Genomic DNA, 72,089 nt, shown 5'->3' on the forward strand with positions numbered 1-72,089 from the left:
CCCGATCCTCAAAGCCTTGGGAATACCAGTACTTCTGGAGATGAATTCTGGCAACTGCTCCTTTAGGTGCTACAGACACAGCCACCAAAAACTTTGGTATTGTCAAAGAGTTCAATATCAGGAAGTAGTATGATTTTTATAGATGGAATGACATTAAAGAAGAGACATCATCATCTGTTCTTCAAGTAACTCAAAAGGATGACAGGACCTTTTCATTGGATTTGTAGCTGGAACCTTCCATATGTGTTGTCTTCTCCATTAAAATGAGCCTCTTGAGAGCAGTGACTTACTTTTCTATTTGTATCCCCAGTGCAAATCAAGCACTTAGTAAATGCTCCACCCATCCATACATCCATTGCCTTTGATACTAGTTATGTACTCTGATTATTTCAGTCTTGCTAAATATTACTCTTTATTCTCAGATCACTAAGTTAGAAGCTAGAGAACGTTTAAAAAAAACAAAACCAGAAGAATATTACAGAAGAATAAGAGGGAAAAGTCCATATTCATCTTACCACTTACAAATCACATTAAAAAGTTTTAAAAATACTCTTCTCAATGTGGTTCCTTTCATAACATTCTACTCTGAATATAGTATTGTTTATACAATAGCAGCCTACTATATAAACTAAGTTTAAAAAAAAAGCTTAAATTTTACATCATTAACTATTTTGAGACAGCATAAAAAAAGACATTGTTTTCACATAATTTGTTTATTGTAAGATAATTTACAAATATTTTGTCTTCCATGTACACAATGGAGTTCTTCTGACAGACAAAAATAGGCTAATTAGCTTGCTTCATATTTCATGTCTTTACCTGAAAAATAAATAATAATTGAACAATGTTAATTTGGAAGATCAAATAAATATCCCCTAGTGTTTTTAAAGGACACTATTGTTGAAGGGCAGCTAGGTGGCCAAGCAGATAGACTACTGGGTCTGGAGTTAGGAAGACTCATCTTCCTGAGGTCAAATCTGGCCTCAGACTTGCCCTTCGGCAAGTCACTTGATCCTGTTTGCCTTAGTTCCTCATCTATAAAAATGAGCCACAGAAGGAAATGGCAAACCACTCCAGTATCTTTGCCAAGAAAACCCCAAATGGGGTCATTAAGAATTGGAGTAAGACTTCAGTTAAGGGCTCATCTAATCGTCTAACCTAGTTCCTTCCAATGATTAGAACATTTTGGGAGTTTATTTTTAGAAAAGACAAAAAAAAAAAAAAAGGCCCTCAAACACATGGTATCTTCTATACTTTAGAGTTAAATAAAGCCATATCACATTAGATCTACATATAAAAATCACTCTCATTGCTTTTAAAATATCTGCAACTTGGTGAATTAATTAAATTTGTATTTTTTTTTCAGGGGTTTAGAGGAATGGGAAGGTGGGTGAAGTATCAACCACTTTACCTCTTGAATTTGGATAAAACTTGGATCCGTTAGTTCCTGGTTATTATGTTAGAGAAAAAGAAAATACAAAATAAGCAGATCAAGAAGCAATCCATGCAAGTCAACCATTCACATTGTTTTAGACACAAAAAGCACAATTCTTTACCTGTAAAGTTAAATATATCAAAGAAATATTCAAACATTCCTATATAGCTTTATCAATCATTTACACATACATGTTACAAATTTCACTTTGGTTAGAAACTATAAGCTTTCTCCATGCAAATTATGCATAGCACACAACCAATAAAAACCTTGTACCCATGGTCAGCACTCAGAATCAATAAAGGCTGCATTTTATTCATGTTTTATTGATAAAGCTACAAATGCACAGAGCCAATAAAAATTAAAAGCTCTATTCAGAATAATCAAGGTATTTCCTAGTTCCTGTGCAAACTATTCTGTCAAGTACACAAACTACCTTTAACTGCACAAATTATATTTTTTACAGAAGAATAAAGTGTATACTTCACAAAAGAGAAAATTTTCAATTTGCTAACTTCATAGATCATTTTCTAATTATCTGGATATGTTGCTATCCACATTTTAAAGGTACATCAGCACAAAAATTTTATTGGTAGGTCTTCTCACATCTGAGGAATCAAGACCTTGAGCAGCAGCGAAGTGCTTGTATGGGATGGAGAAGAGACTTAAAAGCTACAATGGCTAACCAGAAGCTATAGATAAGAAACAGAGAAAAGGCAAGGTAGCAAGAGAGGGGGCACAGGAAACTGATGGAGTGATTATCTTTTAGAACAGTCTTTGAAGATTTCAGGTTCATCTGAAGTATCCTAGGTATTATGGAAGCACAGAAATGACTAAGCCCTGTGCTTTCCTCTGTACCTTTGGTAATGGTGTTTCCTTGGTCTAAGATACCCTTCTCTACCCCACCACCACTCCACGAGTTGCAATCCTACACATCTTTTAAAGTTCAGCTCAAATACCACTTCTTTCATGAAGCATTTCTCTCTGAGCAGGTGTGTTATGAAAGTGATGATACCTGTCTCTTAGAGCACATTTCAAATTCTACCTTGTATTTATTTCTACACATATATCATCTCCTCTATGGGATTGTAGGAATCCTCTCCTATAGTTTGTAAGGAAGGGGTTGGTCCTTCTTACAAAGGCTAATCTCTCCTTTAGGTATCTTGATCTCATGCCCTCCCCTCCTATTTTATTCAGGGGCATGCTCCCTTTATCATTTGAGCTTTTTCACCTCTCCTATTTCTCTATTCACTGGTCCTATCCCATCGCCTTCAAGCATGACCACCTATCTTCCATCCTTTAGAAAAAAAAAATCCTTCTCTTGATCCTGACACCCTTAAAACTATCACCTCATATCTGCTTCATTTCACAGCCACATTCCTAGAAAGGGCCATCTATACTCTTCCTGTATTTCTTCTTTTCACTCATTTCTTCCTTTTCTTCTTTTCAAAGGCTGTGTGTTTTGCTTTCTTACTCAGGTTGGAAGTGCAAGAGCTACTCATGAACCCAGTCCTCCTGCTGACTGGTATGTAAGTTTTCACCTGCTCCATTCCTAACTGGGTTGGTTAGCCCCTCTGTAAGCAGCCTACAGTCTTACTCATTCTGATACTAGGCACAAGTGCCTAGTATTAGAAATGTTACACAGGCAGCGTTTAGCACTTTTTTCACTGCTATTTTGTCATAAAGGAAGAGCTGTTTGCCGTAGCCTCATCTTCCCAAAGTCCAACAATTTCCTATGAATTTGATAATGGTAAAGTTATTTATAAAAGAATTTGAGCCTTAATAGTCAGTCATGTTAGCCAGAATACACTGGAGAAAAATTCATCTTTGCCAGGTCTCTTATGATGCCACAGCAGGACAGAGAACAATCAAGCAATTTTTGTTACCTTCAAATTTCAGTACCCAAATACTAAAACTAGCAGAAATGAAGGATGCAGAAACTAAACCAATATAAAACGCAATACTTACAGAGCTGCAGCACCAGAGATGATTTCAATCAACTCCTTTGTGATGACAGCTTGGCGAGTACGGTTAAATGTCAAAGTCAACTTATCAATCATCTCAGCTACCAAAAAAAAAAAAAACCAACAACACAAAATTATACATATATGTACACACACACACACACACACACACACACACACACACACACACACACACAATTTGACAAAGAATCAAACAGCAAAGCATTCATTAACCTAGCTCTGAAAATTAGGTGCTTAAGACAGGGCCCTAAAAATAGGACTAGTTACTAGTACTAAAGCACCAGTTATCTTCTTAAATGATTAAGTATAGAGTCTCTGTCCTTATTCAGGGCGACTACTTCCAACATCCCAAAGTATATCATTACCACTTAAACAAAAATAGGCATACGTTTGTAATAACAAACTTCCAATTACATGTTACCTTTCCAAAGTACTTTCATATTTATAATTTCATTTCTTTCTTATAATCAGTCAGAAAGGTACATAAGCCAGGTGGTATTAATATCATTGTATAAATTTTTAAAAATCTAGGCAAAATTACTAAGAATATTACAAAGCAATAGCAACAGAGAAGACTAGACTATTATCCTTGTCACTGATTCAGATGTTGTCACATGTCATCACATAATTCTAATGTTGCTACCACTCAGAAAATTACAAGTATGGAATTTTAATAACATCTTTAATAACGTCTTCTAGGCCACTGCATTTACTCAGTATAGTGTTCTTACAGGCATTCTTGCTAGCATTGTCCATAGCCGTCATTCTTGCACTCTGCTCACTGGTGGTGGACTCCTTCAGAGTGTAGTAGATGATGTTTGCCAGACTATACTCCTGATAGTTTTGCAACACATCAGCATCAATGTCATCATAAATACTCATACTCTCTGTTAAGACAAGTTACAGTTTTAAAACAACAATACTGAGTACTGATATAACGAAAACTCATTTTTATGATCAAAGCTGGTAACATGGCAGGTCAGAATGGTTGTTTCAACATTTTCACCACTATTAGTCACACCGAATACATGTCTCTAGAACGATATATTATTAACGTCCCAGTGGATTACAACATGCAAACAGTATAGTTTATATCCTGCTGGAGCTTTCTATTTAACCTAAAGACTGATATCTTAAAGAACCCAATTAAAAGAGTAATGCTTTCTCATAGTCACAAAGTCCTTTGGCTTTGTGATGTTATCAGTTATAAACATTTATAGATCACTCCCACTTTGTGAGAGGTTTCTTGTAACAGTAAAATCGTTAAGTAAAACTAATAATAAAATGTGCTCATCTGAAGGTATATGTGATATTTCACATCTGCAGCAACCCCTCAACACGTCTGTGTTTTTTAAGAATAAGCTTTTCGGATGTCTTCTGTTTCTTACATCATTAATTATCCCCGGTATCCTTCCTTCTCCCTCTCCCAAAGAGTCATTCTATATAACAAGTAGTATTTTTTTGAAGAGTAAAAAAACAAAAAAAAAAAACAGCATCCAACTCTATTAAAAAAAAAAAAGCAAATCTATTTTCTTCCTGTCAGTCCATTACTCACTGGGAGAAAAATAGGAAAAAAAAATTCTTCTAACAACTATGCATAGTTAAATCAAATTTCTTCAATGCTGTATATAAAAATGTTTCATTCTACATCCTAATCAATCACCTTTCTGTTATCAGTTGAAAAAATTGTCTACTGAAATACTTTCAAGGAAGAGAATTTGAATTTTCGGAGAAATATAGAATGAGAAAACTTTAGGCCCTCATAACAGAATGGAAGAACTAAAAATTGCTTTGAAAGTTATTGTGTTGGGGCAGCTAGGTGGCGCAGTGGATAGAGCACCGGCCCTGGAGTCAGGAGGACCTGAGTTCAAATTCGGCTTTAGACACATAACATTCACTAGCTGTGTGGCCCTGGGCAAGTCACTTAACCTTATTGCCTAGCCAAAAAAAAAAAAAAAAAAAAAAGTTATTATGTTAGCTTCAAAACTGACTTGCTGGAAACAGAATCATGACAGAAGAAAAATAAAAGCTTTTTGAAAAATAAAATCAATTCCACCAGGAATCATTGTACAACATTTCACTTGTAAACACCTGGAATAAGACTAAGTATTGATAATAAGTTAGTAATTAAATAGAGTACTCCTAGAAACAAAGGTCCATCTTAAATACAAATATTCTGTTGGAAGTTCTCGTGTGATGGTCTGTCAGGCAGCACCAGTCTCCAAAGAAGTGAAATGAGTATCACTCAAAGGGAAAGAGAAGCCATTCAAAAGTAATGGCCGAAGCATTTCAAGGTGAGTATACACAGGCTGCAAACCGTGTATATAAACATGATTTATAAAGATCTCATTGAATATCTGAACAAAAAAGATGCCGATCACTTGGTAAGAGCAAAGCATAATCTGTGGACAATCTGTGTGATTTATTGGCATTCTCATGATGTCAGGAGAAAGTAAGTCAGGTCCCCCAAATTTTGGGTGGACTCTTTGTGAACATATGGGAGGACACAGACAAGAACCCCACAGACATAGATTGTAATTTGTTTTACTGGACGGAATATCCATCCATCTTGATGAAATCATATATCCATCTGAATAGTTAAATAAGTAAAATAAAACTTAATGTTATAAACATGGGTGGTCATAGCAATTAGGAATCAATCAAGATGGACTGAGATTTTACCGAGACAAATGCACGTCTCCCAACATTAAGAAATCCCTACAAAGGGCCTTGTTGTTAGCACTGAAAGCAAGCCTTCAGTGCGCATTCTGTTTCAGAATCTTTTAAGATCTTTTTCTCCCCTTGCCACCCCCGGCAAATAGATTAAACCCTCCTTTCTTACAGAGAAAAACGATTTAGCAAGTCCTTTACCTCTGCCATGAGAAAGAAGACTTCTTTCAATATCTGATTCCTAATATTTAACACAAATCTACCTAAGATTTGTAGGGCAAGGACCATATCTTATTTATCTGTCTTCCCTAATGCTAGGTATATAGTGAAATGACTAAACAAATGCCTGCTGAATGACAAAATATTTTGTCTCTGAAAACATGCTATTGAATGGGTTTTAAAAATTTAGTACTTACCAGCATTTGCAATAGTATTTAGGGAAAAGATGGGTTTTTCTTCTGTTTTATAAGAGATAACAGACCTAAAGAAGATGAAAATGAACATTAATTTTCAAAATAATTTGTTTAAAACATACCTCCATGTATTTGTGATTAGTGATATGCTTATGTTAAAGAAATAATTCCGTTCATATTAATACATTTTAAAAGCCTTTCATTTAAAAAATAGTTGTCTTACCTGAATCTATTAAAGATAATAGATCCTTCATCAAACTCATACCCAGAATTTAGTAATTCAAGGGCAATGACTGAAGCATCTCCAAAAGTAGGGGGCTTCCTCCCCACTTCTTTAAATGTCACCAAGAAGTGATCAGAGTGAGTCCTAAAACAAAATCATGTCTCATTAAAGTGACTGTAATTAGTTTAATGAAATAATACATATCAAAAGAGACAATGTGGAAAATATCCCATGAGGTGCTCTGTGGGTTTTCCTCAAGTTCAGCAGCTATTCTGAACGTTTTCCCTCCTATTCTTCTTGGCAACTGTAAATAGCTAATGTGGTAGCAGTAAGGTGATGGTTAATCTTTTTTGTGTAATGAATGGCTTTGGCATTCTGGTAAGGCCAGTGGAACCATTCTCAGAGTAACATTTTAAAAAATGCATAAAACAATATACTTAGGATTACAAAGGAAAACAATTATATAAAATATGATTTACTGAAATATTAATTTACAAAACCTCACAGATCCCAGGTTAAGAACCTTTGGGCTAGTATTCTACTTTCTTTTCATTTCATTTCTCCCTTTCCTTAATTTTGTTTCACAGGATCACAGGCTTTAGAGTTGGCAGGGACCTTAGAGATCACCTTTGTAACTCACTAATGGAACCTATCTTTCAGAGAGACATCATTTTAACTATCACCAGAGTCTTAAATACTCATGTTAAGACAGCTTCAGAACAGAATGTCTATGAACTAATGCTAATAGCTTCTGACAGGCTCTGTATTATTTAATGAATAGTGATAGGGAAGAAGGAAAGAAGCAGAAAGTGAGGTTAAAAAAAAGTATTTAAGAGTCACATTATGGAAAACAACGAACTTTCCCCACCTAAAATAACTGCCAGTTTTAAAGCACTTTCTTTATAAAAGTTCTTTGAATTGGATAGGACAAGGATCATACCTCATAATGGATGAAGAACTGAGCCTCACAGAGAATGGGTGACCTGCCAGTCATCAAACACCTAGCAGGCAACAGTCATATCTTCAACTTAGATCTTCTTACTCAAAGTCCAGTGCCCTCCTTTCTTACTGTTATTTCAAAGAAATTGTTTTTTTTTTTTAATTTTTGACCAAAGTCCACAATAAAGGCTTACCTATTAAGTATGCCTCTGATTTTGTCACCAACTCCAACAATCATAACTTCCTTCCCAGCTGCTGTGAGGGTAGCAACCTCATTTTTCATCTGTTTAGCAACTGAAGAATGGATAGCACCACAAAGGCCTCGATCTGAGGATACACCAATAATGAGGTGTTTCTTCAGGTCTTCTGCAGCCTTAATATCAGCTTTTTCATAAAGAGCTTAAAAAAAAGGAAAAGAAATAGATTTAATCATGAATAGTAGTAGTTTAACAAAGGAAGAACTGGCTGGTTTTCAAAATATCCATCAAAATTCAAGATCTTGATAACAATTTTTTTAAAAATGCCTGTATTTCAATTTCTCTTACAATGAGGCATATTCTGTAACAAAATCTTCACATTATAATTCCAAGCCCTCATTCAAAGGTACTCTCAGAGAGTACTCAACAGAACTATAGTCTAGTAAACACATTTAAACAGTCTCATTTGTCAATCTGATTAACAACAGAGGGGTCTATTGTCTTCTAACATCCCACCATCTGTCAAAATAGATGACTACTACCCATTTCCAGTAATTCACAGAGGAACAAATGATACTAGAATCTAAGAGAACGTATACTAAGGATTACAAAGCCTAAGGCAAGAAATTGAAGACAAGGGAAGCATAGTTGCTGTCTTCATCATTGTTGCTCACTGATGGCAAGAAGTGTAGAAGGAAAAAGAAGAGCAGGGAACTGTACAAATAACTGATTAAGAAGATGGAGTACAGAACGCTAGGCTCTTGGTCAGGGAGAGAACACAGCTAACAAAATTTGCTAAGAATGTATCTGCCTACACACAGGACACACAAGAGCAGACTGCAGCCCTGCAGTTCATTCTCACTAGACCTGCAATGGCAGCCCTATTTAGCACAACCAGACCTGAGTCCCAGCTTTCGGTACTCTGAAGTATGCTGCGGACCCCACTAATTGAAACTAAATGGTGACAAGGAGGACATGCTGCTTTGGACATGAAACTGGTAGGTCTAATGCCATGTAGAAAGCATGCTAAGTGTCAGTCCACTCTTAAAAAAAGTATTTGCCTACTGTCTTACAAATCTAAAAGAAAGTATTTAAATTGGAAAAAGATGAAAGAAAGGATAAAACTGTCTATGTATCTTCACTAAACTGCACACCATAGTAAAGAGTTTGCAAGAGGAAAAATATCCAAGTAATAAGACAGTACAAAGTTTAGGAAATAAATAAGATAAAATAAAGGTTCTAACACAAGGATGCAAATTTGATTCCACTGGGAGACTTGGTGGTCCAAAATTTATGACGGGAAATCTACGACTCTGGATAGGTAATTTCCCCCCCCAAAATAAAGATAGCTCAAAGAAGAAGGGAGAATTGGTATTATCTATTAAGATATGCTCATGTGAAAAAAAAAAATCCAGAGTCCAGAGGAGAGAAATATGGAGAGAATTTGGGTGAAGGGGGAAAACAGAAGTGATTTTATAAGAGTATACATACTACACACTATGTGTGCAACATGTAAGCTTATGTTCTGCCTCTGACACATTTCACTTTGTCACTGGTTAAGTCATTTAATCTCTCAGGGTTTTAGACAATTCTCAAGGACTCTTAAATTTCAGAGAAATTTCCAATTTGAATTAGTAGAAGGTATTTCTCTGCTCCAGGCTTCCCCATACAAATGTAATCATAGGTCCAGTCCTCATCCTCTATTCTATAGACTACCTGCACAGAAAGAATAGGTAAGAAGTACAATCACAAGCTTGCACAGAGGCATGTTATAGTATGATGGAAAACCTCAATTATTCAGATATCTGCTAGAGCTTTCTCTGACAAAAGAAGAGAAGCTAACTTTGTAACCTGCTTTAATTAAAATATTTTTAAGGTGAAAGAACAAACAAGGTGAAATTCAATTCTGGATCTGATTCTTGCCAACCGGGAAACTGGTTGCAGGAACAGAAATGACAGAAACCTTGAACAGAATTACTACTTCCTATTAGCATTTGTGGTAGAAGACAGAAAAGTGGGGGACAGTCTAACACGAACTCTTGAGATTAGAAAAGCAAATTTCTGAAGAATCCAAGGAAGGATAAAGGTCCATGGATTAAAATTCTATAAGAAAGAGCCTAAGATAAGCAACGATGGAGGAGGTACACAATAAAGTTTTAAAATTCAATAGCATAAAAATTCTCTAAAAAATGTATACAGTTCAAACAGTGGTGGTATAATCACAGGCAATTTACAGGATATCTGGTGATGTAAAATAGCAATAATGAATAAATGCAAAACCAGGACAACTGCATCAATGATACCCCTGTAACCGGTCCCCATCAAAGGTCAGGATCATCTACAGTAAAGTACTTAAGAGGTCACAGAACTCTTACATGCAATTTATCCCCAGTTCCTTCATCTGATTTCATATGGCATGTACTTAAGGCCCTTTATCATACTGGTTGCCTTCCCAAGGGTGCTCTCCCATTTATCAAAGAGAGGTGCTTTGCTAATGACATGAGGAAAGAGAAATTTTTTTTCACTTGACAGGAAGGAGAGGGGAGGGGAAGAGAAGGGGAGAAAAAGTTGTCACACATCATCACCAGCAGGGGAAAAAAAGCATCATTTAGTTGTTGTAGTGTAAGTTGGGTTTTCCTTTCATCATAAACTGGGCTAGTGAGATTTTAAAAAATATTTCTTTTTTTCCCTTCTAAAATGTGATCCTCCTCCTGCATTGCACCTTACCTAGAGGCTCCCAGTTTTAATTCATACTGAAATTCAGTAATTAAAAATCATCATCATCATTATGGAAAATAACTGTGAGATAGCATAATATTCCTGAAACAAATTCAAAATTTCTATCTTACTACAGCTAAACCCACAAAGACTAAATATTAGATGTTTAACACAATGACAAACATTCTGGAGAAGTGTCAAAATCAAAACCCCCAAGCTGCCCTGCCAAACTCTCCAGCTGGTTTGAACCAGATCAAAATGTAATTGGAAAATGTTTAACAAAATAAATAAACATACAACATACAATACAGACATTGTTAATTAGTGGTTTCCTAATCAGTTTCTATTTGAGTTTGACATCACTGTTTTCGGGTTAAGAGAAAAAGTTATCAGGCATGGTTTGTGCCTTCAGGGAACTTAAAAGCACCAGCCTCGAATTTGGAACATCCAGGTTCTAGGTCAAGCTCTGCTACCATCTAGTACCTCAATCATGGTTAAGTTACTTAATCTTTGTACTTTACTGTTTCCTCATCTATCAAATGGGAGGGAATGGACTAATTAGCTAGGATGGAGAAGAAAACTTGAGCCAGACATGAATTCACTGAAAATGGAGGGAAAATAAATAGCAGTTGGTAGAAAGATAACAACCACCAGGATTTGTATCGAGTTTGATGTCAGTAGAGGACAAGCCTGGAAATGGCAATAGGAAGCAAGAAGTATTTTAACTCTTCCACTGAGATCAGTAAGTTGGGAGATATGAGGGGAAGTGTAACCAACAACAGAGAAAAGAATGGCCTCCATATATTGTCATTCAGGGAAGCCCCATCTCAGTGAGTAACAGAAGATGGAAGGAATTGACATCAATTTGTATCACCAAAGCCATTCCTCAATAAGTGGCCAAAAAATAAGAACATTTCCTCCCAAAATGCAAACTATACATGACCACATGAAAATATGCACCAAAACATAAATAGTAAGAAAAATACGAAAAATTACTATCCACACCCTTTGACTCAGTGATACTATACAGTGCATAAACCTCAGGGAAATCAGAGAAATAAAGGGTATACTATTCACAGCAATACTTTTTGTAGTAACAAAGAAATGGGAGAAGTGAAATAACTGAGGTATATAAATATAACTATTATCATGCAATAAGAAATGCAGGATATGAAGAATTAAGAGAAACATGGGAAGATTTATATGAAGTGACTTGGAGTGAAATAAACTAAAGCAAGAGAACAATATACAGAGTGACTACAACAATGCAAAAGACAAGGTCATTAAAGTTGAATTGGCAGTAGCTGAAAAATCAACGAGGTTCCTGGAACATAGATTATTCCTCCTTATAGGAGAAAGGAAAGGAATTACTAGGCCAGATTATTGCATACATTTTTAGATGTGGTCACTATATTTGATATTTCTGCATAAATTTTTTTTGGTTACAAGGAAGAGAGTTCAATCTGGAGTATGCTGGCAAAGTGACTGTAATAAAGACAAAGGCATCAAAAAATGCATTTTCTTTTAAAAAATGACATTTCACAAAGGAAAGGCCAAATGTATGAAGCATTTATTGTGTAAACTATGTGACATGCAAGTGAATGGGTAGTACACTACCCATCAGTCCATCAAAAGGTGTATTTGGGGTAAATACTCAGAGCAAAAGATCAATCTTTTCAAAAACCAAAATTCTCCAAGTGCTGTTGTCTGGTTATGAAATATGAAACACTACAATCTTTGGAATCAAAATCACCTGTGACCTACAGGTCATGTTGGGCATAATAAGAAAGTTGCAGTATTTACCAAGGTATTTACCAAAGTATTTACTTTGCAAGAACATACTTGCAAGAAGTGGCTTGAGAGACATCTTCCAGTAAACATTTGATTGGAAAAGCAACTATTTTTGCATGAAAAAGAAGATAACAGAAAGAGAGCTACATAAATAACCTTAAAATATACAGAACTAAAGTCCTCGGTTATATTGAGCAGATCTTTGTTGGAGGATTTTTGGAAGACAGAAAAGAATGGCACAGAATATAAAGGCATGGATGGACTGTGATCTATACAGTCTGAAGGATCATTATCAATTAGATCATGGATATAAATACAGAAGAAAAATGAACCTTAAAATGAACAGAGGACAAGTGACACAGGCTGAAAGTATAGTGTTAGGCTTTTGATAGGAAGCTGCTGCTAATTACTAATCAAAGTAGTTGGGCAAGCTAGCCTCACTTCCTGAGAAAATTCTGTATTATTTCTTTATAAGTAAATAATAAAACAGCTTAGGAATGTCAATGAACATACTAGTCAAAGTCAGCCAGTGGTTTCTTCCAAGAGGTAGTCCCAGGAACTACCAAGGAGACTGAGAATCTGGTTTCACTGAGAATGAAAGACAGGAAATTTCAAAGTGACCCAATAGAGCTCACGTTTGACTGTTATGGCCAAGTAACTGCTCCACACGAAGTTTAGGCTATTTTCTCTCCTCAAGGGGAACTCTCTCCTCTACTCAGATTATCAAGGAGGATGAAATGTTCTTTTAAAAAATATGAATGTTTTACAGTAAGAAAAAAAAAAAAGACATGAGGTGGCAGATCCTAACATTTTTACAATGTTAAAGGGCATAAGAATATGACCCAGAGAAGGAAGAAAAGAAAAGGACCAACAAACACTTGCAGCCAAATAAAAGAATGAGGCTTTTTCATAAAGGAACAAAATAGATCCTCTAAGGAAGAGGCTGGTGCCTACAATCTAAATAATGATTTTGGGAAGCAAGAGGTGGCAGTAAGACAGAGATCATCCAATAACAGTCCGAGGAATACTGGGTGAATAGTAGTAGTAGAAGCTGAGAGGTATTGAAGACAGATTTGCAATGTTTCATAAACTCATCTACTTCCTCTTTCTGTCTTGTGGTCAGCAGTATATTCCTATAATAGTATCACATGCTTCCCTTTTCTGTTTTTTTTTTTTTTTGGTGTATTTTTTAACATGACTATAGCTTACTATGCGGTATTATCCCACAGCCTCCGTTTACCTAGTTTTCCTTTAAAGAAAAGCCTGCTAAAGGAAGATTCAGTTAAAAAAAAAAGATTTACAAAATTTCATAGATCTTCAGTTTAGGAGTCATTTAGTTCAACCTCCTACTTTGACAGATGAAGAAAGTGAAGTCCAGAGGTTAAGTGACTTTCCAAAGAAGACTATCTAGGTCGTAGGCAATATGTAGAAGAAACAGAATTTAAATGTGTGACTCCAAGGTCAGTGCTTTTCTGTAGTATTCGTAAAGAATGTTTTTTGATAGATTAATGCAGTTATTTCTCTTTAAAGTAGTCTTTTCTGCCTTAAGGGTCAATTGTGCTCATCTCTTACCCAAAGATCCAATTCCATATACTCTAGCTGGTTTCAGTTCTCTCTCAGCTCGGGCATATTTTGCAGCTGCCACCATTTTCATGGACTTGGTAATTTTCTGGATGTTTTTGATTGACTTCAATCTCCTGGTAACTGAAAATATCCAGAAGTTAGTAATTAAAATTCTCCAATACATAATTAGTTGTGTAGAAGTACACTGGAACCCCACACATTTCTTACCCTCAGTTAAGTCACAAGAAACAACAGGATTTTGGGCCTAGAAAGGATCACACACCCAATTTAGTCCAACCCCTTATTTAAAAACTGGGGAGGGGCAGCTAGGTGGCGCAGTGGATAGATAGAGGCACTGGCCCTGAAGTCAGGAGGACCTGAGTTCAAATCCGGCCTCAGACCAAACACTTGACACTTACTAGCTGTGTGACCCTGGGCAAGCCACTTAACCCCAACTGCCTAAAAACAAAAACAAAACAAAACAATAAATAAATAAATAAAAATAAAAACTGGGGAAAAGGAGACACATAAAGTTTAAGTGCCTTGCCAAAAGTGGCACAGCTGGAACTAGAAACCAAATCTCTAAATATCATTCCATTGTATGGAGCCACCTCATTAAATTAGTTCGGAAATATCATGGGTTAGTCTACTAAGTTTAAAATGAATGACTTATAGAACTAGAGTTGGAAGCGACTTCAGAGGCAATCTAGCCTAGCCCCTTCATCTTACAGATGAGTAAATGGAAGCCACAGGAGGCAAAGTGACTTGCTCAAGGAGACAAAGGAATGATTAAAATAATTTTTTGGAAACCACTATTCCTCCTTAAAACACAAACAAAGACACACAAAATACTTACTATCTTTTAGGGTTGCCATATTTCTGACTTGGATCCTGAAAATAAAGAGAAAACTTTAAATAATATTTCACCTCCATTTGAACAGATTCCAAATTATACCCCTCCCCCCCCTGCCATTTCTATGAACACCAGAATTCATGATTCTTGAAGCTTATTTTGGTTTCACTGATTTATGTATATCAACCCCTCCACGATTTCTCATCCTTTGTGAATCCTCTGCATATCTTTTCCCTTAAGCCTCTCTCAACACACTACTGAAAATATACTTCAAATCCTGATATATGTGATATCATTTAAGTTTCACCATTAAATAGCCCTATTTTACCTGTCTCACTACTCCACAAGATGAAACTACTGGTTGGCAAGACTGGCTTTCACAGTCATCACATTAATCCCATCTCAGAGTCTTTGTCATGCTATTACCCTCTTTTAGAGGATGGCCTCTCAATTTTCACATGTACACTTCGTTTAAATCTTTGGTCAAATACCACTATCTTTATAAAATCTCAGTTTTATAACAACTATTTCTGCTCTTCAACAAATTTTATTTCATTAACAGCTATAGTACCTAATATAATGGTTATTTTCCCAGTTGTGACAAAATCACACACACATACTCAAAAACTGACAGAGAATATTTAATCTCAACTAGATTATAAGCTTCTCAAGGGAAAAAAACTCTTGTCATTTTTAATCCAAAGAATATTTAGTACAGAGCTGGTCACATGGCAGTACTTGTTGGTGTATGTATGCATATATGTATCCCTAAATAAAATTACTTGAATATGTAAACGACCTCCTTTCTCCAATAGTCCAAAAATGCTGTTTTAGTCATAGAACAAACCACTAACCAAGCCAATCATCTTAACTGCTAACTTAAATCACAATTTACACCATCGATGAAGATTCGATTTAATTTCACTTTTACAACCACAATTCTTAAAGGAGTGATTTACTTTCAAACTATTTTAATTTTGTAGCTACATACAAAAAAAAAAAAAAAAACTGAATGGCAATTCACTAAGGCTAAAGGAGGTAGATACTTCATAAAAAAAAGTGACATCCAGGATATGTAAAGAATTGATAAAAAATATATTAAGAGCTATTCCCAATAGATAAGAGCATCAAAGGACATAAATAGGCAGTTCTTAAATGTAGAAAAGACTACCAACTGTGGCAACCGGAATTTAATAAAAGGATAAACCGAGGCAGATCTTTGAGTAAGACATTTATTAGCAGAGGTATGTTACCTTGTCAATAAATGGGTCAATGGCTTGCCTCCACTTATGCCAAAGACCCCAAGTAGGAAGACAATTCCCCTTATATAGGTTTTGGGGAGTACAGAACAAAGAACAGAAAAGGGTGATGACGCCATGGGATTAAGGACAAGACTGATGACAAAGTTGAGACACAGGGAGTAACAAAATTGGTTGGAAGTTCAGTAATGGGGACTAGCAACAACTCCTCTTCTCTTATGAGAATAAGAGTACTCATTGTTTGAGTCCAGGTGAGAGATAGTATTCCAGATTTTTAGACATCAAACCAGACATCTTTGAAGGATAGGTTTGGGGGAGTGAAGCTATCAGGCTTCACTCCCTGACTTTCACATACATTCCCCAAGATTGAGACACGAAGAGGTGAATTTTTAAACTTAACCCTTTACAGGCCAGCTGAACTTCGAATTAAGTTCAGAGACAAAGAACCATGACTTAAGCAGTTAGAGGACAAAATCAATTAATTGTAAATACCAACAAGAAAAAGATACAGGAGTAATTTTAATCTTCTTACAACTCCATGAAAAAATGTTCTACATCACGTAATTATAAGAGAAATGCAGATTAATACATCTCTGAAGTTCTTTTTCACACATGGAATTGGCAAAAGATGACGAAAGAGGAAAATAACATTGTTGGAAGGGTTGTGGAGAATAGGTACACACTAATACATTGTTGATAAAGCTGTGAACTGGTTCAATTGTTCTGGAAAGCAATTTGGAACTGGATTAAAAAATCACTAAAGGGTACAAAGAAATCCAATTAGGCATCTTCCCTAATAAGGTCAAGGACAGAGGGAAAGGTGACATAAATAAAAGGATATTTAGAGAAGTACTTTTTGTTGTAGCAAAGAATTGGAAACTCAGGTGCCTATCAATGGGGGAATGGCTGAACAAACTGGTATATAAATGTAATGTGATATTATTGTGCTATAAGAAATGACAAATACCAACAAGCATTGATTAAATGTCTAATATAACAGATTTTGATACGTGGGAAGATACCCACGAACTGATGCAGAATGAAGTAAGAAAAATCAGGAAATAATCCAAAGTGTTAATTTGTTTTGTACAACCATATCTATTTGTTATAAAGAAGGCTGGGTTTGTGGGTAGTGAAAGATACATAAAAAAATTAAAAAGCACCAAAAAAAACTTTTTAAAAAAATATGACAGAAAAGGGTGCAATACAAAGAAATTTTGTTGCTACCTTGTTACATTTAAATATATCCATCTATATGTATTTTAAAAAGCTGTACATAATAGCTCAGTTTCTTAATATAATATTCTTTTCTGAACCATACATAAAAATATTTGTGAATGTTGATTCTATTCACAACAAAAACAAAATTCTTTAAAAAAATTTTTTTAAACAAAATTCTTAAAAAAGAAGAAAAGACAAGTCTTCTTTAATTGAATAAGTTAATTACAGACTTTGGGAGAATATTTACCCATAGAATTTTAGAAGGACGCTCAATCTCTAAACAGACATCTAAATGGCAAAATAAACATACATTCTTGTTATTTTTATCAGCAAAGGCAGCTGTTTAACAATGTACTATTTTTAACTTGAGGATATGCAAAGTTTTGTGTTATGGGAAGGCAAAAAAAATTACCTAGAATGTACACTCTTAAGTTACAATTAAATATGAAACTTGTTAAAAAAAAATTTCAGAAATTTAATCATCAAGCATTAGGCTTAATCAAATGAGAGCCTCCACTAATTCTAAGTACCATCATGTCTACAGATTGCTAACCACGAGTCTAACATATTAAATGAAAGATCAGAGCCAAGTATAGTGGAGTGGCAACTTATATGAAGGGCTTAGTGACACTTAATACTAGAGACTACCTACCCCTGATTTTGGTGTATTTAACAACTACACCAAAATTTCAGAGTCCTCAATACTTACAATATCATTTGTGTGGGTATATACTATCTTAATCAATGCAGATCACATACCAAGAGCCTTTATAAGAGACCTTCCTCACTGGGTGTAGCTAAAAAAAAAAAATCATCTGATGGCCAATTCTTCAATTTTTGGAAGACTATTTCTTGAAGACAATTCAGTACTCAAAACTCTTGATGTAGGCAGGCATTGCCAGAATTTTGCTTTGCTATCATTCTTTTTTTTTAATTTTTAAAAACATTTTTATTTCAAGTTTTGAGTTCTAAATTCTATCCCTTCCTCCCTGTCCCCCTCCCTGAAATGGTAAGCAATCAGATATAGGTTATACATGTGCAATTGTGTAAAACATTTCCATATTAGTCACTTTGTACAAGATTTGAATAATTAAAGAAAAAAAAGTAAAGTGAAAAATAGCATGCTTCAGTCTGTATTCAATCAGTATCAGTTCTTTCTCTGGAGGCAGACAATATGCTTCATTATTAGTCCTTTGGAATTGTCTTGGATCATTGATTGCTGAGAATAGCTAAGTCATTTACAATTCTTCAACACAAAATATTGCTGTGACTGTGTACAACGTTCTCCTGGTTCTGTTTACTTTATGCATCAGTTCGTGTAAGTCTTTGCAGGTTTTTCTGAAATCACCCTGTTGGTCATTTATTAAAACAATAATATTCCCTTACAATCATATACCACAGCTTGTTTAGCCATTCCCCAATTGATGGGCATCCCTTTGACTTCCAATTCTTAGCCACCAAAAGAAGAATGGCTATAAATATTTTTGTACAAATAGATCCTTTTCCCTTTTTTTAGATGTCTTTGGGATACAGACCTAGCAGTGGTATTGCTGACCAAAGGGTATGGGCAGTTTTATAGCCATTTGGGCACAGGTCCAAAATGCTCTCCAGAATGGTTGGATCAGTTCACAACTCCACCAATAGTACATTAGTGTCCCAGTTTTCATTTCCCACATCCCCTGCAACATCCAATATTTTCCTTTTTCATTCCATTAGCCACTCTGATAGGTGTGAGATGGGTACCTCAGAGTTGCTTTAATAAAGATATCTCTGATCAATAGTAATTTAGAGCATTTTTTCATGACTATAGATAGCTTTGATTTCTTTGTCTGAAAACTGCTTTGATTAATTATCAATTGGGGGAAGGACTTGCATTTTTATAAATTTGACTCAGTTCTCTATATATAGTTGAGAAATGAGGCCTTCATCAGAGATACTTGTTGCAAAAATTTCTCCTCATTTTCTGCTTTCCTTATAATTTTGGTTGCATTGGTTTTGTTTGTAAAAAAAAAAATCTTTTAACTTATATAATCAAAATTATCTATTTTACATTTTGTATTGCTCTCTATAGCTTCTTTGGTCCTAAATTTTTACTTCTCTTATCCATAAATCTGACAGATAAACTATTCTATGCTCTCTTAATTTGCCTATGGCATCACCCTTTATATGTAAATCATAGACCCATTTTGACTTTATCTTGGTATTACAGTGTGAGATACTAGTCTATACCTAGTTTTTGCCATACTGTTTTCCAATTTTCCCAGCAGTTTTTGTGAAATAATGAGTTTTTGTTCCAAAACCTTGAATCTTTGGGTTTAATATATACTAGATTACTATGGTCATTTATTATAATGTAATTCATACCTAATCTACTCCATTGATACACCACTATTTCTTAGCCAGTATAAAACTGTATTGATAAATATCACTTTATAATACAGTTTGATATCTGATACAGCTAATGCTATCATTCTTACAAAATTATGTCTTGAAGAAGCATTTGAATAGGAATATGATGGTAGTGGGAGAGGAAGGCAGGAAGAAAAAATTCATGAGTCACAGCTGGTTAGCAGGAATGTTAGGACTCCCCCCGCTTATGATCATTCTTTCTTTAATCTCCATATATTTATCTTTGATTACCCATTCCCCAAGTTACAAACACACCCAAGTTACTGATAGATTTAAAAAGACTTACACTTCACCATGATGTCTTGTACCTCTTTCTCCCTTTTGTAGCTGAAATTCTAGACAGGGGGGGCAGCTAGGTGGCGCAGTGGATAGAGCTCTGGCCTTGGAGTCAGGAGGACCTGAATTCAAATCTGACCTTAGACACTTGTCACTTACTAGCTGTGTGACCCTGGGCAAGTCACTTAACCCCATTGCCTAGCCAAAAAGCAAAAAAAAAAAAAATCCTAGACAGGGGTGGGGAGCCTTTGGCCTCAAGGCCACATGTGGCCCTCTAGGTCCTTGGGTATTGCCTTTTGACTGAGTCCAAGTTTTACAGAACAAATCTTTTTGGGATGAATGAATGAAAAAAAGATTTATTAAATGCTTACCATATCTAAAGCACGGAGCACACAAAAAGAAAAGCAGAGACGCAATTGCTCTAAGTATCCAAACCCAGCATCTATACAACACCTTGTAAGACAGCAAGGGCTTAAAAAGTATCTGCTGAACTTATCAGATTCAGGCTTACCCTTTTGATGTTTGTAAGCATTAAGAGGCTAAAGAGATGGAAAAGTAAGAGTTGAGACCTTGGAGAGTAGACTTGAGAAGGGGCAAGATGGCATTTTTCAGAGAGCCTCAGCTCTCTGATGTTTGTTACCAACTCATTGATTCACTTACTGAACTATCTGGTTTATACACCATCATACTTCACAAACACAAAGATACTCAATCACCCTAAATTATGATATTTGTCTTTTCTCTAACACATTTGCAAATTGGGATGATACCTGTACTTCCTTCTTTATATGGTTGTTATGATGATCAAATGTATAACATGTAATATGTCTTGCAAGACTAAAAGTTATGTTTTAATTTGGCATCATCACTCATTAATAGCTATAAATAGCAAATGGTTGCTATTTAATGAACAGCAACCATTTAATAGAATAATTTTGTGTTTGTGTATTAAAACTGTTTTTCAAGAAAAAAAAGCAATAATAAAATCTTTTAAAAGTGCTTACAATAGCCAATGACAAAAAGGTAATTTAAAATGAAATTAAATTTGTAATTATAAAATACTTCTTCACTTTTTCTGTAAGGCAGGTGGTCCTTTTTTTCAATAGTCAATCTACCTAAAATGTGCATCCAGACACACACATACTTCTCAAGTTTTAAATCCAAAAAGCAGGTAAACTATTAAAAAGAAAGAACAACAAATTAGGAAAGACAGATGAAAACAAATGCAGTGGGAGAAGAGCTGAAACAAATAGGACACAAAGATGAGCTTTGTGTAACAGTGGTGCTTAGTGAGCTCATGACCTGCAGACCTCACATCAGTGTTAAAAAGGCCACTGAGGATAGGCCTCCAGACTTTTGAGGTTCTAGGATAAACAATCGCCAGAACAGTCTTAAAGTCCTGGGTTTGGAGTCAGGACTTGGGTTTGAATGTCAGTTCTGCCACTTACTTCCTTTGTGATCCTGTGCAAATCATTTAACTTCTCTGGGCCTGTTTCCTTATCTGTTAAATGAAGGTGTTAGACAAGATAGTTTCAAAGATTTCTTTCAGTTCTAAGTCTGTAATTCTATGGTGTAGTTGGGTCTCCAAATGAGGGTCCTAGTTTAAATTAGACTTTACAGAACATTCTCTTGGCTACAGTTAAAGTTCAGGTCAAGGATTCCATGTGAGTACGTTTTGACCTTGGTTTCAGGAGATCTTTCACTTCAGTTTAACCATGGTAGTAACCTCTTAAATAAAAGTTTCATATAAATTTTAATGGGTGATATTAATACAGCACAATGAATACAATGTTTTTCTTAAGAACTATTTTGTTAGGTCTCCAAACAGACTGACCTACACTAACCTCTGAAACCCACATTGAAACTTTTCAAATCTCAAGATAAATCAAACAAAATCTACAAATCTATATAGCTTTAAGGATTTAACTGCTCCAGTTGTTCTGACCAAGTCTCATCCCTTTTATTACAAATCAGTAGCTTAAATGAAGATTAAATTACCAATATCTTCCCCCAATTTCTGCTTCATACAGTCAATAGTGCAACACTCCTTATTCCCCTAAGAAACAATGTAAAACAGGACTTTTTTTCACTGTAAAACTTGAAGATTTCTATGGAAAGGTCTGTAACTTTTCCTTTCCAAGAAATAACTAAATTCTTCCAGATTTTGCATAATCCCCAGTATGCCAGCTTTCTAGTACCTCTATATTACTGCCTCCAAACAGTCTACCCAAGAACTTCACAAGATCACGAACATACATACCCTCAAATCTCCTAATAGCCCTAATCTGTGTGGCAGCAAACAATGGCACACATCCATTCTGCTCCCAGATCCTAGGACACAATTGTCTTAGTACTTTGTGACCTTCCTAAGGAGGTCTTCTACATAATTTCCTACAAAATCCTAATTCTTTTCCAGCACGTAATCTACAGGGCCAATCTCTCCTTCCCCCTTCTGGATATCTAATTCTTAGTTCAATAAGGATAAAACAAGCATTATTCCTTACACAAGAATCCTTAAAAACCACAGTATGTCTCCCTCTTGGGATTCTTCCTTACACAAGAATCTTTAAAAGCAAAGCATTTCTCCCTTTTTGGATACCTAACCTTTGATTCAATAAGCATACCATAAAGCACCTACTATGTGCAAAGCACAAAGTCCTGGCGCTACCCGAGCCCCTGAACTTCCTTTCGCTCTCAGGGTGGCTTCTGCACTCTTGACCCCTCGGGACTTCAGGCATCGCGCCGCGGCGGCCTCACCCATACTGTCCTTAAAGCCGAGGCTCAGGGTCATCCCTTCCCCCACCTACCGGGGTAGACTCTCCGATTTTGGGTCTGCTCCCCCAGGGGCACGGACCCCTTGGGTTACCTTCCCCGTCCTTCTGCCCATCCTGCAGGCCCGAGCTTCCCCGGGGCTTCCTCGCCTCAGAGGAGGAGGCCTAGCCCGGACCCCACGACCCTCTTCCACCCTCACCCTGCCACGTCCTCAAAGCTCTACCGCCCCGGCGTCCGGACCTATTCCGTCAATCCCCCCAACCACTCTACCCCTGTCCTGTTTTCCACGGGGGTCGCGTACCATTGTGGCTGCACAGCCCACGCGGAGGAGCCTGCGAGAGCAGCTCGACAGAACATGGTGAGACCGGCCCTGCTGAAGGTCGGGCAGACGGACCTCACTGCGCATGCGCCCAACGCTCCTCCCGCCCCCTTTTCTCAGGCTTCCCTCCAAAAACCCTCGCGATATTTCGATTAGGGTTTTTTTTTTCCTCCCAATTCTCCCTCCCTGTTTTTTTTTTTTCTCTTCTGTCACTCCCAACCCTTCGCTCTCCGTCCCCTGCTCTGCTTCCGGTTGGCGCCGCTTCCGGTTTGTATAGGGTGGGCGCAGAGAGCAGAAGAGCTTCCTCCGTGGTTGCTCTAGCTTCTTACCATGGGGAAATCCGACTTCCTCACCCCCAAGGCCATAGCTAACCGGATCAAATCCAAGGGGCTGCAGAAGCTGCGATGGTATTGCCAGATGTGTCAGAAGCAGTGCCGGGATGAGGTGAGTGTGTAGCCGAGACTGGGCTGCCTTTCAGTTGATGTCCTGCGCGGTCCTCGCACCTGGAGGGGCCTTAAGGTCCCTGGTTCGAGTACCGACGCTGCGGGTCCGGGTTCGGAGAGCGCGCAGAATGAATGGTGCGCATGGGAGACTCGTTTGGGGAGCCCTTTAACACTTCAGCCAATCTAGAAACATTTGTTAAGCGTCTACTGTGGGCCAGGCGCTGGGGACACAAAAAGGGACAAAAGATGGTCCCTGCCCTTAAGGAGCTTACAGTCTAACGGGGGGACGACGACGACGACGACATGCAAACAAAGAAATACAAAGCAAGTTATATTTAGGATAAAAAGGAAATAATTAACCGAAAGAAGGCTCCAGAATTAAGAAGGACTGAGGAAGGCTTCCTGTAGAAGGTAGGATTTTAGTTGAGACTTAAAGCTAGGGAGATCAGTAGTCTGAGCTGAGGAGAGCATTCCAGGTTTGGGGGTCAGCCAGAGAAAATGCCTGGAGTAGAGAGATGGAAACGGCTTCAGATTAAAGACTATTCCTTCTCCGCCCCCAATTCTTGTTTATTCTGAACTCCACAAACATCTTATCTGAGCACTCCTATGCAATATATACAGAGTAGCATTGAGAGGGTTGTACATGAAACTGCCGATCTTTACTAGGTAGAGCCTTATTTTCTTTTTAATTACATAATAAATTCATCATGTAAAAGCTGTTCTGCTCGTCTGTGGTGTTCGTTGTTGTAATGTCCCTCCTTTTTCTTTTTGGCAACCCTATCCCCAGCTCTCTTCTTCACCAAATTGAGAAGAAAGAAAAACAAAACTTTCTAACATATGTGTAGTAAAGCCAAACAAATTCCCACATTGGCTGTGTCAGAAAATTTATGTCTTATTCTGCAATTTGAGTCCATCCTCTCTGTTTGGCTTCTAGAATCATGGTTGTAGACTAAATCTTTTCTTCTAGTTCTACCTCAATCAAGAAAGCAAACAACATTCTATACTTATAAGAAACTACCATGTTATGGGGGAAAAATTATTGCCTTTGGAGTCATAGGACCTTGGTTCAAATCTCAGCTTGGGTTTTTCAACTAATTGACTGATAGATTTTCTACTGTTTTTCTCCCCAGGGGTCTAGGGCAAAAAGTATTATAAGCTTCTAACTCTTCTATATATGCCTATACTATATAAACAGTACACTTTCCTCTTCAGAGAGTCTGAAATTTTTAGGCTTAACAATTTTTATAACTAAAAGACCTTTAGACATCATGTAGTCTAGAGCCTTCTTTTTTTTTAAATTTTTCTTAGCATTTTGGCTTGCTTGCTTTCTTTCTCTCTGTCTCTTTCTTCCTTTCCTCCTTTCTTTCATTTTCCTCAATTGAGGAATATCATTCTTATGACATTTTCAGTATTTTAAAAGAAGTTGAGATTTCAGGGCAAGTCCCAAGAGAAAGCATGGTGTGGTGGAATGACCGTTGAGATGGGAGGTGCAGGTTTTGAATACTTGCTCTATTGTATACCTCTGTGATATTTAGTACGTTTTTAAAAACTTTACTCAGCATCAGTTTTCTCATCTGTAAAGTGAAGGAGTTGAACTAGATGAGCTCTGAGGTCTCTCTTTCCACTCTAAATCTTACAATGCAAGGCCTCACCAAGAATAAGCTGCACAAGTGTAGGCTGGGGATGATGAGCCTAGATAATGCTTCTTTTGAAAAAGAATTGAAGATTTTAATGGAAGGAAAGCTCAGTGTAAGTCATCAGGATTACCTGAAAGTCAAACAAAAAGTAGTATTATTTTAAGCTGATTGGAGGCCCCATTCTACTCTGACTTGGTCAGTCAGTCAGGCATTTATTAAATACCTGCTATGTGTTAGACACTATGTTTTGGGGACACAAAGTAAGCAAAAAGAATCCCATCCCTCAGTAGACATTTTAATGGGGGAGACGTGTGTGTGTGTGTGTGTGTGTGTGTGTGTGTGTGTGTGTATGATAGACATGTCTAGAGTCTTAACTGTAAAATGAAGATAATAAAGCACCTACTTCTCAGGATTAGGTCAAATGACATAATATTTGTAAACCTCTTAGTACAGTTCTTGATACATAGTAGGTACTTGATATATGCTTGTTCCATTCCCCTATCTCACCCTGTACTGGATTCTGGGTCCAGTATTTTAGGATAGACATTGATAAACTGGAATGTATTCAGAGGATGGCTACCCAGATGGTGAGAGGACAGGAGACCATATCATAGAAATGTCTAGAATGGGACAGACAGCCGTGGGAGGTACATTGAAGATTTTCAGACAGAGGTACAATAATTACTTGTTGGATATGTTCTAGAAAGGATCCTTTTTTTGTTGAATTAGAGTCAGACAAGTTGTCCACTTAGGTTCCTTTCACCTATGTGATGCTGTTTGCAGTGGGGAGCCGTACATTAGGTGCTCCTGCCCCTCTTATAAGAGAAAAGACCCAGGTCTTCATTGCCCTCTACCTTCTCAACTCTTACTCTGAATCTTTAGCTCAGTTGAGGCTCAGCTCTAGTGAAGCCTTCCCTGATCCACCTAGTTGTTTATATTCTCTTCATCTTACTTGGTATTTCTGTACATATTGAACTCTACAGAAGAGTGTAAATTCCTTGAGGGCAGAGACTTTTTTCTGTTTTGATCTCTTTATCCCTAGCACCTAACATATTCTATCCATAGTAGGAGCTTAATATTTTTAATTGAAATGAGAAATTATGCAGAGAAGCAAGTTTTGGAATAATTTTTGACACATTGAATTTGAGGTATTAACAGAATAACCAAATATAGGTTCCCAGCAGGCAGGATTTATGTGTATTGAAAGGTAAGGCTGGACTTACACATTTTGGGATCAGCTGCTTACAGGTTTTGAAGTCATGGGCATGGATAATATCACTTTGCCACAGGTACTTAGAAATAACCATTTTTCTGGAAAGTAACAGGAATTATTCAACTAGAACAAATTTAGAGGAAACTAGAGAATTGGGCTTGCCTTTAGGTGTAAAGGAGTAGAGATGTATAAAAAAGCATCTCCCTGAAGAAGGGAATGCAAGAAATAGATAGTACCTCAACCATGTAAAGTGTCTAGGGAAAATATTTTTTGTCCTCAATCTTTCCAAGTAATGGAGATGGAAATGCAGTGATAGAAAAGGGAGAGGGAATAAATGAAGCCAGGATTTGAATACATATGGGCATTAACCTTGGAAAAGAGAAACTTTTTATTCTGAATCAGGTAGGAATGTGGGTCAGATATTTAGAACCCAGTATGATGAATTATGAAAATTTAAAAAAAAATTAACCATCATCTTTTCTGTTTTGTAGAATGGTTTTAAGTGCCATTGCATGTCAGAGTCTCATCAAAGACAACTCCTTCTGGCTTCAGAAGATCCTCAGCAATTTATGGATTATTTTTCAGAGTGAGTATCTCAAGAATATCTATAGATAAAAGACATTGTTCAGTTGGGCAGCTAGGTGGCACAGTGGGTGGAAAGCTGTACCTGGAGTTAGAAAGACCTGAGTTCAAATCCAGCTTCAGATACTTATTAGCTGGGTGACCCTGGGCAAGTCACTTAACCCTGTTTGTCTTAGTTTCCTCATCTGTAAAATGAGCTGGAGAAGGAAATGGCAAACCACTCCCGTGTCTTTGCCAAGAAAACCCCAAATAGGGTCCCAAGAGTCAGACAGGACTCAACAACATTCAATTGAATTTTGAAAAAAAGATCAGTTTTTATTGATGTCCTTTTTTTAAACATCACCAAAGTTTCCCCTAGCATTCATCCATCTCCCAGAGAGCTATGTTATGTAACAAATAATATTTCTTAAGAGTCATCTTAAAAATTTTTTAAAATCAGCATAATTGATCAATTCATCAAAAAAATCTGAAAATATTGCAGTGTGCAGTACTTGTGAACCTCTGCGAAAAGGTGGGCTGGAAATGACTTCCCATATCTTTTTTTTGAGTCATGTTTGTTCTTTATACTTTTGCAACATTCACATTTTTAATTCTTGGTGATTGCAATTGTACTTTGCATTTACATTGTTGTTCTCATTGTACATATTGTATCCTGGCTCTGCTTATTTCACTCTGTCCAAGTTCATGTTTATCTTTCCTTGATTCTGTGTGTTGTCATTCCTTACAGCACAGGGATATTTCACTGCATTCACATAGCGTAGCTTGTTTAGTCATTTCCCCAAATGATGGGCATCTACTTTGTTTCCAGTTAGTTCAACGTAGTAACTAATGATTTACTTTTGAAAAATAGAGAGTTCTATTGTTGCTCATGTTTTAGTAGGGCAGGTTGTTTCTACAAACAGCTATTCAAACTTAAAACTACACCAAGACTTTTGAGACACCCTGTACCATAGGAGTTAGGAGCTGGAAGGAACCTTAATGATCATCTAGACCTGAACACTCACTTTACAGATGAGGATACTGAGGGTATGTGACTTGTCCAAAGTTACATCATAAGTGGTTATGTAAGTAGTTATATTTTTTTTTTTGGCAGTACAAAATTGTGTCCTTTTTATTTGTCTTATATAGCTTATTTAAAGAAATAAGGTTGGAGTTACTTCAATTGTATATCATAGATTCTTGCGATGTTATTTGGTCCTTGCCAAATGGTCCTTTCCATGTCTAGCTCTTCCTTCATAAGTTATTGCAGGGTAGCCTTATTTCCTTTTTTGACAGTGTTATTTGATTGGCAGATCACTGGACAGACCTAGGAGGACTTCCATTCCTTCCTTCCTTCTTCCCTCACTTCCTTCCCTCCCCCTTCCCTCCTTCCATTCCTTCCCTTCCTCCTTTCCCTCTCACCTTTTACCCACTCCCTACCTATCAATCCCACAAAACTCGATCAATTAGTAAACATTTATCCAGCACCTACACTGTGTCAAGCAGTGTGCTATATGCTGTAATACAAAGAAAGGTAAAAGACCTTGCCCTCAAGGCACTCACAATCTAATGGGAGAGATAGCAACAACAAATTAAAGCAAAATATATACATACACACATAAATATACACATAGATTATATGCAGGATACAATATAGTAAATAATTAACAGAGGGAAGACACTAGAATTAAGAGTGGTTAGGAAAGGCTTCTTTGGAAGATTAGATTTTAGTTGGAACTTAAAGGAAGCCAGGGAAGGCAATAGGTGGAGGTGAGGACCTAGAATCTTCCAGGGATGGGAGACAGCCTGAAAAAACGAGGGGGGATAAAAAACCCCAAAACACAACCCTTGTTAAAAATTGGCATAGTTGAGCAAAAGAAATTTCCATATTGGCCACTTCTGTTTTGGGTTTTTTTTTTTCTAGGCAGTGAGGTTAAGTGACTTGCCCAGGGTCACACAGCTAGTAAGTGTCCGTTGTCTGAGGCCTGATTTGAACTCAGGTCCTCCTGAATACAGGGCCAGTGCTGTATCCACTGCGCCACCTCGCTGCCCCACATATCGACCACTTTTGAAAACGTATGTCTTATTCTACATCTTGAATCTGTAGCGTATTACATTTTATTCCTCATTGATGTCCTAAAATCATGGTTGGTCATCACGTTGATCCGAATTATGTACTGTTTTTGTGGAGAGGAGATACAGAAATGTGAACTAGATAATTATGCACTCAGATGGATTCAGAACTGGTAGGATGGCCAAATTTATAAGAGCGGTTGTTAATTGTGGAACACTGCATAGATGTTTGTTACATACTGTGATGTTTAACATTTTTATTAATGATTTGATAATGGCATAGATGATATACTCATCAAAATTGCAAATGACAGAAAGGGAGGATTAACTAGTAGTAGATGGCAGTCAGAATCTAAAAGGTTCTTTGACTCTGTTGATCACCCTCTCTTCTCTCTAGGTTTTCTGGGCACCACTCCCTCCTGATTCTCATCCTCCCTGTCTGATTGCCTTTTCTCAGTGTCCTTTGCTAGATGCTCATTCAGATTACACTTTCTAAGCTTGGCTATCCCTCAAGGTTCTATCTTGCACCCTCTTCTCTTCTCCTCCTACTACTTCTCTTAATTTCATCAGCTCTCATGGATTTAATTACCATCTTTATGGTGATGATTCTCAGATCAACTTGTCCTGCCCCAATCCCTCTGCTGACCTCCAGTCTTGCATTTCCAATTGCCTTTCAGATATCTAGAACTAGATGTCCAGTACACATTTTTTTTTGTCCAACAAGAAGCCACAACTTTATTGATAGAAACAGTACAAATTTCAAATCAGGTTACATTTAATCTTCTCTGAAACACTGAAAAAATACCTTTGTCTCCAGATTGTTTTATCATCAATTCCATAATAACATTTATAATATCCTTACTGTTGTTCTTTAGTGCTCAGACAGCCTTTGCTCTGGATCCATTTGCTTGAGACATGACCAATTCTTTGTCCTTAACTTCCACACCTGTTTTGTCAACTTCTTCCTCTTCACTTTTCTTCTTGTACAATTGGAGTTTGTGTGTTTTCCTGTATGTCTGTATGTATGTCAGCTTCAACCTTAACTTTGAATTTTTCAGCAGCAGCTAGCTGTGCCTGCTGAGAGAGGTCCTCAATCTTGGCTTCCTCAAAGACTGTGTAGGTATCTGAAGCTGGGCTCTTTTAGACATTTGGCTTTGTGTTTACAAAGAGGATATTCTTAGACTTCAGGGTGGTGATTGTAGTAACCCCTGTCACTTGTTGAAGTTATGCAGTTTGGACATTGCCTTTCGTACTTTCTTTTCCCTTCAGCTCTGTTTTGCTTTCCTCATCCATCTCAGCGGCTGCTGCCAGCCGGGCCTGTTGTGTGATTGCCTTTGTAGAATCCCGTTCCTCAAGCTCTGGTATCAGTTCATCACTGTCAGATTCTGTTCCAGACCCTGTCTCAGCCTGGGGCTGTGGCAACTCTTGCTTTGTGACTGGGACAGTTTCTGTTGCTTCGTTGGGCTTTTTTTTTTTTTTTTTTTTAAGAAAAAACAGCAAGGTTTTATTCACAAAAGGTAAAACTAGTGGTTGGGCTGAGCCAAGTGTGGGGGTGGGAAGGGGAGGCTCTGACTCTTCTACTTGCCAGTAATGAGTGGATTCTTGAGGACCACGATGACTAAATCCCCCCCTCAGGAACATCTTGGAAATGTAACAATCTTTGTTCACTGGTTTTGACTTCTTCTTGCCTTTGCCACTTTTGGGTACCTCCATTCACATCTCCACGTTCTCCAAGACCATGTTGCAGTGCCTGTCGAAAGCCTTCACTCCTCCCGGAAGTTTCTTGTTGTTTTGACAATTGATAAGAACTTAGGTGTTGTTCTTCACCGACAAACAAGACCTTTCCAGTCTTTTTATACCAGGCTCCTCGACATGTACTTTGATCCAGTGACAGTGGTGTTCTGGCTGGAACAGCTAGGAACAAACCACTCCATTTCTTGGCTCTGGGCATTCCCTTTGGCTGTCCCCAATTCCTGGACTGCTCTCCTTCCTAACCTCTGCCTACTGACTTCCCTGGGTTCCTTTACAACTCAGCTAGAATTCCATCTTTAATAGGAAGTCTTTCACAACCCATTTTACTTCTGGTGCCTTCTCTCTGTTAATTATTTATTTGTGCTGATATAGCTTGCTTTATTTATGTTTGTATGTGTCTTGTCTCTCCCATTTGAGGGCAGGGACAGTCTCTTGCCTCTTTTTATATTCCCAGCATTTAACATGGTGTCTAGCGAGTAGTAGGTACCTAATTAATATTTATTGATTGATTAACAGGCTAGAGCATTGAGTTGAATCTAATAAGATAAAAGTCACTAGGGATGAACAAAAAGTCTTGCACTTGGTAATAAAATTTAAACTTTACAAATATAAGATGGAGGAAATGTGGTTAGGTAGCAGTTAAAGATCTGGGGGTTTTAGAGGACTGCAAACTCCACATTAGGTAGCAATGTGATTTAGCAACCAACTAATCTTCATTTAGGACTGTATTGAGGGACATAGCTTCCAGAAACAGGGAAGTGATATACTCTGCCCTTGTCAGTTCTTGTCTGCAATTTTGTGTTCCGTCCTGGGCACTGCTATTTTAGAAGGATATTGATAAGCTGGAGAATGTCCATTGGAGGACAAGGACTTTGAGTCCATTCATATGAAGGTCAGTTAAAGGAATTGGGCGTGTCTATTGTGGAGATTTGGAAGGGAGGAGAGGGGGAGAGGATAGCTGTCTTTAAATATCTGAAAGACTATTAATATGGAGTAGGGATTAGACTTGTTTTGTTTGGCTCCAGTAGCCGAAGAACCTGAAGCCATGAATGGAAGTACTAAAGAACCCAATTTAGGCTGATGTCAGAAAATAACTTCCTAACTATTTAGAGTTGGTCGAAAAGTCAAGGGCTGCCCAGTGACTTATTTATACTTAAAGCTCTTCAAGCATTAGCTGGAAAATCTTTTGTTGTGTATGTCATAGTGAGAATTCCTTTGTGTAAAGTTAGGACTAGATGGCCACTAAGATCTCTTCTAACTCTCAGATTTCTGTCATAGCCATGCAATATAGACATTGGCTTTCTGTATAGTCTGAAAACTCTAGGCTTTCTCATTTCTTATTTCTGAGTGAAATATAAAGTGTGAAATTCACACTGTTGGTGTATAAGTGTTTGCTATGAAACTGACAAAGAAAGGGATCTAGGTGCTATGTTATTATAGTGTCAATAATAGTGAGCAGAAAGAAACTAATTTCTGGGAGGTGATCCTGTACACCTTTAAAAGGTTACCTTTAAAAGATAACTTTTAATTGTGGAATTAAGGATGCTGTCAAAACTGAGATATATTCATTGGCTAAACAGGATAGTTTAAATTTAGTGAGACCTCAAAGATGGGTTGACCAATTTCTATTTTATTGAATTTTTTTCTTCTCACTAAGCTTTTTTTTTTCCCACGTTACTGCCAGGTTGCATTATAACCTTGTGTTTCAGGTACAGATCCATGTAATTAATTTGTCATTTCACCTGGTTTATGTGGTCTTGCCTAAAGATTGCAATCTCTTACAATCTTTTCCCTACCTAAATTCTATGTTTTGGCCACTATATTTATAGTAATTATTAGCACCTTTCACATCATGTATTTTGTAGTTATGTCATATTTTAATGGATTTATTTAATTTTTTTCTTTTCAATTTCAGGAAGGCATTATGATGTGTTACACATAATGGATCTTGCCAAATTTACCTAAATATTTTCCTTTATTTTTCCCCAAGGGAGTTCCGAAATGACTTTTTAGAACTACTCAGAAGACGATTTGGTAGGCAACTTATATTATTCAAGTTACCTTCTAATTATAATTTCATAATCTGCACATTTAACTGCTCTGTGTTCTTTGTTTTTAGGCACAAAAAGAGTCCACAACAACATTGTATATAATGAGTATATCAGTCATCGAGAACATATCCATATGAATGCCACTCAATGGGAAACACTAACTGATTTTACCAAGTGGTTAGGCAGAGAAGGTAACTTTTAAAGAGTAAGAAGTATAATTGTTGTATGTCTTTCTTAAAAAGGACAACTGATATACTTTATTAGCATATTTGTGAAGTTAATAGGTAAAGGGGCAACAAAACAACTGAGGCAAATTTTCAGGGAGAAAGCTGGACTATAATGGAACAAGACTTTCTGTTGAGTGCTCTTGAAAGGGCATTTTTTTCCCCTTTAAACAATGCCCTTTTAGGATTTGTTACCACCTTTACTAATTCTTTTCTTCTCATTCTTCTTGTTCAAGCCTCTTCAGTCTTATCCCACCTAGGTGGGTTTTGTATTTGCTTTCTCCTTTTTACTTTTATTTAATCTTTGAAGAATTAGATTACCAGGGGTGGAGAAGCTGCAGCTTTTTGACTAAGTCCAAATTTTACAGAACAAATCCTTTTATTAAGGAGATTTGTTCTGTGAGGTTTGGATTCAGTCAGAGGGCCTAGAGGGCCTCATGTGGCCCCTAGGCTGCAGGTTGCCCACTCCTGGATTAGAATGTGATTTTCTTGAGAGCAGAGACTGTTTTACTTTTGTATTTGTGGCCCCAGTGCTTAGCACAGTGCTTTGCACTGAGGGCTTCATAACTTCATTTATTTATCAGTTGGAGTCAGATTGAAAGGGAGAAGTCTCATGGTTTTTCTAATCATAGATTCATAGAATATTAGAGTTGGAAGGGACCTTAAGAAACAGAGTCCAAATTTCTGTTGTACTGATCTAGAAAGTGAGACCTAGGGAGTTGAAATAAATTTTCTAATGTCACACAGCTAGTGGACTGCAGAGCGGAGGACCAGAACCCAGGTTTTTTGAACCTGGTTCAATGCTTATTCTATATCTCACCATTTTCCACTTAATTGAGTAGCTACTTAAAGAACACTTCCTGTTATCTAGTCCACAGCATTCACTAATTCTCTGCCCCAAAGCTATTGTGAAGGCATAAGCACATGATCTGAGAAGAGACAAAAGGCTAAAGGAGATTGACTTAGACTACTCAGACCTCTGCTGTTGACTAACCTTACTTACCAGTCACGATACAGTAAGGCACTTAACCCAGTGCCTGGCTCTGGTAGCATAGGAATGCTTATTCTCTTCCTTTTCTTCTCTGCCTTCTCCATTCCACTGTCCCCAGGCCCCCTCCTCCCCCCAACTTTTCATACTTTGGAAGCAATAAAACAAGAGTCTTAAAACTTTTGTAGCATTCTTTACAATGGCAGGATGTTATAGTGGACAGAGCTCTGAACCTGGAGTGTCTTGTTGTAAAGAAAGTGCTTTGTAAGTGGTAAAATAAGTATGTAAATGTAAGTTGCTGTTGTCATTATTACTTCAATAATTCAAGGATCTATGATTTCATTCTTTGGGTTCTCCCTTTAATGAGACATCTCTTTGCCTTTCCCAAGTTTAGTTGACAATTATTTCTTGAGTTGCTGTAGTCATAAAGTTTATTACTCAACTGCCAACTGTCTGGAATGAGCTTCTCTGAAGTTAGGGAGGCCTCTTTTTGGGGGACTGACAAAATTGTTACTCAGAGACTAGAATGTTGGACCTGCCAGAAGTTGATCTTCAGTTGGCTTAGCTTTTAGAGAATTCAGAGTTACTTCCATGCCACAGTGAGGTATCAGTTGGATTTTGTATGATTATTGTTTTTGTATTAATTATAATTAAATACATGTTTTATGTTCTACCTCTTAACTTAAGTGAGTATATATTACAGCAGTCCTCCTTATTAGGCTGCATCTTCTTCAAGGGCAGGTGTTTTTTAATATTTGTATTTCCACTGCCTCACATAATACCTTATATAAGGCATTTTATTAAATGTTTTTTGAATGGAATTGCTAATCAACTTTCATCTCCATTTATATTTTAGTTTGATGGCAAAGTTTGATTTTATATTTGTGGATTTATTTTTTAAGGTTTATGCAAAGTAGATGAGACACCCAAAGGTTGGTATATTCAGTACATTGATAGAGACCCAGAAACTATCCGTCGACAACAAGAGCAGGAGAAAAAAAAGAAGCAGGACCTTGATGATGAAGAAAAAACTGCAAAGTTTATTGAAGAACAAGTAAGAAGAGGTTTAGAAGGAAAAGAACAGGTAAGAAAATACTTTTCTCAAGAGAAAAGAAAGATTACTTCCCATTTACTTTTTTATACAGCTTTGTAAATTTATATTTGAATAAATTAATTTTCATACATTAAAATGTCATAACAACTTTTACTCATTCCCTTTGTCTATTAAGATTCTTTGTCCATTCATTCCTGTTTACTTTTCTCCCTGTGGATCTAGTTAGCTCTGATTTTTAGCTTTGGATTACTTCATAAAAGGGCTTTCTTTATATTCTTTGTGCTTATCTATTTTAATTGCATTATAGTATTCTGGTACATTAATGTAACACAGTTTATAGAATCATTCCTTTTTGCTGGATATTTAAGTTACTTCCAGTTTTTTGCAATTAGAAATAATGCTCTCCCTTCTCTCCATGGCTTCTATGGAATTGATAACTGGCCAAGAGCTAAAAGCAGTGAGTTCCTCCACCTTGCCTGCCATAAAGCCTAAATCCCTTTCCTCCACACACATCCCCCCCAACAAAGGTGGGAAAATACCCTATTCCTTCTGCTTCTCCTCCCCCCCAAAACAAAAAACAGAAACAGAAAAACACCTCACAGAGCTTGACTTCTTCCGCCTTTCATGTGGACTGCAGTAGGTTACTAATTCTACTCCTAACCTTGAGCCTCATCCAAGCCTCCTGTTTGAAGCGCTACTCTGGAGCCGACTCCTTTCACACTGAACTCTCATTTGCTAAGACTGTTTCTTCTAAAACTCCCGTCTTCAAACTCAAACAAGACTTCTCTTGAGGGCTGTTTCATTGCATACATAGGGGGAAAACTCTCTTATGTAGCAAAGACCTTTTAGTCACCTTATTAGTAGTAGTTACTATTCTTGTCATGCTTGATCAGGCAGAACATCTCTGCCGTCTGTAAGTGATCTTTCCGTGACATGCCAGGGTTTGGATGAGATAGCTTCTGAGGTCCCTTCTAGCTCTCCTCTGTGATCCTGTGATCTTGAGCCCTTTGCTGTCTTGCTTTCCCTCTTTTGGACAGTTTTTAAAACCACATTGCTCTTTTGCAGCTATAGGCATAAGTAGTTTCTCTGGGTATTCGTCGCTAAGACCAGAAACAACTGAACAAGAGGCTGAATCTGACTCGTTGGCTCACGTTCATTTCTAGTGAAAACATTAGACCAAGAAAAACTCATGTCCCCTTAGACGTTTGTGGAGTAACTTCTTTTGAAACTTCTTTGTAGAAAAGTGTTGTTGTTTTTTTTTTTTTTTTTAAGTGATTGGGAACCTATAATTTCTGGAGGTAATTACTATTTTTTTGTTTATTGTTTACTTGAAGCATTATTTAAACTATAGACCTGTTTCTGTAGCTAGTGAAAAAAACTAGGTTGCTTAGAAGAGCTTAACATATTGATTTGTTCAGTGAAAATATGCAATATTAGTTGGAAAATATTGACGGCAAAGGGGTTATTACAAAATACTTTTTACTGTTTTAGAATCTTAATTTAGGGTTGAGTTTTAGACTTAATTAGCCACACTGGTATGGTGTTAAAGTAGGGTTCGTATCTGTGATTTTATTGATGTATAGGGAACTTGATGAGGAAAACTTTTTCAACTTCTGTAGATCAGCAACTGTTGAGCAGTTTTATAGTCTTGGAGAGTTGCCTGAGGCATTGAGGGGTTAGGTGACTTGCACAGGGTCATACAACCTATATGTGTCAGAGGTAGGACTTGCAGCCAGCTTTTTTTAAGTCTTAGGTGTCAACAGGCAACAGCGTCACAAAATTTACATGGAAGCTAGGTTTATTAAAGAGAAATGAATTAAAGAGAAATGCGTGTGGAACCCCAAGAGCTCACAATCCATACAGAAGTTTGCATATTTATGACCGGACAAAGGAAGGAGGTGGAAACACAAAACTCCACCTAAAGGGGTTTGGCATGGGAGGGGGAAAAGTGCACAAAGGTGTAAGGACAAAATCTCTCCTGAAGGGGAGGAGCAAGGCAAAGGCAAAAGCTATATTCTTTTCCCTCGGTACTATGAAGATAGGAGGTCTGCTTTTCTGCAAGGGACCCAGCTGCGTGAGTAAATTTTCCATCCTGGCACAGACTGGCTGCTGGTGCCTATCTTGACTCCCAAGGAACACAGGGAGTCTGGTGTGGGATGCAAACAGTTTATATCAACTAGGGGCCAAGGTGGGTTGTTTGTCCTTGATAGTGAGGACCTCCTGCATGCTCTGGGTCCAGTGTTACTGGAAAATGTGGCAATTCAAAAAGACAAGTTGAGGGGACCCTTTAATGTAGGTCATCTCTACTATGCCACGCTTCCTCTGATATTAAAATAAAGAGCTAATTTGAGGCAGTTTCATATTTTGAATAAATTGAATGATGAACCTAAAATCTTGGAACTCTTAACTTTTCAGGAATGTCCAGTTTTCACTGAATTAAGCAGGGAAAATGATGAAGAGAAAGGTAAGGGGTATTTTTTTTAACATAGATACTTTGAATTCCAGTAAAGTGAGTTAGTCAGTAGAAATATTTTAGTTTTTATAAATTTTTAAAGTTTCTACCTGAATATGTTTAATTTCTTGGTTTGAAATTTATTTTAAAAAAAAAAAACTTTTATTGTCACCTTCCCAAAGCCTATTTTGATTTTCTTTTCTCTTTTTTGGGGGGATGTGTCCCTAGTTGCATTCAATTTGAATAAAGGAGCAAGTACTTCAGGAGCTTCTTCCAAACCAAGGTTAGTAACATTTACAATTACTTAATTAAGAATATGGAAAATTTTTGTGATACGCCTAGGGGAGAAAGTTCATATTCTTTAATAATTTTATGTTGTACTTGATAATTGAAAAAGCTCTTTATCTACATTATCTCATTTGACCCTCACAGCAGCTCTATTAAATGGGAATATGTTGTGTGAATCACCTTAACTCTGATTTGGTGTAGCATGTTTTTTCTTCTTTTATAACTGGGACTTAAATTTTTTCATCTTTTAAATTAGGGAGTTGGATTAGATGACCTCTGTGGTCCTTTCTGGCTCTATGAGTCTGATTATGGCTTGTTTGGCACTTGCTTATATAAGATGTTATCTTTTCAGAAAAAGATATTTTGATATTCTCTTGTACCTTTTAGGTCTGTCTAATTCAATTTAATGATGTATATTGTTAAATCACAAAGGCTATGCAGTTTTCTCATTTCAGTGCCATGTAATATAAATTGATACCATTACCCAGATAAACAAAATTGCATTATAAAGGATAATGTTTACAATTTTCATTGAAATTTTACATGTCTGTGTTTGGTTTTGATCCTTTTATTAGTTTTTGTTAGATTTTTGGAATCCTTAGCTTCCTTGAAGCCTGAGCTTTGGTACTATTCCCTGTGAGATAGGATGCCCCGGTTGTTTATGCCCTCCCTCTCTTGAAATAAGTTTTTTAAATTTGTCTGTACATGTGTCGAATTGCCCATGAGAATGTAGTTCCTTGAGGATAGGGATAATCATTATTTTTTGCCCCTGTAGTCATTGGGCAGTTTCATGTTTGATTTGTTGTGAGTGTTCAGGACTTTTATTTCTTTCTCAAATCATGGTTAGCAGGGAGCTCAATGATTTTTAAATTAATCTCTCCTGGAACTATTTTCTTGGGTGGTTGTTTTTGATATCACCTATCTTATATTTTCTAGTCTTTTAATTTAGTTCTTATGTTTTTTGCTGTCTCATGGAGTAGTTGATTTCTCTTCGGTCTGTTCTACTTTTCAGGGATTCTGTTACTTTGGTAAGGTTTACTACTTTCTCTCTTGCCTTTTATTCTCTTTATAATTCTTTCCTAAATAGTTTTTATTTAATTTTTTTTTATCTCTTGCTTCATTTCTTCTGGTAGTCATATAGTCTTTGTGGAAAATCCATTTTTTCTTTTTAAGTCTTTGCTTGACATTGTTATGACATCAGTATTCTGGGTTGGATTTGGGGCATCTCTAGATCTATGCTGAGTTCTTTATCCTGGTCAGTGTGTTCTTTGATTTCAATTCCTGAACTGAGCCTTGTGCCAGGGCCAGGCACTGCCCTCTACTATACTTTTTGGTAGGGTATTCTTCCCCTTGTTCTTGATCTGAGTCACCTGTGTTCTTGTGCTGATTTCTGTCTCCAGGAGAGTATCTACAGTTAGAATGCTGCTAGGTTTTAGGCATTCTGTGAGTCTATGAGGTTCAGGGTACTAGGTCTTTAGGACCCTGTATGGTGTCTCAGGGCGGAGTCCTATGGATCATGGAGTTTTGGGCTTGGGGTGTCTTAGTCCCAGGTACTGATGCATTCATACTGCTCAGTGCTGTTCCAGGTTGCTTCTAGTTTATGTTGTGGGTTTTTGACCACTCTGAGGCTTTCTAACATAACTCTTCACTTTTGCTGCCTCCAGATACATAGTCTTGTAGTCTACACATGTTTTTAGCCTGACTCTGGTCACTGAGAGGCTTTCATTTTCTTTGTCCATGCTGGCATCTATGCTTGCTTTTTCAGGGGCTCCTCTTTGCTTGGTCTTCTGGCTGATTTTTTTTTTAATGCTATTCTAGGGAGTATAAAATGAAAAACTATAGTTTCTCATTTGATTTCTTGATCATTATTTGGTTTGGTACTATTTCTTGTATTTTTTTTTTCTATGTGGGAGCTGGGCTGCCTTTTTCTCCTCAAGCAGCCATCTTAGCCAGGAATCTGTTAATGATTTTATGTGAACTTGGAAGGAGGACCCTAGCAATTATTCTTGGCCATGTGGCACTTAACATTTTTACCAAAGATATTGACAGACATCAATAGTACACTTCTCAAATTTCTAGATGATACAAATTTTGGAGAGCTAGCCTGAGGTTGGGTGACAGATTGAGATCTTTTTGGCGTCCAAAAAGATCTCAGTTGTCTAAAACATTGGTGTCAAACCCAAATAGAAATGGGGCTTAATTAAACTGTATATAAGGATTCCTGCATGCCACCTATTGACTCAGAAAACTACATATTAACATTATATATTTTATATTATATGTTTAATTTATTTTGTTAAATATTTCCCAATTACATTTTAATCTGGTGCAGGTTTGAGTATTGTGGCTGCATATTTGACACCTGGTGCAGAATCTAATGAAATGAAATTTAATGGGGATACATGTAAAATTTTATATTTGAATTTAAGAAATCATCTTCATAAGTATAAGGTAAAGGTGGAATGTCTAGATAGTAGTTCATCTGGAAAAGATCTTGGCACTTGAATAATAGAACTATAAACATTACATGAGTCATCAGTATGAGATGGTAAGCAGAAGGTTACCATGAGAGGTAAATCTCTCTTACATTTGAGAGAGGCATAGTATGCAGGCTTAGGGAGACAATAATCTTGTTTTATTTTGTCCTGGTCAGATCTGGGTGCCACATTTTAGGAATGACATTGATAAGCTGGAGAGTATCCAAAGGAGGGCAACCAAGGTGGTGAGAAACCTCAAGATCATACATACCATAAGAGGATCTCTGGAAGGAATTAGACATGTTTAAGCTGAAAAAAAAAGATTGACTGGGGACATGATAGCTGTCTTCAAGGATCTGAAAGGCTGTTGTGTGGATGAGGGATCAGACTTGTTCTACTTGAACCCCAAAATGCGTAACTAGGATCATTAGGTGGAAGTTGCAGAGAGTCAGATTTTGACTGGAACTATGGAAGAATTTACTAACAATTAAAGCTACCCAAAAGTGGAATGAACTGCCTCTTACTCTTCAATTCTTCAAGGAAAGGCTGAATGACTGCTTGGATTCTTAATTAGGTATGGGTTGGACTAGATGGCTTCTGTGTTTTTATTTTTAATTTCTGATATTCTGTAAACATTTATATGGCTAGTCAATGCCTCTACAGTGACTGGAACCTTGTAAGCCTCTGTTATCCTCTAAACCAGGGTACCTTCTTTATTCTTTTTATTGACTTTAGTTCTTATAAATCAGAGGTGCTATCAAATATAATGATTCTCTTGTTAATCTTTCTTTATTGTAAAACTTTTTTTTGCATATGGTATTTGCTAGGTCAGTCAGCAAGCATTTATTAGGCAACTGCCACGTGTTAGGCATTGTACTAAGTGCTGGGAAGAAAGGTAAAAGACAGTGCCTGATCTCAAGGAACTCACAGTTAACTGACCTGGTCTTTGTTTCCATCAGTTCTCTGGGTCCTAGTGCATTGAACATGGTGGGAACTGCAGCATCAGTCAAACGGAAAGAATCATCCCAAAGCTCATCTCAGTCAAAAGAAAAGAAGAAGAAGAAATCTGCACTTGATGAAATAATGGAGGTATAGTTAAGAGAGGGTATCTTATAAAATATTAATTGACTCTTTTTAATTTTTATTTTTTATTTTTAGGCAATTGGGGTTAAGTGACTTGCCCTGGGTCGCACAGCTAGTAAGTGTCAAGTGTTTGGTCTGAGGCCAGATTTGAACTCAGGTCCTTCTGACTCCAAGACCAGTGCCGTATCCATTGTGCTACCTAACTGCCCCTAAGGGGAGGATTAATTATATACTTCAAAGCTGATGAAAATCCAAGAAGAGCTTAATGAATGTTGCAGTATATTATACAAATATGTGTCCGTCTTAGACTGGCCAAGTTTATGCATGCTATTTTATGAGAAGTGATTGTTAGCCATATCCGTCTGTGAAGTTATCTACTTAGAGTACCAGAATAAATACCACGCTTTTGTGCCTGAAGAGTTGTCATTAAAAAACACTATACAGTTTGGGTACAGAGTTAGAAAGGTCAGCAACAATGTATTATCAATCAAAGCTTTATATCCAAAGGATTATTAAAGCCAGAACAGTTATTTTTCCCCTTAGTCTCTGAGTTAATTTTTTTCCTCTTTGGAAATATACATTCTCAATAATCAGTCCTTAATTTCAGACCAGTATCCTTGTGTTTTCCTGTTGCTTCCAATCTTAGCACATCCTGGCAAGTGACTGAAGATGTCCAGATGAGGTATTTTTAATTTTTTGGCGGAGCTCATAATGTTGAATCTTTAGTTAAACTAATTTGTACAGTTGAAAGCATTTAACTAATGAGGGTCAATTTGTGGCTCTAGAGCTACAGTGGGACTTTGTATATGTTCTAGCAGGTGTCTGTTTCTGCAACCCCCAGACCTTAGCTTTACCCTACTTGAAAAGGGAGAAGGACTAGAAAGAAACTGAGTACTTTGTTGTCAAAATGGTTAAAACAGTTGCTCTCTCTTTCCCTCTCCCTTACCAAAGAAACTTTCTACTTTGTTTCTAGCTATCAAAAGATTGACATAAATTATTTTTGAGGTCATTGAACGTGCTTACTTTTTGGTATAACACGTTACTGTGTTATACCTGCCGTTGTCTTTCAGGGATGCGTTTTTATCTATGGACTTAAAAATTTCATCCCTTAAAAAATTAATTTAGGTAGTACTGATAAAGTAAAATCTCTAGTGCTTTCATCTGTTGTTTTTTTTCCTGTTCTTCAGTCTCTCCTGATGCTGAAAATTCACACTGTGTAGGACAAATTGAAAGGCTTAAGTATGATATAAAAGCAGCAGACTGAGTAGCTGCTTAAATGGCATACCCTCCAGATTAATTTCTTTCATTTTTAATCTTGAATATCTTGGTTACCCTTCATTCATGTGAGAAGTTGGAGACTCTAGAATTAGGTTTCAGTTGGAGATACAGTATTCTCATTTTTTCCAAAGGGAAATTGGAAAATGAGGTTTAACTTGAAGCCAATAAGAATGTGAAAGAGCTGAGTATGTGACAGAGTTCTGTCATCCATTTATCTATTCCTCCTTCTGGTTGTTTGTATTTTTTATTTCTCTCTTCTTCTGACTTTTCAAATAATTTCAAATGCCATTGGCTTCTTGTGCTTAAACTTGCTCTGACACTGGAGGGTAATCCCAACTCTTTGCATAAACATCATTTCTAGTCTGTAACAGCGGGAGAGATGAACAAGCTAGTTTCAGTTGTTGCATTTATCTTTAAAAGTGAATGAAATGAGAACTTTTAGGAGTCCTACTTTGCCTACTTTTTAACAATTAAAAGTTGGTAGCTTATAGTCAGCAAGTCAGCCAGTCAACAAGCATTTCAGTGTTTACTCTGTGCCAAGCATTCTGCTGAGCACTGGGGATATAGAGAAAAGTCAAACCAGATCTTGCTCTTAAGGAGTTCATAATCGAGTGTGGAGACAATGTGTAAAATGAGAAAACACTGGCAGTTGAAGGAGGTCAGTGAAGGCATCTTGCAGAAGGTAGAATTTGAGCTGAGAAGAAAGCTAGGGAAATTAAGAGGCAGATGGAAGTGATGGAGGAGAGCATTCCAGGAATAGTGCAAAAGCCCTGAGGTGGGAGATAGAGTGTCCTCATGAGGAACAGTGAGAAGCCCAGTATAACTAAATAGAGCCTGTGGAGAGAAGTAAGGTCTAAAGAGACAAGAAAGGTCAGAAGGGCTGATATTGGAGATGAGTCAGTAGAGGAAATTCTTCCCCTGGGATTTTTCACACTCATGGCATACCCTGAGTCTTTGGTGTTAAACTTCATTTTTTTTTTTTAATTTTTTTTGGTGAGGGGTTAAGTGACTTGCCTAGGGTCACACAGCTAGTAAGTGCCAAGTGTCTGAGGTCGGATTTGAACTCAGGTCCTCCTGACTCCAAGGCCGGAGCTCTATCTATTGTACCACCTAGGTGCCCCTCAACTTCTTGACCATAATTTTTTTTCCCATTCTTCTCCTTTCCCTTTCTCTCCCCCAATCCAAGTTATCCCTAGCTTTTGGAATACTTTCTCTAGAATTTTCTGTGAATTGTTTTTCTTTTCTTTTTTAATTATTAAGTAGACAAACTTCACCAAACAGAAATATTTCCATATACAAAGAAAGCCAGAAAGAGAATCATATGTGAAACCATGAATCTTTATAGTTTTTATTTTTTCATGGTATCTTCTTGGTAATTGAAAATGATGTTTACAATTTATTAAGGACTTTATAGGAACAGTATTATGAATAGCTTATTTGTTTTGTAGCTCGAAGAACAAAAGAAAAAAAGTGCACGAACAGATTATTGGCTGCACCCTGTAAGTACTACTTTTTAAGTAAGTACTAGTTTTCAAGGCCCAGATTTATTTTTATATGAACTTTTTTCTGTTCTTATTTACCACAAATATCTAATTTTCCAAATACAGATTCTCTTTAGTCAGTTTTCTATAATATATTTAGTAATTTTTATAAAAAGACTTGCTTCTGTAGCTACTGACTTCAGATCTCTCAGTTAGGATGCAACATATTTAAGAGCATTCCTTTATACTTCAAGAAAGGAATAGCATTGTTTTACAGGGAAGTGCTAAATCTTGCAATAGATTGTAAGTGTCCCTTTGAATATAAAAGTTTGTTTTCTACTTTTTTCTAAGAGTAAGGACTAGCTAGGTTTTTATATCTGAGATTGAAGATAGTTTTTAACTAAGAAACATTAAAATGTTCCTAGGTTATAGAAGAAATCTGATTTGAATCTGGTAGGTCAAGGAAAAACATTTGTATTTATTTATTGAGGCACCTGTCCTTAATTTACTAAGCTGTAAAGTTTTCACCAACCTTTTTTTTCCTTTGAAGTGGCACACAATCTTCTAAGGAGGCAACTCTTGGAAGAAAGAAATGTGCCAATTAAAAAGTCAAAGTATTTAAACTAGGAGATGGGAAGGCTGATGCCACTGATATGTTGTATCTACCCCTGTCTTTTAAAATCAATTGCTTCTTTATTTTTACCTTAATGTCTTCATTTTTACCATTATAAAATGAAGATAATTCTTACTAGTGATGGCAATGAGGATTAATTCAGAAAGTCACTCTAAAAAAGAAAATGCTTCCTGTACTAACATAAGAAATTAATGTAATTTGTAAAACCATTCTAGCTCACTATACCTGATTAATTTAGGAATATGAAAATTGAATCATCTTTATGTGTCTCATTTGTGTGTTGAGGGTTAAGGTCATTGTAAAAACTTTTGAAGGTAATGTTTGGGTTTATGCTCTCTTACAGGAGCAAAGAGATTTTCTTCCCCACCTACCCAGTGGAGAATGTTATTGCACCCTGTAGGAGAGAAAAATCAACCTAGTTGTTCTAGAAATACTTTTTTCTCCTAGGTGGTTTTTGAAAATTGATAGGTTTTATGTTTTCTTTAGAGATTTTTGTCATCCAGAGTTTTATATAATGAAAGCTATAATGAGACTAAAACCTGAATCAATCAGATGAATTTCTTAGGTTTATTAGATTTATTGTTGGAAGAGGTCTTAACGGTCATCCAACCCATCCGTTTTATAGATGAGGAAAATGAGGCTCAAAAAATTTTAAGTGATTTGCTTAGAGATACCCAGGGAGTAAGTGGCAGAGACAGAATTGCCTCCAGGGTCTTTGATCAGACACTCTTTTAATCCAGGACTCTTGTCTACTATGCCGCTAAACCCTATGGGTAGTTCAGTGATTTTTAGCTTAGTAAATAATTGTAGTTCTCTGAAGTGTTGGTTCTTTTTGTTGACTAACTGTCGTTCCACGAATATGATATCCACTTGTAATTTACCAACAACTTCACATGACTTCCATATATACAATTAAACTAATCAATATATTAATGCTGTTGTTCAGCTTTTTCAGCTAGGGAGGTATATTGTACTCTCTTTGTACCCTGAAGCAGTTTGTCCAACCATACGAATTCTTTAAAACTCTAGAAAGAAAGGAACTTAGTGGGTAAAAATTATAATTGCATAAAAAATCATCATCTCTCTTCAGGTTACCTCATTTTATGGCCTTTGGTAAGCACAGCTTATTTCCTTATGGCATACAGTAGTACCTGAGTCAGAAGAACTGTCTGCCCTGGCATTAATTAGCTTCTTTTCAGAAGTTTCAGGATAGACTTGGATTAAGAAGGTTCAAACATTCTTTTAGATGCTAAAAAGAGTTCTAGTATTAAAAGATTTTATTCTTTGCTGCCTTACACGCCTTCCTCCTTCCATCATACCAGCCTTCTAAACTTTTTTAAATTCAGTATTTAACATAGCTAAATGTAGGACTGGTATCTAGCTATTCTCTTTTTAAAAATAAACATTTGAAATAACAAATACAAAATCGTTGCACTGAATATAGCAATAAATGAAGCAACTGAATTTTCATTGCTGACTTTTGGAAAGCTTATCAGAATCAGGAAGACGGAAAGAAGAAACAAGCTCAACTTCTATTTATATGTGAAACTAATTTTTTTCTACCATTTGAAAATTAGATTCTCAAAAAAAAAGATAACGAGTTAATCTGAAAATTCCTGTTGAATCAAAAATTGAAAGTCATATAATGAGAAACTTTTGAACTAATTTGACTACAATATATGAGCTTTAAAAATTCCTGTTTTTCTAGGAATCTTTGCTAATCCCAATATCTATCAAGATTGAACAGTGGTTTATCTTGTTTTTAGTTTCTTGAACTTTAACTGTAAATAGTGAAACTTTATACTTTTCTGTACAGTATTTTTTGTTGAGTGTTAGAATATTTGAGTATGTTTGGTTAACTTTATACATATATATTTTTTAAAAGAATGAAATCAACAAAATAATAGACTATACATGGAGGACATGAGTTAATGGTGTTAAAATTCAAGAGGTAAAGATTCTTAGGTGTTGAAATATTTTCACCAGGGATAAGAAGAGTCTTCTTATCTTTACTCTTCTTTGGTAATAGTGATTTGAACAAGAAATTAGAGGTTTTTAAGGGAGTGTTTTGCTCATAGATTAGCCAGCAGTGGCCAGGCTTGGAAATCTGCCTTCATATTTGCTGTAGCACAGCAGTAACAGCTGACTTAGGAAAAGCTCTTCCATAAACATCAACTTAAAGTAAAGGAACATAATAGAAAGAAAGATTCAATCCTTTTTTTTTTAAATAATTTCTTTTCTTTGTTTTTGTTAAAGGAAATTATTGTGAAAATTATAACCAAAAAACTTGGAGAGAAATATCATAAGAAAAAGGGAGTTGTCCAGGTAAGCCTGTGAAGCTGTTGTCAGCCAGAAATTTTGGAGAAATTGAGTAAATTGTTTGTTTCTGTAGTGCAGCACCAGTATTTTGACCAGTTACAGTTTAGTGCTGGTTTGAGTCCTCTGTTTGAATCCTCAAAGTGCAAGAAAAATTTTTAAATCGCAGTCCTTTCTTACATTTCCTATATTTCTCTGCATTCAGCTGTTAATTAAGTCCTCTCAATTCTGTTTCCGTAATAGGTCCTAAATCCATTCCCTTCTTTCTATTCTTTCTGCTTCCACTGTAGTATATAATATATCTTTCCTGGGCTGCTCTAATAACCTAATTGGTCTTCCTATTTCTAGTCCATTGCTTGTTCTATCTTTCATATCACTTTTTTTTTTTTTTTTTTACTAGGCAGTGGGGTTAAGTGATTTGCCCAGGGTCACACAGCTGGGAGTCAGGTGTCTGAGGCCAGATTTGAACTCAGGCCCTCCTGATTCCAGGGCTGGTGCTTTATCCACTGCGCCACCTAGCTTCCCCCCTCATACTGCTTTCTGAAGAGTCTGATGCATTGCTCTGATAATGTTAACATTCTCTTGTCCTTATTCCTTTTCACCAACAGTTTCAGCCCACTTGGACTGTTCATTGTTTCCCAATTTCTTCTTGTCCTTTTTTTTTTCTATGTTCTTGTTCATCTCATTCCCCATGCCCATCTCTATCCATGTATTAAAATCTTTCCTGTTTTTAAGGTGCAGCTTAAATACCTTATCCTCCCTGAAGCCTTCCCTGATCCTTTACCCCTTTCCCCTCTTTGCCTTCTCAACCCCTTGCCTTGCAGATAGAAGCAATATCTTCTTCAACTCTCAATCTCTTTGCACTTTGTTGGGATTTTGCCTTTATATTTAAAAACAAATTATAAAATTGATGCCTCTATTTTATATCACATTCATTTATACATATATCCCCTTTCTTTGTAACAAAGATTTTTAAAAATTGTTTTTAACAAAACCAACCAATATATCTGTGCCTGACAACATATAAAATAGTCTATATCCTTAGTTCCCCATCTCTTTGTTGAAGATAGTGATGGTGATGATGATGATGATGATGATTATGATACTGATGATGGCTAGGATTTGTGTAACACTTTAAAGTAGGGAGTTGCATTTTTTTCATCTCTTTTACAGGACTCAGTTTCGTGAATATAGCATTTGTTAGTGTTTTAAAGTTTGCAAAGCACTTTACTACATTATCTGGTTTGATTCTCACAATAAACTGTGAGATCACTCAATAAACATTTATTAAGTGCCTGCTATGTGCACGGCACTGTCCTACCCTCTGAGGATACAAATATGAACAAGACAGATAGTCCCTGGCTTACAATCTAATAGGGGAAGATAGGTGCTATTATTATCCCCTTTTTACAGATGAAAAAACTGAGGCTGCAAAAGGTTGTGTGATGTTATAAGGGCCACAAAGCCAGTAATTATTTGAGGCAGGATTTAAACTTGGGTCTTCTGGATTCCAAGTTCAGTACTGTCCACTGTGCCACCCTTATATTTAATGCCTTCTAATTTGTATTAATTACCTACATGCTTGTCATTTCTTCTACTTTTATGAACTGCTTCTGAGCAGGGACTATGTCTTTTTTTTTTTTCATTTTTATACATCCCTATACCAAACATAGAACATTGTACTTAATGAGTTCTTAATATATATCAAATTGAATCTAAAGTGGCTATAACTATCTCAGAGTTTTGGCGATCATTGCAAAGGGAACTGATTAAGACAGGGTTAATAACTAAATGTAACCCATCACTATCTCTAGAAAATCAAATAAAAATACAAACTCTGTAAATGGTGAATCAGTGGATCAGTAGCATATATTCATCTTCATATGCAAAGGATGTTATACTCTTTTTAAAAAAAATTTATTATCTATTTTGAACTTAAATACATAAAGACAAAAAACAGGATTCAATATAAAACCATGAATTTCCATTTCACGCTGTTTCCTTTTTTTTTTTTAAACTATGTAGTAGGTACTATATATTGTTTTCAAGGCTACTCAGCTTTTCTTGTTTCTTTCTAGATTTTCTTTTGTTCTCTGGTGTGTACTTTTTATTTTTTTTCTCCTTCCCTCTCCACTCCACCCTAGAGAAGGCTACCATTAGATACAGATATGTATATGTGTGTGTATATATGTATATATATCTATATATACATATATAGAGAGATATAAATATAAAACCATACTATACATTCTTCTATTTATTAATTCTTTCTCTGGAGGCAGATAGCATCTTCCTTCATAGGTCCTTTGTAGTTAATTTGAGTATTTACAATATTCAAAATGACTTAGTTGTTCAAAGTTACTGTGTATAACATTCTCTTGGTTCTGCTCATTTCACTCTTCGTGTTTTCCTAAAATCATCAAGCTCATTTGTTTTTTTGGGTTTTTTTTTTGGTGAAGCAATTGGGGTTAAGTTACTTGCCCAGGGTCATACAGCTAATAAGTGTCAAATGTTTGAGGCCGGATTTAAACGCAGGTCCTCCTGACTCCAAGGCCAGAGCTCTATCCACTGCGCTACCTAGCTGCGCCTCTTCTACTTCATTTTTAAAAATGGTCTGACTTTTTCCAACCCCTCTTTCTTTAGCAGATAAAAATCTTAGATAAGCTTTGATCTAGGTTTGCTTTTGGAAACCTTAGATTTGAAGCCATTTTTGGACCTTGGAAAACACTGAAGTTTGTAGAATGACTTTACTGCTCCTTTGATGTAGCCATAATTTTTATCTTTTGTTTGTGTTTTTAAAAGTTTGTTTTCTAAAATGTTAATTTTATGCACAGGAAGTAATTGACAAATACACAGCAGTGGTAAAGATGATTGATTCTGGAGACAAACTAAAACTTGACCAGACCCATTTAGAGACAGTAATACCAGCACCAGGTAAATCTCTTTGCAAATCTGTAACTTCTGTGCCATGAAAGTGATTCATTTCATTCTTAGATTCACGCTGTACCTTCATTTAAGGGTCATGAATAAGATTTTCTTTTTAGATTTTTTTTTTTGCCAGTTTGTAGAGGGGAATACAGTGTCATAAATGAATGAAATTTGAGTAAATTCATGGATTGTCTGCATACTCTTTCTTTACCAAAGAGAGTTATTTACATACAAGTTACAGCAGTGGTCTTCTAATTTTTTTCTCTACTTGTAAAGTTGGATGCTACCACTGCCTTGCCAGGGCATTTGTCATTTAAATTTATTTTTCCCCTTTTAACTTGAGTTTCTAGTACAAGATTTTACATAATAAGAAAATTTGAAAGTATTTATGTACTAGAATGACATGTAATTTTGTCTATGCAGGTTACTCCTAATGTGGAACTTTACTTCACTATTGCAAATTAATAATTCATATGTAATTTATAATCTCAGTTACCTGGGGTGCTGTTAGGTTAAGTGATTTATCTGTGGTCACGCAGTATTTTTCAGAGGCCAGTTTTGAAATTATGTCTTCCTGATTCTAAGGTTGGCCCTATATGTCATACTGAATGTACTACTTCTGTAATAATAATGATACCAATTATAATACTACTTCCCAAATTTTGACTTCTTAAAATCTTTTTTGTTTTTTGCTTCTCTCTCATCCCTCTTGTACAATTATTATTATTTTATGTAAAAGCCCTGTTTTATTAATTCTAATAGTAAAAAATTTTCACTGGAAACTGAACAGAGAATATTAAAGATCTTTTGGTTCTTCGAAGCACAAGGAAAAGTCATTTTAGAATCATTGCTTTTAAAATAAAATTAAGTAAATGATGCCTGTAAAATTTCATGTTGGAAGGGATCTTAAAGGTCTTCCAGGCCAGTGGTCTTCAAAGTGCTGGCTTCATCAATCAAAAGATAGGTATCATCCCTTCCTCACTATAATAATTAATCAATAGCCTCACTATGATAATTAATCATGTAGCTTATCTCCAGCCACTTTTATCCTCTAAGACTCTTCTCTATGTTGTGCAAACTCCCAGTCTTCCTTCTTCTTAGTTTGGTGTCAGCTCCCTTATTAACTTAAAACCTAAACTATTCACCCACTGTACCTGTGCGAGTGCCATTGGAAAAGATCCATCTTCATTCTCTCTCCCCCAGACCACTTGAACTTCAGCAGGCATCCCTCAGAGGGCAGGACCTGTGCCTCAGGACAGCAGCTAGTGGTTCAGCCTTGCCTCATTGTTCTCAGTTTAAGTGGGACAAAGTGAACTGCATAGTATGAGCTGGTATGGAAGAATTATGGTAGAGATTGCAGCTATCACTTTCTTACCCTCCAAACCCACTCATCTTTCAGATCTCCCTGTTAACTGTTTGGGCTACCACCATCATTTTCCCAGGTTTTTACAGCCTTGGTATCATTTTCAGCTCTTCACAATCCCTTATCCTACATCCATGTTTCTAATCAGTTGTCAAATCTTGTCATTTCAACTTCCACATTTCTTCCATGTGTCCTCTTCTTTCTACTCAAACAGCCATCACCCTAGTTAGGTCCTTATCACCTCTGACCTGGGCTATTGCAATAGTCTCTTGATTGGTCTCTTTATCTAAGATCTCTCTGAACCTTAGTATATTCCTCCACACAGCTGCAAAATTGATTTTTCTAAAGTGCAGGTCCTCAAAAATAGTTTTATTTATATATATTTTAGCATTAATGAAAAAAAAAAGAGTCCCCAGTTCTTTCCTTCCCTCCAGCCCTTCCTCTGAGGAAGGCATTGAGAAGGCAAGCAATATATCAATTTCAGTGAAATTAATGCAAAACAAATTTCCCTATTAGTCGTGTTGCCAGGAAAAAGGCAGGAAAAAAGTGAAAAAAATTAGTGAAAGAATTATACATCATTTGTCACTCAGAGTTCATCACTTCTCTCTCTGGAGGTGGGTTGCATTTTTCATTACGGGTCCTTCGGAATTGTCCTCGATCATTGTATTGATCAGAATAGCCACAGTTGATCATCCTTAAATATTGCTGTTACTGTGTACAGTGTTCTGGTTCTGATCACTTCACCTTGCATGAGTTCATGTAGGACTTCCCAGGTTTTTTTGAAACTATTCCTCTCATCATTTCTTTCTTTCTTTTTTTTTTTTTGTGAGGCAATCAGGGTTAAGTTACTTGTCTAGGATCATATAGTTAATAATTTTCATGTGTCTGAGGCCGGATTTGAACTCAGGTCCTCCTGACTCCATGGCCGGTGCTCTACCCACTGCCCCACCTAGCTGCCCCCTCCTCTCATCATTTCTTACAGCACAACAATATTCCATCACAATCTTATACTAGAACTTTTTCAGCCATTCCCAAGTTAATGGGTATCCCCTCAATTTCCAATTCTTTGCTACCACAAAAGAAGCTACTATAAATATTTTTGTGAACAAAACAGGTCCTTTTCCTTCTTCTTTGATCTTTTGGGATATAGACCTGGTGGTGGTATTATTGGTTTGGAGAGAATTCATAGTTTGATAGCCCTTTTCGTTTGTTTCCAAATTGTTCTCCAGATTGATTGAACCAGTTCACAACTCCACCAACAGTGAATTTATTTTCCTATTTTTCCAGATCCCCTCCAGCATTTGTCATTTTCCTTTTCCGTCATGTTAGCCAATCTGATAGTTGTGAGATGGTACCTCAGAGTTGTTTTAATTTGCATTGCTCTAATTGTTAGTGATTTAGAAAATTTTTCATGTGACTGTTGATAAACTTTGATATTTTTTTCATCTGAAAACTGCCTGTTCATATCTTTTGACCATTTATCAGTTGGGGAATGACTCTTATTTTTATAAATTTGGCTCAGTTCCCTGTATGTTTGAGAAATGAGGCCTTTATCAGAGAAACTTTCTAGAAATCCCCTTCTCCCCCCCCCCCCCCCCAGTTTTTTGCTTTCCTTAATTTTGGCTACATTCGTTTTGTTTGTGCAAAAACCTTTTTAATTTCATGTAATCAAAATTATCCATTCTACTTCTTGTGATCCTCTCTATCTCTTGTTTGATCATAAACTCTTCCCTTATTCATAGATCTTGTAGGTAAGTTTTTCATTTCTCCCCTAACTTGCTTATGATGTTACTCTTTATGTCTAAATCATATACTCATTTTGACCTTGTTATATAGTATGAGATGTTGGTCTATGCCTGCTTTCTGCCACTAGTTTCCCCAGTAGTTTTTGTCAAGTAGTGATTTCTTGTACCCAAAGCTTGGATCTTTGGGTTTATCAAATACAAGATTATTATGATCGTTTACTATCGTGCATTGTGTGTCTGAACTATTCCACTGATTCGCCACTCTATTTCTTAGCCAATACCAGATTGTTTTGATGATTACCTCTTTGTAATATAGTTTGAAATCTGATGCTGCCTAGGCCACCTTCCTTCACATCTTTTTTTCATTGATTCCCTTGATATTCTTGACCTTTTGATCTTCCATATAAATTTTATCATTTTTTCTAGGCCTATAAAATAATCCTTTGGTGGTCTGATTTGTATGGCGCTGAATAAGTAAATTAATTTAGATAGAATTGCCATTTTTATTATATTGGCTTGGCCTATCTACAAGCAATTAATATTTCTCTACTTGTTTAGATCTGTATTTGTGTGAAGTGTTGTGTAGCTGTGCTCATAAAGCCTTTGCATTTGTGTTGGCGGGCAGACAAGTTCATTTTAACCAAGTATTTTATATTGTCTGCAGTTATTTTAAGTGGAATTTCTCTTTATCTCTTCTTGCTGGGTTTTGTTGGTATATATGCTGATGATTTATGTGGTAAAAGACAGGTCTTGACATGGGTCACTGAGTTAACTCCAGTGGCACCTGTTGCCTCTGAGATAATTATTATTTTGTCTTTTCTGAACTATTTTTTGTGTTTTATAACATAATTATTAGTATAGTAGTATATGTATATTTTTTACAAATAAATAAACACATGTTAGAGGTGTGTGTTCAAAAATATTTTAATGATGAGTTTTGTGTTAAACATTTTTACTGATAGGGGTACATAATTGAAAAAAGTTTGGAGAAAGATAATCTAGGTAAGTTCCCTCATTTGGCAGGTGAGGGCCAGGAAGACCTAGACAAGTTAAATAACCTACCCTGGGACTTGAACTGAGGTCCTTGGATCCAAATCCAGTATTTTTTTCTACTGTATTATGTTCTACCTCTATTCTGTTGGCTTTTGAAAGAAAAATATTTTTCTCCACAAATTATATTTTAGGATATTTCAGTGTTTAAGCAGATGAGCCATTTTTATTTTAAGATAAGGTTATTATTATTAGCAGTGTGGTACCAGTGTGGTACATAAAGCTCTTGGCTAGGAATTGGGGCCTGACCTCTGCCATTAATCAGATGTGTGACCTTAGTTAAGTCATTGTACATTTTGGGGCATCAGTTTCTACATTTGTAATAAATGAGTTCTGAAATACTATGATTTACCTGATGAAATTATATTTTGCTCTGATTTGGTAATATAAAAGTGGATATTTTCTTTGCATGAAGTTTCCTGTCATTTTTTTTTCCCCAGGAAAAAAAGTTTTGGTTTTGAATGGAGGCTACAGGGGAAATGAAGCAACCCTAGAATCCATCAATGAGAAGACTTTTTCTGCCACTGTCATGATTGAAACTGTAAGTATATTTTGCCTAGAAACAACCATTTTAAAATGTCCAAAAACATGAAGTGAATTCTTTAGTTAATTAGTAACTTTTTTACACATTCTAGAAATAATCCAAAATGAAGATCTTTACAAATATAGCAAAACAATAAACTATAATGTAGATTTTTAAAACAACAGTTTAGAGAATAAAGAAGTAACAATGAAATAAGTTTGTAGAGTGGTAAAATGAGAGGAGGAGTTAACTCTTCAGAATTCTTCATGTGTTTTCTTCTCTTACTGCTATAGCTAACATTTCTAGTACAGTACTGAATAATAGTGATGATAATGGGCATCCTTGCTTCACCCCTGATTATATTGAGAAGCCTTCTAGCTTATCCCCATTCATATAATGTTTGCTGATGTTTTTAGATAAATATTATGATTTTAAGATCAGCTTCAATTCTTCCTGTGCTCTCTAATGTTTTTAATAAGAATGGTTATTGTATTTTGTCAAAGGCTTTTTCTGCATCTATTGAAGTAATCATATGTTTTTTATTGGTTTTATTATTGATATAGTCAATTATGCTGTAGTTTTCCTAATTTTGAACAAGCTTTGCATTCCTGGTATAAATCTCACATGGTCATAGTGTGTGATATTTGTTATATATTATTGTAATCTCCTTGCCAGTATTTTATTTAAACTTTTTTGCATCAGTATTCATTAGGTAAATTGGTCTATAGTTTTGTTTCTCAGGTTTTGCTCTTCCTGGTTTAGGTATCAGCACTGTATTTGTGTCATAAAAGGAATTAGGTAGGACTCCTTTTTGCCATTTTTTCCAAATAGTTTATATAGTATTGGAAGTAATTGTTCTTTAAATGTTTGGTAAAATTCACTTGTCCTTCATAGCATGAAACCTTCTTACCTTTTCAGTCTTCTTATGCTGTAACAAACCTCAACAGGTACTTTGTGATGCAAGGACAACGGTGGCATCTTGCTAGAACATGACACTTCATTTTCCTAAAAAAGGGAGACCTTTGCACTAGCTGCCTTCCATGCCTGGAATGTTTTCCCTCATTCTGTTTCTTGTCTTCCCTGACTCCCTTCAAAACTCAGTTCAAAACCCACTTTCAGAGCTACTCACTTTTTTCCCCCTCTGCTCTCCCCCTTACTGCCTTACCTCTGAGGTTAACTTGTATATATATAAGCATGTTATCTTTCTTTGTATACCCAGAGCTTAATGGAGTGCTGGCATATAGTAAGTACTTAATAGATTTTTTTTTTTACTGAGTGAGTTTTAATACTACATATTTTAAGGCAGTTGGAGAAGGAAGGAGATGAACTTACTCTCTTTTGGCTGTCATTTTCTTATTCTTCCATGTGTGCTTACACTTTTTTATTTTTAATTTCTAGGGCCCTTTAAAGGGACGCAGAGTTGAAGGTATTCAATATGAGGATATCTCTAAACTTGCCTGAGGATGGAAATTGGTAAAAAGCCCTTAAAACTTCAAAGCATCAAATTGGTGTTCTCTAGAACGACATATGACTCTACCATGTTAGGGTGCTTCTTTTGCATAAGACAAAAGAATCTATTTAAATACTGCTGTATATCTTAAACATTTTTGGAATTCATTCAGATTTATTAGTGTCTTAAGTTGCATAATTTTTAAATTTTGTCTTTGTTTTTATTTCCTTTTGTAATATGCCTTGGAATGTTGTACCTTTTATTAAAAGAATGATATTCTAAAATGTTTACTATGAGGCAGTTGATAGTTATTTCTTCAGGAACCTTATTCAGCATTGTAGGAGAGTCTTCTCCAGGCTAAGGAAAACTTACAGGTCATCTAGTCCAACTTTCTCATTTTTACATATGAGGAAACAGTGGCTTAGGGAGGTGAAATGTTTTTCTGAGGTCACTCAGTGGTCTAGCTGGGACTCATTCCCCGGTCTCTCTCTTTTCACTTCACGCTACCTACAGTGTACTTGGGACTCTTAAGTAGAGAGAGGACAAAAGAAACAGTAGCAGTAATCTAATGATAGTAGTCTTACTAAGTATTTTCTTCCATCATATGTTATGATGCATTTGAAAATATGTTACTCATGGATTTAATTATTTTTTTTTTTTTGGCTAGGCAGTGGGGTTAAGTGACTTGCCCAGAGTTGCACAGCTAATAAGTGTTATGTGTCTGAGGCTGGATTGGAACTCAGGTCCTCCTGAATCCAGGACTGGTACTCTATCCACTGTGCCACCTAGCCGCCCCGGATTTAATTAATTTAATTAAATCCAGTGATATTTACACTTTTACAAAGTACTAAACTTATTGACCCATTTGCATAATTCATCTGTTTTGGAGTCTGGATATGAGTGTTACCTAGCAACAAATTCATTAAGGAGACAGACTATCCCCAGTACATGTTGTTACTATTGTAACTTCTTAATTGGCATATTTCCTCCCAAAGACCTTTACCATGATGCAGTGGAAAGAACACTGGAGTTAAACTCAAGAGATTCCTCTTGGAGTTCCAGCCTCAAGTTCAGTTGTGAGACCTTGAGCCTTCCCTCTCTGACTTTGTTTCCCTGTCTGTAAAATGAGGGCAGTTATTCAGATCAGTTAAAATCTGTGAAACCTCTACTATGTTAAGCACTGTGAATACAAAAACAAAAGTGGTCCCTCGGGGTGCTTATATTTTACTGGAGGATGCAGTGTGTACAGATTAATTCAAAACATTTTCAAGAGAAAATAACTGAAATGGGGGAAGGGATCAGAAAGGGTCTCAAGCAGTGGTGACACCTAGGCTGTCCTTTGAAGGAAGTTAGGGATTTTGTGAGGCAAAGGTGAGGGGAGAAAAGAATTCCCATTGTAGAGACCCACCCTTGTAATTGCCCAGGGGAAAGAAAAGGAATATTATGTATGATGATGTTTGAGAACACTTTCGGTTCCTACCTCCCGGTCTTGTATGGTTCATATATGACAATGTAAAGCACTTTGTAAAGTACTCTATTAGAAGAAACATAAAAAATATTTTCCTTGAATGTACCACTTAGTGAGTTTTCCTCTTATTTTTTCTGGCATTTAAAAGAAAACAAAAACATCACTATGTTCCCTAAGCCTCTAAGTGAAGCAGCTCACACCTTTAACCTTAATTGAGTGGAATCTATGTAACTATGAGGATAATCATTTTCTTAGTCAAAATAACTTATATAAGACTTCACTTTTCCTCAAACTGCTCCCCACCCCCATCCCTGTGTACAGTCAGTTGCCAAACCTTGTTGAGTCTGTTTCCATAATGTATCTAACATTTGTCCCTTTCTCTTCACTCACATGGCCATCTACCTAAACATTCTCACATTCTGACTCCTGCACACCTTTCAAAATGTATTTAATTCTTACTCTTCATGCATTCCATGGTCTAGTCACATTGGCCGCCTCGCTGCCTCATTTACACTAGACACGTTGTTTCCCATCTCCCTGGTTTTACACAGGCTGTCTCCAACCCTGGAAATGTACTCCCTTCTCAGGACTACTTAGGATTTGTTTAGCCATTCCCCAATTGATGGGAACTCCCTTTGATTATAGTTCTTTTTTTCCTCATTTTAATCACTTCCATCAGCATCTGGGTGATTTTGCTTATTACTGTTTTCTCCCCCTTAACTCTTCCTCTTTATTCCTGCTCATTTCGCTTGAGTTTGAAGTATTTCTTCACCAAATCATGTATTTGTATAATTTCAGCCCTGATTTGTCCATTTCAGCTAAGTGAGACTTATCTGATTTTTACTCCCCCTACCCTCTTTCTCTATGTTTGTATGTTCTCCCTTACCCCAATTATGTAAAGTATCAAATTCTATCCCCTTATTTCTCTTTTTCACACTCATGTATTCTCTTTATCCTCTATTCTCTTTCCCTTTTGAAAACCCTGAAAACAAAATCAGTCTATCCCCAGACGCTTTTGTTTTTCTTAAGTAATTCCCTCAATACCTTTTGAAAATATTAAGGTTCTGAAAGGACAACTGTTTCTTCTCCACCAATGAGAATATTACTGTGACATCATTATATAGCCCCTTCCAATTCCTCAAGTAGGTTTACTTTTCTAGGTTTTTCTTGACTCTTGTGTTTGTATCTCAAAGATCCTATTCAGCTCTGGTCTTTTCATGAGGAATACTTGAAAGTCCCCCATTCCATTACTATTAGAAGGACCAGAATTCAAGAATATCTTAAAGAACCAGACTAACCTGTATCAATTGATACAGTGCAGTTTTTTTAATCCATAAGGCAAAGAAAATAGAGGTAGTAGGATGAAAATATTAATTTCAAAGTAAAATTATAGTATTTTTTGCAACAATTGACACACCTGGTTCTTCTAGTGTTAAAGGTCTATTTTTTCCTCTGTAAATATTATACTCAGCTTTGCAAGGTAAATTATTAATTGTAAACCTACCTCTTTTCCTGTTTAGAATACTATTTCTCTAGGTCTTGTCTCAACCTGGACCATTCTTTTTACTGTACCTTGAGAGGAAGGCGTAAATACATCAAAACTGTACCATGAGATGGTGGTAGTAATCTAGGTTTGGGATTTGCAAGTATACAAGCGGTGACAAGAAAAGAGGTGAATGGTTTAGCTGGTGTTGAGGTCTAAGGTTGTCCCTTAGAGTGACTAAGATATAGAATGAGAGATGTAGATTATGCAATTTGGGGAGTTTGATGAACTCTAAGGCCAGGGGGTTGAAAGAACATTGAGTATTGAAGCCACTAAATATGACGGCAGAAATTAGGGTTGAGATGAAAATGTGAACTAGGTATTGAATTTGAGAAAGGAGTGAGTGACTGAGAGGTTAGTGGATGACGTATTGATGGATGGAGTGAATATCAAAGGAGAAAAGATTGTTGAGTGATGACAGAAAAGATCTAGAAATGGCAGTAGGGTCTAAGGGGTATCTGACTCTTTTGGCTTATTTGTGTCAGGAAGCATGAGAGAAGAAACAATTAACACTAGGATGTTTTCAAGGAATGAAATATCTTGAAAAGAGAGATGAGTTATTGTGAGCACCAAAGAATGGAAAGAATGTGAGAAAAGAAGACATAAGATGAAAGGGAATTTTAATTCAACCAACATTTTTAAGGAAGCAACTGAGGATAGAGAGACAACAAAACTTCACTAGGCTAGTTAAGTGTAGAGAAAGGAATGAATTTGAGAGATGTTGGCTATGGGGTGGGGGGAGGAGGAAGAAAAAGGAAGAATAAAAGATGACTCCAAGGTCGCCAGTCTAGGTGGCTGGAAGGATGATGATGCTTTCAACAGAAATAGGGGATTTTGGAGGAACAGTAATTCTTCCTTCTCCCTCACAGCTATACCTAACATCCTTGATATCTGTGATGTTTACTATCTAGCATAGGTATTCCAAGACTTAGAAATGACCCACATTTAGAAATGACATCACCCCTACCTGGTAATACCATCAGAACATGTTGGGAGTAGGATCAATATCTATTAGGCAGAGCCAATTTTTACCTTAAAAAGCTGGAAGAGGCTGTATTGGTCCAGGGACTAGGGCTCTATCCTTTGATGCGGCTTCACTACCGGACTGACCTGAGTAAGATTTGGTCTAGAACAACCTACTTTCAGAGCTTCCAGGGATAGGAGCAATTGTTTTGGTTTTTTTTTTTTGTTTTGTTTTGTTTTCTTTTTGTTTTCTTTTTGTTAGGCAGTGGGGTTAAGTGACTTGCCCAGGGTCACACAGCTAGGCTGGTACGTATTATATGTCTGAGGCCGGATTTGAACTCAGTTCCTCCTGAATCCAGGGCCAGTGCTCTATCCACTGCGCCACCTAGCTGCCCCCACATAGGAGCTATTGTTAAAAAGCAAAAACAAAAAAACTTAGAACTTTTAGAAGCTGATGGTTTCCAAGTAGAGAAAAAGAAAGGCCTTTAAACTTTGGAGGAAATGTAATGGTTTGGACATGTTAAGATGGAGATGCCAATGGGACATGTAGGTGGAGCTGTCTGATAGATGTTGGTAATTCACATCGAGAGTTCGAGTTCAGAAAAGGGATAAAGGCTGGATATATTGTTTGTATAGAGTTTATGAAAGATAGACTTGGGATTCCAGGGAGAACAATGGAAGGAGAGGACAAAAGAGGGTAGAAATTGGGGAGGGATAGGACTGATCCACATGAGATCTTGGGAATTTGAGGATTTGTCAGCTTAGGATAGGTCAGGGCAAGCATGGCACAGTAGAACGTACCCTGGATTTGGAGTCAGAAGGCGAGGATTTAAATACTGAGCCTGCTACTTATTATCTGTGTGACATTGGCCAAGTCATTTAATATCTTTGTGTCTCTAAAATGAAGTGGATGACTTTTAAATTCCTTTCCAACTCTCATCCTTTGGTCTTATACTCAGTTAATTGGAGAAGGAGGCTTAAGGAGTCAGAGGGGCCAGAGATGTCTGGTGTTGAAGGAGTCTACCAGTTCTAGGCAGCCACTTTACAACTGTGGTCCTCAAGTTCCTCAGCTGTAAAATGGTGACCTTGGAATAGGTAACCTCGAAGCACCCTTTCAGTTCTGAATCTATCCCACTGTAGCTCTCTCATTTTGGATTACTGGTATTCTCCGTCTAAAGAGGAAACTGGGCCAAAGTGTCAGTGATGAAATTTCATAAGATAAAGGTAGATCCTAGAGGCGAAGATTTTCAGTGGGCCTCTTTTCCTTAGTGTTCATATGTATGTTGCTAAAAAATCAGATGGTGCTTAGAAAAATGTTGAGGATAGCTAGATATTTATTACAAGCAGAGACAACAATGCCCAGTTTCCATTAAATCAAATGTTATTTTACATGTGTATGTCTTCATGTATGTATATGTGTGTGTGCACATGTTTAACCAGGTTTCTGAAAACATGCCAGATTTTTTACAAAGTTGTTTTATGTAAATTGTTTAAATCAAAGACTGATCAAATCACTTTCAACCAGTACATTAACCTTAGTTTATTTGTTTAATTAATGGCTCTTTACTCTTTCTTTTCCTTTGTTTAAAACTTCCAATTGGTCATTCCTATAGCAAGCATGAACTCATGGTCTCATAGGGACACCTGCAGGCAAAAGGACAGATTGCACTCTTTGCTTAGAGTTTGCTGTACCTAAAGATTCATGTATCTGATAAATGACAGCCATAAATAAAAGTATTTATGGAGTCTAGACCAATGTTATCAAACTCAAATAAAAACAGAGGCTACTGACCTATGCATAAGGATCCTTGCAGGCTGCATATTGACTTAGTTTTTAAATGTGATGTTAGCCATGTTTTATTGTGGTTTTTTTTTTTGTTAAATAATTTCCCAGTTAAATTTTCATCTGGTTTAGACACACTTGAGAGAGTTGTGGGCCACATATGCAACCTCCTGGAGCATGTGTAACGCCTCTAGTCTAGACTATTCAGGTTTTTGTTTTTAAGATTGGAGTCAAGAAGACTTGAGTTCAAATCCTGCCTCAAACACTTACTTAACTGTATGACCCTGCCTAGGTCACTTAAACTCTCTCAGCTTCAGTTTCCTCATCTGTAAAATAGGGATAATAATAGTACCTACTTGCTGTATTTGTTGCTGAGGATCAAATGAGATAACATAAATAAGGCACTTTGCAAACAACAAAGTGCTATATAAATGTTTATTATTGTTGTTGTTGTTGTTGTTGTTATTGTTCAGCTTTCTTTCATTGACTGAGCATGTGGAGAAAGAAAGGAATGTGGAAGAGAGTCTAACTCATCCCCATGGCTCATTTATGGTCTTGGATATCAGTCAGTCAAAAAGTATTTGTTAAATGTCAGTGATGTTCCAGATACTGTGCTTGGTATTAGGGATACAAGTACAGAGAGTAAAATAATCCTTACACACACACGTAGGCATATACACATGCATTTATATATATTAAATATATGTATTATATTAATTATATATTAAATTTATGCATTTACATATATATTAAATATGTATTATATTAATAGAATATAAATATATTACATTAAATATAAAGTTAATAAATACAAATGTACACAAAATAACTAAATACAAAATATTTTGGGAGAAAAGGCACCAGTAATTGGGGGATCAGGAAAGGCACTGTCCAGAATGCGTAAGTTATGTCTTAAGCAAAGAGGGGGCCCTTTTGAGGGGAGTTAAGGAACGATGCATTTGAGGCATGTGGCATGACCAGTTCAAAGACATGGATGGAATGTTAAGAGAGAACAGCGGAGAGAAGAGCATTTTGGATGGATCTGAGAATGCAGGGTGGGGAGCAGGGTCCAGTGAGGCTAATGGTTATGGTCAGGTTGTGTAGACTTCAAAAGTTAAGCAAAGGAGTTTATATTTTATCCTGGAAGCAGGAAGAAGCCACTTGAATTGATTGAATAGAGAAGTGACATGGTCAGATCTGTGTTTAAAGAAAATTACTCTGGCAGCAGTGTAGGATGGACTGAAGTGGTAAGAGACAAAGGAGGGAGAAAAATTAGAAGACTGTCGCAATAATCTAGATGATAGGTGATGAGTGCAAAATGTAGCTGTGTGAATAAAAAGAAAGGGGTCAGATGTAAGAGATGTGAGGGTAGAAGCAGGAGGATTTGGCAACAGATTAAATATGTTGGGTGAGGAAGAGTACAGAGTCCAGAATAATGTTAGGGTTAGAAACCAGGGAGGCTGAAAAGACAGTAGTGCCTTTGACAGAAATAGGAAAGTTTAGGAGAGAGGAAGGTTTTGAAGGGAAAGATCAGTTTTGGACTTACTGAGTTTAACATGGTTCTGGAATGTCCAGTATGAAATGTCCAAAGACAGTTGGTGATGCAGGACTGAAGGTCAGGGGAGAAACTATGCTGGATATACATGTAGTATGTATATGTAGATATATAGATAGATCTGAGAGTCTTCTGCACAGAGCTGATAATTAAACTAATGAAAATTGATGAGGTCACCAAGAGAGAGAATATATAAGAAGAGATTAGGGCCTTGGACAGAACTTTGGGGAACACTCACAGTTGGGGGTGTGATATTGATGATGAGTCAGTTAAGGAGCCTGAGGGGTGGTTAAATAAGTACGAGAAAAACTGGGAGAAAAGGTCCAGAGTGGAGAGAGGGTGGTCAAGAAAGGTTAAGACAAAAAGCAAGTTTTGTCATTAAGAGATCAGTGGTTCAGTTGAGGAATGAAGTTGGAAGCCAAATTGCAAAAGGTTGTAGAGTAAATGAGAGGAGAAGAAGTGGAGGCTGCCAGTGTAGACTTCTTTTGTAAGGAAATAGGACTCTAGTTTAAAGGAATGACATGGTTCAGTGAAGGTTTTCTTTTTTTTGTTGTTTTGTTTTGTTTTGTTTTTGTTTGTTTTTTTTTGGTTAGGCAGTGGGGTTAAGTGACTTGCCCAAGATCACACAGCTAGTAAGTGTTATGTGTCTGAGGCCTGATTTGAACTCAGGTTCTCCTGAATCCAGGGCTGGTGCTCTATCCACTGCGTCACCTAGCAGCCCCCAGTGAAGGTTTTCTTAAGGATGAAGGAGACATGGGTTTGAAGGTACTATGGAAGGAAGAAGTTGATAGGTAAAGTTGATAAAGCTAAAGTTGAAGATTTGAGAAAAAGTGGGACATTCTAAGAGCAAATCTGCTGGAGAAGACGGGAAGCTACTTCCCTGCCCTTGTCTTACCCATCCTCAAAACCCCCACAACTTGATCCATCCATCCCTGCTAGTTATGGTCCTTTATTTTTTCTCTCTTTTCTGGTTTATCTCCTAGAGAAGGTTGTCTCCAATCAAACGCCCCTACTCACTTCCTTTTTAATTCTCTGTAATTTGGCTTTCAATCTCATCACTCAACTGAAACTGTTCTCTCCAAAGTTACTAATGATCTCTTATTTGCCAAATCCAATGGGCTTTTCTCCATCTTCATCCTTCTTGACCTCTTTGCAGCCTTTTACACTGTTTGATACTCTTTGATACTCTTCTTTTTGATACGCTCTCTCTTTAGGTTTTTGTGACACTGCTCTCCTGGTTCTCCTCCTACTTGTCTGATCTACTACTCAGTTTCATTTGCTGAATCTTTAGGTAGGTCCTGCCTATTAACTGTGGCTGTCCCCCAAAGCCATCTTCTCTTCTCATTCCATACCATTTCACTGGATGATCTCATCAGGTCTTATGGTTTCAACAACTATCTCTATGCATATGATTCTCAACTGGGCCATTGCCCAGTTCATGCCCAATCATCTTGGTTTTTGTCATGCCACTGGACTCAGATGACTTTGGAGGAGAGAGTGAGGCTGATGACTTTGCACAGCTCTGCCTCACTTAAATCCAATTCCATGCAGGTCAAGATGTTACCCTCTTGATGTCATTGGCCCTCTACGAGAATGAAAGGCGAACAACAACATATGATGCTCAAATCTATCTCTCCGTCCTTAACCTCTGAGAATTGCATTTCCACCTGACTGTTGGACATTTTGAACTGGATGTTGCCCATTAGATGGTGAGCTCTTTAAGAACTGGGATGGTCTTTTACCTTTCTTTGTATCCCCAATGCTTAGCACATGCTTGACATATAGTAGGCCCTTAATAAATGTTTATTGATTGACTGACTGGATGGATGTTTGAGATCTTGAACTCAAATGTGCAAAACAGAATTCATTATCTTTCCCCCCATACTCTCCCCTCTTCCTAACTTCCCTCTTACTATGGTGAGTACCTCGAAGTCACCTGGGCTCCCAAATTAGATGTCATCCTCCACTCATCATGCTTACCCCCTTCCCCCCAATCCAGTCAGTTGCCTTCATAACATCTCTTCTCTCCTGTGATACTGCCATCACTTTGGTAAATCCTTCACCCTTATTGAAATACTCTGCTGGTTGGTCTCTGTGCCTCAACTGTTTCTCCACTCCAGTCAGTCCTCCACTCAGCAATCAAAATGATCTTCCTAAAGTACAAATTTGACTGTGGTACTTCCCTCCCCCCCAATCAACTCCAGTGGCTCCATGTTGCTTCTAGGATCAAAGATCAAATACTCTGACTTTTAAAGCCTTCCATAATCTTTCCCCTTCCTAACTTTCAAGTCTTCTTAATCCTTCTATCTTCCCCCACCCCCCATGTGCTCTGTAATTCAGTAACACTGGCTTTCTTGCTATTTTCTTTTTTTTTTTTTTTTGCTTAGGCAGTTGGGGTTAAGTGACTTGCCCAGGGTCACACAGCTAGTACGTGTCAAGTGTTTGGTCTGAGGCCGGATTTGAACTCAAGTCCTCCTGACTTCAGGGCTGGTGCTCTATCCACTGCGCCACCTAGCTGCCCCCTTCCTTGCTATTTTCATGTGTAATACTTCCATCTCCTGAATCTAGGCATTTTCATATGATGTTCCCCATGTACCTCACAACTTCTCTGACTTTCATCAAGTGTCATCTAAAATCTTCAGCAAAAAGCCTTTCCCAACCCTCCTTAATGCTAGTCCCTTCCCTCTGTTGATTGTCTCCAGCTTATCTTGTATATGTCTGGTTTGTACATAGTTGTTTGCATGCTGTCTCATTAGACTGAGTTCCTGGAGAGTAGGGACTATGTTCCATGTTTTTTTGCATCCCCAGCTCTAAGCACAGTGCCTGGCACATAGTGGATGAGAAAAAGTGCAAACTTTTCACAATCATATTTTTAAAAATACTCTGGCACTAATAATAAAAGAAATACAAGCTAAACAACTCTGAGTAAATATCTCACACACCTAGCAAACTGACAAAGATGACAGAAAATAGAAACGTTGGAGGTGTAGAGCTCTGAATTGGTCTGACTAGTTTGGAAAACAATTTACAAATATGTTAGAAAAATGACTGAACTGTTAATACCCTTAGACATGATGACAGTACTATTTGGCAAAAACCTTAAGATTTTATAGACAAATGGAAATTTCTTACACATAACAAAATAAACATAGCAATACTTTTAGTAGTAGCAAAAAACCTAGAAACAAAATGGCATATAGCCAAAGAATAGCTAAACAAAATGTGGCTCGGCATATTTATATTACATATAAATGTAATACATTTCATCATAAGAAATGACAAATATGAGGAGTTCAGAGAAACTTTCAAGAACTGACAGCAAGCAAAGTAAACAATAAAGAAAATGACATAATAATTGATTGCAAAATAATTTAATGGAATATGCCACTAAAAGGAGTTTGAACTCTCGAAGACTGATGGTGAAACATTCCTTCCTTCTCTTGGTAGAGAAGTGATGGAATACAGGTGTGGAACGAGGCAGATATGTAAGGTGTCGGCTCATTTTGTTATTTTTTGTTATGAGGGCAGGTTCTAATGGGGGTTATTAGGAATTGTTTTATATGCTTATATGTACATATATATGTGTGTGTATATGTGTGTGTGTGGGGGGGAGAATTTGTTCCTTCCCTCTGTAGTTGATACAGTCATAGAAAACAAAGAGTAGGTAATGGAGATAATGAAGTAGTAACGTGTTAATAAAGTGTTAACATCTAGTGAACAAAATGACAATTTAGAGAAACAAAAATTGGACACCTTTTTCTAGGGTTTTACATAGCTAAGCCTCTCAAATTCAGATGAATCCAAGCTAAGATGTCAAGGAGGAATCTGGCCCCCCAACTTTGCTGGGATCAGGTCTTCTGAGATTGCTTGGGCATATAGCCCAATTCAAATGATGAACTTTATTTAAGGCTAAATATGTAATATCAGCACAAGACTAATAGTCAATAAATAAACAAGTACTTTGAGGGAGAGTTAAAAAAACTTTAAAGAGAATTAAAGAGGGTATGAAACTATTGAGAATGCCCAAGGAAGGTGTAAGGTCCCTTGACCTCCATTCCATTTCAGGCTTCTGGTTCAGACTTTCCTCTCCTTGCCCAGGACTTAGCAGTTTAAAGTTTTGTAGGACCAGCCAGGTGGTGCAGTGGATAGAGTGCCAGGCCTGGAGTCAGGAAGACTCATCTTCAGAGTTTAAATCTGGTCTTAAGACACTTACTAGCTGTGTGACCCTGGGTAGGTTACTTAACCCTATTTGCCTCAGTTTCCTCATCTGAAAAATGAACTGGAGAAGAAAATGGCAAACCACTCCAATATCTCTGCCAAGAAAACTCCAAATGAGGTTACAAAGAGCCAGACATGACTGAAATGACTAAATAACAAAAGACCAGCCAAAATGGCAGAGTAGGTGGAAACATTACAGCCTAACTCCCAGCACAGTTACTCCAGAAAAGATGTAAAAAATGGTGCCAGACTGAGTAGTGACCAAGAAATCTAAGGAGAAACACAGTGGGACATCCTTCTAACTCAAGATCACAAATTCAATCCGCAGACAAGTGACTAGTGCAGGAACTGGGGAATACAGATATCCAGGGTCATGGTATAGTAGAGATGTCAGGTTCATCCCTAGACTCGGAATAGGGCCTCCTTAGTGCTGTCCCTCTGATCCCAAAGCAGGTTCAAGGACTCATCCCCCAGACTCAGAACAGAGTTAGTGCTGGCAGTGGTTGTTATTTCTCTGACTCCAGAGGGAATCCTGGACTGTACTCAGCTTATAGGCTCAGGGTAAGAGTAAGCACAGCAGACTGTGGCTCTAAACTTTCAGAGGCACCCAGCGAGCTGACGGGAGTCTGAGACCAGCAGCTGTCTGCAGACTTTACCCAGGAGCTGGTCTGCAACTGTTTTGCCTACCCTAGACCCAATCCAGTGTCTAGAGCCCTGAAATCCCAATAGGGCAGTGATCAGATGATCAAGGGATCAGTGATCCCTTGATCAGATGACACAAGAGTCTGCTGAATGTTTGTAGCTCTCTGGCCCAATGTGTCCCTGTGATTCTCCTCACCCCCCCCAATAGTATTTTATTTTTTCTAATTACATGTAAAGATAATGTCCATCATTCACTTTTTTTGGGGTTTGTTTGTTTTGGCTAGGCAATGGGGTTAAGTGACTTGCCCAGGGTCACGCAGCTAGTAAGTGTTATGTGTCTGAGGCCGGATTTGAACTCAGGTCCTCCTGAATCCAGGGCCGGTGCTCTATCCACTGCGCCAGCTAACCATCCCTCAACATTCACTTTTATAAGATTTTGAGTTCCAAATTTTTTTCTTCCTCCCTTTCTTCCCCCCTCTCCAAGATGGTATGCAATCTGATATAGGCTATACATGTACAATCCTATTAGACATATTTCCATATTAGTCATGTTGTGAAGGAAGAATCAGAATAAAAGGGGAAAACCATGAGAACGAAAAAAAAGAGAAAATAGTATGCTTCGATCAGCATTCAGATTCCATAGTTCTTTCTGGATGTGGATAGCATTTTCCATTATGAGTCTTTTGGAATTGTCTTAGATCATTGCATTGATGAGAAGAGCTAATTCTATCAAAGTTGGTCATTGCACGGTGTTGCTATTATTGTGTACAGCGTTCTCATGGTTCTGCTCACTTCACTCAGCATCAGTTCCTGTAAATCTTTCCAGGTTTTTTCTGAAATCTGCCTGCTCACCATTTCTTATAGCGTAGTAGTATTCCATTACATTCATATACCACAACTTGTTCAGCCATTCCCCAATTGATGGGCATCCCCTCAAATTCCAATTCGTGGCCACCACAAAAAGAGCTACTATAAATATTTTTGTACGTGTGGTTCTTTTTCCCTTTTTTATTGTCTCTTTGAGCCTTAAAGCTCACAATGCCTGGAGAATATAGTGGTAAGGTCCTAGTAAGACAGGCCAGGACCATCCAAAACCATAACAGTATCTTTAGAAGTGTGCAGAGGCTGGTCTTAACACAAAGTCCCAAGGCTGGAAGTAAGGTTGGAAGTATTAAAAAGGATAGTTATGATGCCAAGGATCCTCAAAATACAAACCCAGAAGAGACTAACTAAAACTCCTACAAGCAAAGCCTCAAAGAAAAAACACAACTTGATCACAAGATCATCAAGAACTTCTAGAAGAATTGAAGAAAGAATTTTTAAAAGTTTAAAACAATATTATAAATGAAAAGAAAATAGTAGGAGGAGAAAGTTGGTTTAAAAAAAGAGAACACTGGAGGAAAAACCTGGAAAGAGAATTTAATAGCTTAGTATAAGAGATATAAAACCTTATTCAAGTAACAGACTCCCTGAAACTTAGGATGGACCAAGTATAAGTTAATAACTGCATGAGATGGTGCGTATTTTTTAAAAGAGTCAAAAGATTGCCCAAAAAAATGAAAGAAAATGTAAGGTATTCCATACAAAAACTGACCTGAAAAACAGATCTAGGAGAGATAATTTAAGAATCATTGGACTACTTATATAAAGCCATGACCCCCCCCCCCCAAAAAAAAACCAAAAAAACACCAGGATATATTTTAAGAAATCATGAAGGTAAATTATAAAATAAGAAAGAATCACCAGTCACCTTCTGAAAGAAACCACAAAATCAAAACCCCAGGTGGTAACATTAAAGCCAAAATTCAGAGTTTATGGGTTAAGAAAGAATTAGTCCTCATTACTTAAATGAGGAGCCAAAGTGATCACATAAGACTTAGCAGTTGCCACTACAAAAGAGTAGAGAACATGGAACCCAGTACAACCAAAAGTAACTTACCTGGCAAAACAGTATAATCTGCTGAGTGTTAGCACCTCTGATAATCACTGCAACTGGGGAAGCTGAGGCTGATGGATTGCTTGAATTTGGGAATTCTGAGCTGTAGTAGTGCTAAAGCTGGTTGGTTGTTCACACTAAGTCTGACACAAATACGGTAAGCCCGTAGGAGAAGAGAGCCACCAATCTGCCTGGGGAGGGTCAGACCAGTCAAGATTGGAAAAGTGGAGTAAATTGAAGCTTCTGTGCTGATCTAATAAGCTAATAAGATCAGGGGTAATGCAAAGATATACATTACTGTTTGATATACGTCTATAAATACTAGCTATGGTAATAACAAGAAAAAGAAATTGAGGAAATAAGCAGAGAAAAAGAAGATTATATATACTTTGCAAATAATATGATGGTATACTTGGAAAACCCTGGAGAGTCAACTAAAAAAACAACAGTAACTTGAGCAAAATTTTAGGATATAAAATATATCCACATAAAAGATCAGCATTTCTGTAGTTTGCCAATGAAATCTAGCAGGAATAAATAGAAGGAGAAATCTTATTTAAACTGCGGAATGAATGTATAAAATACTTGGCAGACTGCCTGTTAAAATAAAGATAGGAACTATATGAATAAAACTATACACTGTTTATGGAAATAATGACAGGCCTAAATAATTGGATAAATATTCACTGTACAAAGGTAGGCTAAAGTAATATAATAAAAATGATAGTTATTAAAGGAGACAGGATAGAGTGGATAGAGTGCTAGGCTTGAAAGTCAGGAAGACCTGAGTTCAAAAACAACCTTGGACACTTACTAGCTGTGTGACCCTGGGCAAGCTGCTTAACCTCTGCTTGCGTCATCTAACTCTTCTGTAAAATGAGGTCAATAATAGCACATCCTCCCATAGTTGTTCTGAGTATCAAATGAGATATTTGTAAAGTGCTTAGCGTAGTGCCTGGCACATAGTAAGCACTATATAAATGTTAGCTATTATTATTAAACTAAGTTACTTATTCAGTGTCTTATCAGTTAAATCACCGAATTATTACTTTTTTTAAAAAAAGGCTAAAATTCATTCGGAGGAACAAAAGGTAAAAAAAAAATTTTTTTTAATTTAAGGGAAATAATGAAAAACAAAGTGGCAGGAAAAGACCCCTAGGAGCACCAGATCTCAAACTATAGTACAAAACAATAATCATCAAAATGATTTGGTGCTGGTTAAATCATAAGTTGATCAGAAAAGATTAATTATACTGCATATAGAAGAAAATGAATCTAATAGCCTAGTATTCAGTGAACCCCAGGACCTCAGCTATTGGGGAAAGCACTTGCCATTTGACAAAACTGCTGTAAAAACTGAAAGCAATCTAGCACAAATTAGATTTAGAGCAGCATCACACCGTATACCAACGTAAGCTCCAATATGACTTAAATATAATAGGTCACTTTATAAAATTGTGGAATCAGGAAGACATTACCTTTTGGATCTATAAATAGGGGAAGAGTGCATAACCAAACAATGGATAAAGAGGCTCACAGATGATAAAATGGGCAATTTTAATTACATAAAATTGAAAAGCAGTTTTGCACAAACAAATCCAAAGCATCTAAGAATAGAAAGGAAACTTTTAACCTGGGGGAAAGAATCTTTGCATCAAGTTTATTCATGCAAATAAAGAAACTGATTCAAATTCTTACTGAGCTATTTATCAATTGATTAATGGTCAAAGGATATGAAAAGACAGTTCTCGAGATAAGAAATCCAAACTAACTATAGCCGTATGAAAATAAATGCTCCAGATTACTAATAATTAGAGAAATACAAACTAAAGCATCTCTGAGGTATCACCTCACACCAATCAAGATGAACAAAC

General features: G+C 36.8%; 2 protein-coding genes and 1 pseudogene across 3 annotated transcripts; 1 reads left to right on the forward strand and 2 right to left on the reverse strand.

The window, feature by feature from the left end:
- Positions 1-694: 694 nt before the first annotated feature.
- On the reverse strand, positions 695-23,132 carry ATP5F1C (ATP synthase F1 subunit gamma). 2 transcript variants are annotated; one of them, XM_027838680.1, is made up of 10 exons: positions 23,026-23,132; positions 14,791-14,825; positions 13,944-14,075; positions 7,860-8,064; positions 6,727-6,870; positions 6,507-6,571; positions 4,152-4,307; positions 3,404-3,500; positions 1,412-1,447; positions 695-819 (listed from the first exon to the last, which is right to left on the reverse strand). In XM_027838680.1, exons 1-9 carry the CDS (start codon positions 23,079-23,081, stop codon positions 1,441-1,443), a joined length of 897 nt encoding a protein of 298 aa, XP_027694481.1. In that variant the 5' UTR covers positions 23,082-23,132; the 3' UTR covers positions 695-819; positions 1,412-1,440. The 2 variants fall into 2 exon arrangements, with proteins under 2 accessions (XP_027694481.1, XP_027694482.1); XM_027838681.1 differs by lacking the exons at positions 695-819; positions 1,412-1,447 and having other exon boundaries at positions 3,400-3,500.
- A 142-nt stretch (positions 23,133-23,274) lies between these two features.
- On the forward strand, positions 23,275-56,395 carry KIN (Kin17 DNA and RNA binding protein). The gene is made up of 13 exons (XM_027838679.1): positions 23,275-23,487; positions 26,828-26,922; positions 32,713-32,756; positions 32,842-32,964; positions 34,888-35,069; positions 37,455-37,503; positions 37,720-37,774; positions 41,216-41,345; positions 44,066-44,116; positions 46,989-47,057; positions 49,883-49,982; positions 54,575-54,675; positions 56,056-56,395. Exons 1-13 carry the CDS (start codon positions 23,374-23,376, stop codon positions 56,116-56,118), a joined length of 1,176 nt encoding a protein of 391 aa, XP_027694480.1. The 5' UTR covers positions 23,275-23,373; the 3' UTR covers positions 56,119-56,395.
- Positions 28,636-30,683, reverse strand: LOC114025428 (annotated as a pseudogene).
- Positions 56,396-72,089: the final 15,694 nt, after the last annotated feature.

The sequence above is a fragment of the Vombatus ursinus genome, unplaced genomic scaffold (assembly GCF_900497805.2).
Source record: "Vombatus ursinus unplaced genomic scaffold, bare-nosed wombat genome assembly UNPS02014830.1, whole genome shotgun sequence".
Classification (NCBI taxonomy): Eukaryota; Metazoa; Chordata; class Mammalia; order Diprotodontia; family Vombatidae; genus Vombatus; species Vombatus ursinus.

Excerpts from the sequence above, each read along its gene's own strand:
- ATP5F1C (XM_027838680.1), bottom strand. The coding sequence starts at position 23,081 with ATGTTCTGTCGAGCTGCTCTCGCAGGCTCCTCCGCGTGGGCTGTGCAG. Across the intron at positions 8,065-13,943 it reads ATATGGAATTGGATCTTTGG|CTCTTTATGAAAAAGCTGAT; the intron begins GTAAGAGATGAG and ends CTTTTTTTTAAG. Across the intron at positions 3,501-4,151 it reads CAATGCTAGCAAGAATGCCT|CTGAGATGATTGATAAGTTG; the intron begins GTAAGAACACTA and ends TTTTTTTGGTAG.
- KIN (XM_027838679.1), top strand. The coding sequence starts at position 23,374 with ATGGGGAAATCCGACTTCCTCACCCCCAAGGCCATAGCTAACCGGATC. Across the intron at positions 23,488-26,827 it reads AGAAGCAGTGCCGGGATGAG|AATGGTTTTAAGTGCCATTG; the intron begins GTGAGTGTGTAG and ends TCTGTTTTGTAG. Across the intron at positions 26,923-32,712 it reads TTTATGGATTATTTTTCAGA|GGAGTTCCGAAATGACTTTT; the intron begins GTGAGTATCTCA and ends TTTTTCCCCAAG.